This window comes from Vicia villosa, unplaced genomic scaffold, assembly GCF_029867415.1.
Source record: "Vicia villosa cultivar HV-30 ecotype Madison, WI unplaced genomic scaffold, Vvil1.0 ctg.000192F_1_1_3_1, whole genome shotgun sequence".
NCBI lineage: Eukaryota > Viridiplantae > Streptophyta > Magnoliopsida > Fabales > Fabaceae > Vicia > Vicia villosa.
The window spans coordinates 143,132-215,220 of NW_026705062.1; the positions used below are offsets into that span (position 1 = coordinate 143,132).

Here is a 72,089-nt window from a genome sequence, read left to right on the forward strand (position 1 = left end):
AGTATGGGTTAAGTCCATTAAGAGAAAAGATATAGTAAAAGTAGAAAATTATGGTTTTAGAGTTGGAGTCTCATAACTTATTTTTGGGAGAAAGGAAAAATAGAAAAGAGAAGAGAAAGAAGGGAGGAGCACTTGAGAGAAGAATAAAATTACGGAGGAAGCCTTAATTTTCGCAGCAAGTTTCAGCACAGAGTCACATTGGCAAATCGGGCATATCTCTCAATCCAACCATTGGATCGTTATGGTACTTGGACACAATGTTTCTGACTCATAGAGGTAAGTTCTGACCGGAGCGATTTTGATTTTGAGGGTTTTAAGTTCGTCTGATAAGCTGATTACCGAACTGTTGTTTAGGTGTGTCTCTAGTTGATGTTAGAAAGGATTTCTTTTTGAAAAAAGCTATGGTGAAAGAGTCCATATTTACCAAGGTAAGGGTGGGGTTCGAATTATATAACCAGGAATGTGATGATTGTATGTGGGATTAAGGTGTATGAATTTTTCCATGGATTATTTGTTATGATTTTATCGTATTGATTCGATGAAATTAGCTGTTGTTGTGGTGATAACTGTTGTTGTTTTATGCGAAGTTGAAGGATGTTTCAGTGACGATGTATACCTCAATTTATTGGTATAAAGACGATATAGGCTTAGGCCTTTGTGATGATTTTGTTTTTTTGTGTTTGTTTGTTGCATTCACATACATATGCATTTTTGGCGACGGTCTGGATTGACAAATTAGTGACGAAGGCATATGCCTTGATGCCTCTGTTAGCTGGAAATTGGCGATGGGGGCTGAAGCCCTTGGTACCACATGCATGTGCAATTGTAGAGTCTCATTATATGTGGCATGAGTGTGAATTAATTGTGACGTGATGTGACTTGAGTTGTTGTTGAATATGACGATGTGAAGTGAATTGTGATAATGTGAAATTGTAATTATAAGTTGTTAGGCTAATGGCTTGTTGTGACAGGTACCGTCTGGAAGATGAAAAATAGTTGTTATAACTACTATTATTATGTTGTTGATTTTGTTATTATAAATGTACAGTTTTAAATTGTTGTTATAGCTGTCGTTTGAAAGTTGTAAAGTGATAATTTTGTATGATTTAATCCTAACATATTAATTATCACACTTTTGTTTATATTTTTTGATATCTCACCCCTTCTGAATGATGTTTCCCTTACCGTGGGAAACAGACAGGTACTCAAGATAGCGATGGAAGTTTTGAAGTGATTTTATGAAGTCTTTAGTTGCTGTTAGTCGAGTTGGTGTCTTGCTCTGATACGTAGCACTCAAGGGGATAAAACGATTGTTTTAATTATTAATTCTTTTGCTGAATTTTTATACGGTCTTAGTTTAAATTGTAACTTAAAGTTACCGTGCAATGATGCTACGACTTGATTTGAATAGTTATGAAGTTTGTTGATTCCGCTGCGAGTTAATTATTGAATTTAAACAAAGTGATTTTTAGTAATGATTTGATTATGGTTTTAAATTTCTATGCTATGTATCTATGTGAAGGCAAATAAGCCGTAACTGTTTTTGTAATGACGAATATGTGATACCTCAAATGAACTTGTTTGGAATTTATACTCTGATTTTCCGTATAATTTATCGGGTAGATTTGGGGTGTTACCTCTATATGGAGGAAGCCTTAATTTTCACAGCACGTTTCAGCATAGAGTCACATTGGCAAATCAGGCATATCTCTCAATCCAAGCGTTGGATCGTTATGGTACTTGGACACAACGTTCCTGACTCATAGATGTAAGTTCTGACCGGAGCGATTTTGATTTTGAGGGTTTTAAGTTCGTCTGATAAGCTGATTCTCGAACTGGTTTTTAGGTGTGTCTCCAATTGATGTTAGAAAGGATTTCTTTTTGAGAAAAGCTAAGAGCTATGGTGAAAGAGTCCATATTTACCAAGGTAAGGGTGAGGTTCAAATTATATAACCGAGAATATGATGATTGTATGAGGGATTAGGATGTATTTAGTTATCCGGAATTAATTGAAAATTATAGAGGTAGTTCGTATATGCTAGTAAGTGGTTGTGATCGACTTGTTTTATGAATTATGATGAGTACGTTGTGTTGTTATTTCTTTGTGATTTTTGAGCGATGTGTATATTGTTGTTGTTTTATGCGAAATTGCAGGATGTTTCATTGACGATGTATACCTCTATTTATTGGTATAGCGACGATATAGGCTTATGCCTTTGTGACGATGATGTTGTTTGTTGTGTGTGTTTGTTGCATTCATATACAAATGCATTTTTGGCGATGGCCTGGATTGGAAAATTAGCGACGAAGGCTTATGCCTTGATGCCTCTGTTAACTGGGTCCCACATGCATGGTCATAGTTGTGTCTCATTTTGAGTCGTTGTGAAGTTAATGTTCATATGAGTTGATGTTGATATAAGTTGTGTTGGTTTGAGTTGCGAAATAATTATTGTAATTATTGTGATAATAATTGTTGTTGATGGTTGTTATAATTGTTGTTATAAATTGTTGCTATATGTTATTATAACTGTTGTTTGAAGGTGGTGATAATCGTATGATCTGACATAATATATTAATTATCATACTTTTGTTTATATCTTTCGATATCTCACCCCTTCTGAATGATGTTTCCCTTACCGTGGGAAACAGACAGGTACTCAAGATAGCGGTGGAAGTTTTGAAGTGATTTTATAAAATCTTTAGTTGTTGTTAGTCGAGTTGGTGTCTTGCTCTGATACATAGCACTCGTGGGAATAAAACGATTATTTTAATTATTAATTCTTTTGCTGAATTTTTATATGGTTTTGGTTTAAATTGTAACTTAAAGTTACCGTGCAATGATGCTACGACTTGATTTGAATAGTTATGAAGTTTGTTGATTCCGCTGCGAGTTAATGATTGAATTTAAACAAAGTGATTTTTAGCAATGATTTGATTATCGTTTTAAATTCTTGTGCTATGTATCTATTTGAAGGCAAGTAAGCCGTAAATGTTTTTGAAATGACGAATATGTGATACCTCAAATGAACTTGTTTGGAATTTATACTCTTATTTTCCGTATAATTTATCGGGTAGATTTGGGGTGTTACATTAGTGGTATCAGAGCAGGTCGGTCCGTCCGGCCAGAGTTGTCTAATTGTTGTTTATCCCTCAGTACGCGACAAGTATGTACAACACTGTCGATACTTGTTATTTTTTATTGCTTGTTGCAGGAGTTGGTTTGGAACTAAATGAGGGAGAAGCTGTACTCCTCGGTTATGATTCGGTTGTAAGTTGTTGGTGCTTCGGTAGCGAAGGACACCTGAATATGGAAATAAGAATTGCGTATGCGTTTGGTGTGGAATAGGTTGCTGAGGATGATGAAGTGAGATTGTATAACCAGATGTAAGCAAGTGGTAGCTATTGCTGCGTTGTAAGATGTTGTTTCAAGATATTGCAAAAATGGTTGGCAAGTTAGTAAGGATTATGTTGCAATCGAATTAGAAGATTGATGGTATAAGTACTAGATTTAAACCGTGCCCGGGTTGTCGTTTGATCGAAGGATTCGATGTGAAGGATGTGTTAAGTATGGTGTTGTCGTATAGATTTTCGAGGACAAAAATATTCTAGGTGGGGGAGAGTTGTAACATCCCGATTTTATTAATATTTTTATTAATTATATTAGTAATTATATATTTGGTATTTTTAATAATTATTTATTTAGTTAGTTATTATGTGATATAATAATTATTTGAAATATTTAATTGTATGTATTTTTGTGTTATTTTGGGTTAATTAAGTTGTATGAGAGATATAGTTAATTGGGCCTTAGTAGTAGAAACGTAATAGATGGATTATGGGTTAAGCCCATTAAGAGAAAAGAGATAGTAAGAGGAGAAAATTAGGGTTTTATAGTTGGAGTCTCATAACTTATTTTTAGGAAAAAAAGAAAAATAGAAGAGAGAAGAGAAAGAAGGGAGGAGCACTTGAGAGAAGAAGAAAATTATGGAGGAAGTCTTAATTTTCGCAGCAAGTTTCAGCATAGAGTCACCTTGGCAAATCGGGCATATCTCTCAATCCAACCGTTGGATCGTTATGGTACTTGGACATAACGTTCCTGACTCATAGATGTAAGTTCTGACCGGAGCGATTTTGATGTTGAGGCTCTTAAGTCCGTCTGATAAGCTGATTCTCGAACTGGTTTTTAGGTGAGTCTCCAATTGATGTTAGAAATGATTTCTTTTTGAGAAAAGCTTAGAGCTATGGTGAAAGAGTCCATATTTACCAAGGTAAGGGTGAGGTTCAAATTATATAACCGAGAATATGATGATTGTATGTGGGATTAGGATGTATTTAGTTATCCGGAATTAATTGAAAATTATAGAGTTAGTTCGTATATGGTAGTAAGTGGCTGTGATCGACTTGTTTTGTGAATTATGATGAGTACTTTATGTTGTTATTTCTTTGTGATTTCTGATCGATGTGTATATTGTTGTTGTTTTATGTGAAATAGCAGGATGTTTCATTGACGATGTATATCTCTATTTATTGGTATAGCGACTGTAATACGGTGAACTGACTTTTATATCGAAATGTTGCGGTAAGCAAGAGTCGCCACCGACTTTTATTTTATCCAAACAAGTTCGGAAAGGCTAAAAGAAATAGAAAAAAACCTTTAAAGAAATCTAAGTTCGGGGGGTAATTTATGCAAAGGGAAGGTGTAAGGCACCCTTTGCATCCATGGTTTTCCATGGGCTCTTAATTGCTTTGCTTGCTCGTTTGTTTTTTAGAAAATGTAGATGAAAGAGATAGGGACTTTAGCTTGTAAATAAGCGTTGCCCTTTTGAAAAATTATGAGAAAGAATAAAAAGATTTGGAGCATAGCAAGGCAATTAGGGGCAATTACCTTAAATTTAGATGATAGGTCTCTTTTAGCCTTTCAGAATGAAAGGGTCTATCCTTGCCATAAGAGGGCAGGAAGCCTTTCGTTTGGAGGTTGAAGGGTCATCGAATTATCGTTCGCCCAAAGACTGACCCATGCCATAGAGGGGCAGGTAGTCTAAGAGGAAGGACCAGAATAGCCTTTCGTAGGCAACCAGAAGATACCTCAGCCTTTTTCGTAGGCAACTTTCAAGGGTCGAGGTCATGTTAGTGTATCGAAGGCAGCATCATTAGGGACCATGACCTTTAATCGAGGCAACATGGCTGAGGTATCCTCATATTCGAGGGACTGGCTATTCTGCACAAGATATAAGGCAACAAGGCAACAGAGAGGTTACCCAAAAGCGTGCGTGTGTGCACCAATCATGTGATTATATTCAAATATATTATCTTGTAAATTTAGTGATTCTATGTTCAATTCAAAGGTTGCATTCCCTAGGATTACTAACCACGCATTTAAATAATATAATCAAAACAGATATGGGGGAGGGAAATTGTAACCAGCGGATCCCTTAATAGGGTTTGACATAAGTAATAATAAACAAAGAAAAATATCAAGGCTAGGGTTTAGGGTTACCGATACTTGACGCTTTGGCATTTGGCAAACCCTGCAAGGCGGGAAAAAAGGCAAACAAAAAGTAGGGTGAGTGCATTATCAGTTCGAAGGCAAAATAACTAACCCTAAAATAAAAGGATAAATATTGTAAGGCTAAATAAATAAATAAAGAAAAATAGATACTTAGCTTTGCATTTGATATGATATGGTTGGCGGGAAGCCTCGGGGTTAACCCTGAAAAGGCAAAGGCAGATAATAGGTGAAGGCAGGACAAACCCTAACTTTAAAAGGAAACAAAATAAACTTTTAAAATAAGTAGGGTACTTAGCTTTGGGTTTGGATCAGGCACGTAGTCGGAAGGTACTTGAAAAGTCGACCCTGGAAAAGGCATGGAAAAGAAATGTATTTTCAATGTAGGGCAAATTCTCGTAAACCCTGATCAGAGTATAAGCTAACCCTGGTTAATAGAATAAATAAGATTAATTTAATTAATTATTGGTATTCTACCTAATTAATTAAATCGGTAAAAATAGGGTTTCGATTAAATATCTAACCCTAGTGTGTGTTTTAAATTGATTAATAAAAGTTAACTAAACGATTAAACAAACCAAACCGATTTAAGATATTTGAAAACAAACTATTAAAATAAATAAAATAGAATTTATTTTTATTATACTTTTTTGGAGAAAAAGAAAAAAAATATTAAGAGAATTTTATTATTATAGAAACATAAAATATTTGATATATTAAAAATAGATTAAGTAATAGAAAGAAATAAAAAGTAAATTAAATAAATAAGGATGAAGATACTCAGCTTCGAATTCTATGTGGTGCATCCTTGAGGGTCTATGGTAGACTTGCATCTCTAAGTCCTTGTGATCGGATGAAAGCGCTGATCCAATGGCTAATACTGGCAGTGCACCGTAGGCGCATGTGAGACACGAGTATAGGATCATGAATGATATCAAATAACAAAATAAAGGTGTCGTGCGTGGGAATCGAACCCCAGACACCAAGCATAGCGCGCCTTAATCCTTACCACTTGCTCCATGCCTCATTCGTGTTTACCTAGCCATCAGTTAGAAACATATACAAAATAATTGACTCATAATTTTTAAAAGAGAAAGAACGCGCGCTCAAGGCTGGGTCTTCTTCCCCAATCGGATTTCTTACCAGGGGCTATACCAACGGTTCTCATGTGTCACTATAGAACCTGCAATCTTCAAAAATCAAATTTATGCAACATAAACGCACATAAAAACCATAGGCCGGTTAGAAACTTCATCCCGAGTACGATGGTACTCTTCTTTTGGCCCAATTTTGGCTCTAAAACGGTTTCCCTAATTCGTGAGGTTGAAACCCTAGCCATGGTGTCTTCTCAAATACGCATCAATAATCAAATTAAAACACCCAGAAGGTATCACAACATTGTTCTAACCATGAATATATGCTCAAATCATATTAAAAGCGCATGTATGTATCGATTTAATCTCGAAAATTTTTAGATACGAACCGTGGATAATATGGCCGGATTCTCGACGCTTCCGTGCTTGGAAAGAGTTGGGATCACTTCTGGGAATACCAAGGAACAGATTGCAACCTTTAAATCACTCTGAAAGTGCACCAAACTCAGAAACCGAACTTTGTTTCCTCTTGAAGAAATTGAGTTTCTATATGGTGTTCTTGTACCGCAAACCCTTGTGAAATCCCGAACCGCTAACTTTTGAATGTGTTTGTGCATTTATAGGGATGCATTAGGTCAAGAATTAAGGGAAAAATCCAATCAAATCCTTGATTTGTAAATCTTGAAAATATGGTTCATGGTGGTTTCCTATTTTGTCAAATTTCTCATCCAATCATCTCTTGATTTATTTCCACGAAATTTGATTAGTATTTTTGTATAAATAATGATAAGATTTGATTTCAATAAGATCTCTAAGTGAATTTTTGAATTTCATATGATTTATATAAACTAATCATCATTTTTAAATGATAAAAAATTCATAAAAAATCAAATAATATTCAAAAAAATCGTGGTAATTAAACTTGAGACCTTGGATGGCTTGTGGACCAGGATTGGGCCAAAAGAACTTGGACTCCTTTGCAAAATATTTCAATTCGAATCCTTTTTCTTCATATTTTTTCCCTCCAAAATAGCTCAACTTTGACAAGGCCTATTTCTCTCAATTTTTGAGGTATGGAAGTGTGCTAGGACATTTTAGAAACCTTAGAGAGTCCTCTAACCAGTGTCTTTAGTCCCATATCAAAATTGTTTTCCATTCTCATTTTATGACCTTTTGAAAAAAATGTCTTTTTGTTGACTTTTGAAGAGGACCTATAATGTTTTGGTCCATATCTCTCAAATGAAGCATTTTTAGACTTGGCATGTGAGACACAAATTTGTAGAGAATCAAATTTCCTTCAAAATGAGATTTGGATGGAAAATTTCTGATGTTCCATGTGAGAGTTATGGCTGGTCAAAGTTTAGTTGACTTTTCCTATACAAAACCCTAATTTAGAAACTTTTTGATTTGTTGATTTTTTATCTTTCCTTGATGAACCATGATCAATTCTTGATCAAATGGTGAATGATACTTCAATGTGAGGATCTTGACAAAAAATCAGGAGTTTTGACTTTATTTTGACCATAGTTAACTTTTAGGTCGTCCAGTCGACTGTGGACCTTCTGAACTTTTGAGTGACCAGAACTTTGAGATAGGCCTTGATACTTGTCATAGAGGTAATGTGGGATACATTGAGTCGTATGAAATGCCTTGGAACCATTGATTCACTGATTTTCCTTAGAGCAGACCAAACCCTAGTTTCAGAGCCTTATATAGGAGAGTGTGTCTAGGAGCTTTATGTATTGATTTGAATTTGTGCAAGAGAAGAAGTATGGGCAAATTTTGGGGTGTGACAGCGACGATATAGGCTTATGCCTTTGTGACGATGATGTTTTTTGTTGTGTGTGTTTGTTGCACTCATATACATATGCATTTTTGGCGATGGCCTGGATTGGAAAATTAGCGACAAAGGCTTATGCCTTGATGCCTCTGTTAACTGGCAATTAGCGATGGGGGCTGAAGCCCTGGGTACCACATGCATGGTCATAGTTGTGTCTCATTTTGAGTAGTTGTGAAGTTAATGTTGATATGAGTTGATGTTGATATTAGTTGTGTTGGTTTGAGTTGCGAAATAATTATTGTAATTATTGTGATAATAGTTGTTGTTGATGGTGGTTATAATTGTTGTTATAAATTGTTGCTAGATGATCTGATATAATATATTAATTATCATACTTTTGTTTATATCTTTCGATATCTCACCCCTTCTGAATGATGTTTCCCTTACCGTGGGAAACAGACATGTACTTAAGATAGCGGTGGAAGTTTTGAAGTGATTTTATGAAGTCTTTAGTTGCTGTTAGTCGAGTTGGTGTCTTGCTCTGATACGTAGCACTCAAGGGGATAAAACGATTGTTTTAATTATTAATTCTTTTGCTGAATTTTTATACGGTCTTAGTTTAAATTGTAACTTAAAGTTACCGTGCAATGATGCTACGACTTGATTTGAATAGTTATGAAATTTGTTGATTCCGCTGCGAGTTAATTATTGAATTTAAACAAAGTGATTTTTAGTAATGATTTGATTATCGTTTTAAATTTCTATGCTATGTATCTATGTGAAGGCAAATAAGCCGTAACTGTTTTTGTAATGACGAATATGTGATACCTCAAATGAACTTGTTTGGAATTTATACTCTGATTTTCCGTATAATTTATCGGGTAGATTTGGGGTGTTACATAAAGCAAGCCGAGATAAGAGTCACGATACAGTCACCGCCGTTAAAAATTACAGCCTAAATGACTTTATGACACTGAGCCCTTGGAATCATGCTTGCTATCTCAATTACGTCGGAGATGAATCGTGAGGACGATGCCTCCACCCAAAGATAAGTGTGTTTCCTTATAATATATATGTTTTCCATACAACAAAGTTATGCTTACAATATCTGTGACTTAGTGACAATATATTTGTTTGCGTGAAATCTCTATGCTTCGTATCCACTAAATTTTCATATTAATATAGCTGAATTTTATGTTTGATGGTCAATGTTGATGATATAGCAGAATTTTCACAATTCTAAAGTTGCTAACGAGCTCATCCGTGTTGATGGAGTATTTGATTCAATTTCACTATCAACCTTATTGCTGCATTTCAATACTCTGTATTACAAAAAGGAGATGTTCATAAAATAATCTTTATGATATGAGATAGAATCTGTGACATAGTTGATATGAGATAGGCCTTTAAATATACTTCCTTTTGTTGAAAAAATATACTTCCTATATACTTGGACAAGTAAGAATACTTTTTACATCAGTGGCTATTAATACTTGTCTTCTTTGCGACACAACCAATTTCATGTTTCACTTGTGGCACTCAAGCAGAAAAGATGAAGTTGTGAAACATGATTAAATATATATTAGTCGTGTAAAAACATTTGTTTGAATTTTCCATTAAATTCCAATGTCAACAAGTTAGGGAGTAGATCACTGCCATGCCATAAAATCATGTTATGTATTTGGTCTAAAGATTCTTAATGAATTGGCCTTACAGTTTTCATTGGTGTCTCTTTGATTTTTGTTTTTCTACATATATGTTTGACTCCATCATTGTATGTTATAATATGACTGAATTACTTTGGGTATTGTAGATCCATGGATATAAGATGTCACTTTGGGCAAAACATACTGGAACACTTGATGACTGCTTCTTACTAAAGAACTAACCGACCATATTTTATGCGGTCTTGGTTTCTTTAACGCGTTGTCCTATTATTAGTGAGGCTAATTTTTCTATAAAAATGATATTTTAGATGACTCTTATGCGGATAATTGAGGAAATATGTGAACAATTTTTTTTCAATGTCATTTTACATATACAACTTGGTTACATATTTTGAATGGTTGGAGTTTGTAGGTATGTTTTTGGATTAACCCATTTTCACTACTTTTGACCGGTCTTTTAAAGGATTAACCCATTTTCACTACTTTTGACAGGTCTTTTAAATTTAAAGCATAAGAGGTTTCACGAATCTACTTTTTAGTGCTTGTCTGTATTATGGGATATTTTTATTGCAAGGACAAATGAGAAACATTCTGAAACTGTTGCAGCATATTTAGAGGTACCTCTCTTCTCTTCATTTGGTTTTAATGATGCTAGATACAAAAAAAATTCATGAGCCTTCACTTAATAGTTATCCTTCCCTTAAATAATATTGTTTTTATCTCATTAAATAGAGTAGTCATTGATAATTATATACTCATTTCTGAATTGTAGACTCAGCAGATTAAAGCGAAAGAACAACAATTCCAAATGCATCAATTGCAAATGCAGTAGTTTCAATTAATGTGTCATGCTCAACTTGCTCTTACTTTATATCCAAGTTTGTTAAAGGTTGCTGCTATCATCTAAAATAATCTTTTCTTATAATAGAAAACTACTATCTGGTTGCGTGCAGTGAGTATTCAAGAAAGACATTGATATTAATAATCCCACTACAATGTTTTAAGTAGACTTAAAAGGAAAACACATTTAGTATTAATAATCTCACTAAAATGTTTTGAATGATTAGATCTTGAATTGTTAAGGGAATAATCTCATGTAATATCATACCTATTCTTGATTCAGAATTTTTATCTTTAGTAAATGGATCAGTTTCCAAAATTGTACTGCGCTAGAAACTTCCCATGGCTGGCACCCCACCTATTGTATCTATAACTTTTAGTTGTAATTCTGTTTTTCATTCATGGTCCTTTTAGGTTACTCAATATTAGAATTTTACTTTGCGGCAGGATTGGATGGAAACATGGGAAATTGTTTGAGGTATAATATAAAGCGTGGACTTGATACAAGAGATGTATTATAAAGTTCTTTTATCAAAGTCAATCCATCTACTATTTTGTTTTGCATGTCATAGTAGGAATTCTTTCAATTGCCTAGATTCTACCAAATATTTGATGAGTAGATGTCAACTTGACAGGTATTACATCTAGGAAATTTTGTATTTTACCTTTCTAGGCTCATTATAATTTTTCTGAGCATGTATTATAGTTCTCACATAGCATAAGACATATTGGATTTTAATTAGTTTTATATTATATTATATTATATGTAACCATATGAACAATCTTTTATAATTACTATTTTAATGAACAATCCTTTATAATCACTTTTTTAAAATATATTAATTCAATATTTTTAATGATGTTTTTTTGTTTATTATCATTAATTTTTAGTCATATTTTTTGTTTATTATTAAAAATATATTTTATCAAATTAAATAATACTAAGTCATTCAAACAACTAATTTTTTATCTTATAGGTCACTATCAAATTATTACATTTATTTTTACTTAGAACCTATTTTTCATATTATTAATATCTTATTAGTAATATTTTTTAAATGATAAATTTCCATTTTATATATGCAATTTGGTCAAATTTCTTTATTTCACATTTTTCGTATCGTTTAAAACATACTACACCACAAATAATGCACCCGTGTGACAGCACGGATCTCTAACTAGTTCTGAAATATGTAATTAAGTTATCTTCATAAAAAAAAGTAACTGAAAAGGGCAGTTAATTAGTTTCACATTAATAGTCACAGTCTCCTATTCTGAAACATGGAATTAAGTTATCTTCTCCTATTCTAAAACATGGAATTAAGTTATCTTCGTAAAACAAAAGTAAATACACTTTTACCAATACCATATATTGCTTGTTCTTAAGGATTTTGACCCCAATAATAGAGATCGATTGTTTTTTAAGGATTTTGACCACTTCCAATGTAATACAAACTTTTTTTATTGAATAAACTCTTCCAAGATAACGTGAAACATTTATTAATCTTTAAAATTCATAAAATAAGGATACTATTTTTGAGCATGAAAATATGAATAAGAGATAACACTTGTCCACTCATTGCTCTTTGTGAAATACTTAATATAAATCTAATGTTGTCATGATGACAACCCTATACAAAACTCTGCTGATGTGGCATTCTCATATAATTTGATACGGGTGCAGTTACCGTGCATAGATAAAAATCTATGCACCGTGCATAGATTATTATGGACCCTTGGATCATTGGATAAAATTCTAGATATCAATTGTTATTACTCAAGACTCAATACTCACCACTCAATACCTAATACTCAATACTCAATACTTGATTAAAAATATGATCCAATGACTTATATAGGCTTATGCATGGTGCATAAGGATTTTCCTTATGCATATTAGCCAAAGCCAATTTGATACTTATGTGGCATTCTTACAAAGCTTCTCAATTTAAGCCAAACTTTCCATTTTTTTAAATACTAGTAAAAAACTCGTGCGTACGCACGGGTTCTGGTCGGTACGCGCATTTTTTAACAAATATAAATTGTTGTTTATAGAAAAAATTATCAATAATAATTTTTTTCTCATTTATAAAATTTTTTGTATCAACGATACACTTGTTTTTAGTTATACAATTTTGGCTTAAATGCACCTTTGGTCCCTGTAAGTTAGCGAGTTTTTCATTTTCGTCCCTGTAAGTTTTTTTTTCTGGGTCTGAGTCCCTATATTTCACTTTCGCGTTTGTTTTAGTCCCTAAAATCAAAATCCGCAGAAAAATTCGCAGGAAAAACTGCAGGTTTTCCTGCGGATTTTGGCTTTAGGGACTAAACCGCAAGCAAAATGTAAGATATAGAGACTCATACCAACAAAAAAAACTTACAGAGACGAAAATAAAAAATTCGCTAACTTACAGGGACCAAATGTGCATTTAAGCCAACAATTTTTTATCAACATTAAACTTTTACTGTTAAAAACAAAATATTTGTTTCAACAATACTCTTTTTCAAATTTGACAAAATATTCGTATCAACAATATATTTTTTTCCGTTTATAAAAATATTTGTATCAACAATACAATTTTTTCCTTTTATAAATATATTTGTATCAACAATACAATTTTTTATGTTTATAAAAATATTTGTATCAATAATATATATTTTTCGTTTTATAAAAATATTTATAAGAACAATAATTTTTTTTCCGTTTATACAATATTTATATCAACAGTACATATTTTTTCGTGTTAATAAATATTTGTTTAATAACACACATTTTCCGTTTTTGAATATTTGACGAATAAAAAACATTTTTAATTTGTGTAAAATTTATTACAATAATTATTTGTTTAAGATTTATAATTGACCAGTAAAAACTATTTTTCAATACATGTTTGAAATTTTAGATAAATTAATTAAAGATTCATTATTTAAATTATTGAAATAAATAATATATCAATGTTTTATGAATAACACTATTTAAATAATCACTTAGAATATGCAACTTGAATTTTTGTAAAATGTAAATATTAAAATCACTAAAGGTAAAAACCCCTCACAAATGCACAATTTGCGAGGGGACAACTCCCCTAGCAAAATGCAGCATATATTTTTTTGCTTGGGGATTAGCCCCTCGCAAATTGTTTATATTTTGAAAAAAAATATAATTTTCAATATCGTACATAATAATTTATATATATAATTATAACATAATTTAAATTAAAATATATATTATAATAATTATAATGAAATTCTAACAGAAATCTAATCCTGAAGAACAGAATATCACAAACAACTTGCAACAGAAAAAATCAAAAACAGAAATTTAACATATTACTCAACTTCAATATCATTGCAAAGCAATTTTATCTCATAAAAGTACTTTCTTTCATCAATTACTCATTGCTCAGTACTTTCTTTCATCTTAAGCAAGGATTAAAAAAATGGGTATATCATAATTAACATCATAAAAAAATTAATTTATTTTCAACAATTAAACTAAATCATGATTTGAGCTACACTCAGATCTAAATTAAGACCCATCAACAAAACCCACACAACTAACTAACCAACTAACTAGCTACAAAATGCATAGTTAAATTTCAAGAAAAAACAAAAACAAATGTTTATGGGTTTGATCTTGATGAGAGAGAGAGAGAGAGAGAGAGAGAGAGAGAGAGAGAGAGAGAGAGAGAGAGAGAGAGAGAGAGAGAGAGAGAGAGAGAGAGGATTACCAATGAAGAAGGAAAGAGATAAAGAGAGAGTAAAAGTTTCAGCATTTGATTTGATGAATTGAAGATGAAATGTGATTTGTGTGTTGGTTTTTCAGGTTTAACCTTTTTGGGTATTTCGATTATGATGATGAAGTGTTGAGAAATGGACAAGTATGTAATTTGAGGTTTGTGGACTTGTTGTTTACTTGTGAAGAAAAACAACAACAGAGGAAAAGAAAATATACGAAGAGAGACAAACTGTAGCTTGGGGCAGCCCCTCGCTAAAAAGTTGCATGGGAGAGACAAACTGGCACGCGCAGTCTGCAAGAGCAGGAGTGGGTCAATTTGCGTGGGGTATCCCCTAGCTAATTTCCTACTGGTTTTTTGGGAGGAGTGACCCCTCGCTAATCTCTGCCTCAGATTTAACTTTTTAGCGCCAATTCCATTTGCCAGGGGTTGCCCCTCGGAAAATGCTTTTTTCAAATTTTAAATTTTCCCTCTTTCTAGTTTGCGAGGGGTTACCCCAAGTTAATATTTTTTTCTTTCTGCTTTTCTGAATTGCGCTTTGCGAGGGGCTTTACCCCAAGCAACCTTAAATATTTGTGAAGTGTTTTATCCCTGGCTAAATTCCCTGGCAAATTCAACTATTTCTTGTAGTGAATTGATAATAAAATATTTAGTGTATTAATATTTGAATGTTTACTTTTTTAATATTTGAATCAATAATTTTATTTTTGTTGTGTCATAAGTTGCATTTAGTATAAAATATTTATTAAATAAATACGATACATAAATTATTAAAACAAACTATATATTTATTGTATTTTAATCAATCATATATTTTCCGTACATGCGAAGTCAAAGAACTTTTTTTGGAGGAAACTTACAAAAGAACCAGAAGTGTGATGCTTACTCTTACAACTAAATCTCTCATGAAACACTTAAATCCATTATCTACTAAAAAATAGTTTAACAACGATATTACTAATTAAAGTGATACTAATGACAATTTTACTACCGAACTAACACCTAATAGATTCATAAGACGAATTTAGTTTATATTACATTGATGAGGCTCCAATAGGCGATATACACTTCTATAATTCTAGAGATTTGCAGTACAGTATACCATGCTACATACAATTGGTGCTGCATAACACAAATGAGAATGAGCAAAGACTACTTAGCAACATAAAATTTTACTATTATTATTATTATTATTATTATTATTATTATTATTATTATTATTATTATTATTATTATTATTATTATTATTATTATTATTATTTAGAATGAATGATAGTTCAAATTTTCTTCTAATATTTATATTGTAGTTTTTATTTTAACAGAAACTCTACTCTTCTTTTTTTTTGGGGTTCTAATATAGTATCAAAGATTTTGGTTAATTTAATAGGTCATTCATAATAGTAAAATTCTCTTTTAATTTTGTTGTTATGAAATATTTATTTTATTTAATTATTCGGTCACGTCAATTTGTGTGTTACAAATTGTTTACTTAAAAATTTGTTTCACTTAATCATTAAATTTCAGAGATGAGGAGGTTTTTGGTTCCTAGAACAAGTATTGAGAAAGTGAATATTAAGCAACCGGAAGTCGAAGTAGAAGAAACACCCCCTAATGTGGCCAACGAGTTTAATCCAAATGAGATTGTGCGTGATCCAGGATGTAGGAAACAAATTCATGAGTATGCTCCGGATATTCAAGACCAAGTGAGGAGGGCATATATAATGAAGGGTCCAACGCAACCAGATTTAGCAAGATTTTCTCGTACTCAATTTGGTATTTCCATTGGTTTACAAGTTCATTGAGTTGACTTTGATATTGTCGGTGTCGACAACGTCTGTTGAAAGAGCTTTTTAAGCAATGAAGATTATCAAGTCTAATTTGCGCAACAAGATCAACGATGTGTGGTTCAATGACTTTATGATATGTTACACCGAGCGGGAGATATTCAAGTCACTTAAAGATGTTGATATTATTCGAACATTCACCGCAAAAAAGTCTCGGAGAGGGCATTTACCTGTTAATTTTATTTAACACACTATTCACAGGTGAGATTTCATCTCTCTTATGTAGCACATTTTATGACTATTTATATATTGTCACATGTAACATTCCGTTAAATTTTTTGCCCAGGCTATATAAAATTTCTGGCTCCGTCACTGAAGACAGAAGACCCAATGGAGCATCTGCTGAGTTGGACCTACACTTGACCTCTTATCGGGCAGGAACTGGCCCAACTTTACTACCAGTAAGGTTCATTACAGTGGTTCAAGTAGAAATGTCGGGCAGGAACTTGCAAATAAAAATAAATTTGGCAAAAAAAAATTGTGCCAAATTTTTTTATATAGATTAAAATTCACAAATAAATTTTACAACAAAAATAATGTAAATGAAAACAAAAATACTTATATAATAAACTATTTACTACTTATTAGGATGAATACAAAATTATATCAAATTAACTTTCATATTATATTAAGAAAATGAAAATAAACTTTGATAAAATATAAGTTTTTAATTTATTTAATAAATAATTTTTTATAAATACAATATCAAAGTGAGCGATATTAAATTTTAATTTTAATTAGTTCATTTATTGTGTAATGTCAAAACATAAATTTATTTAAATATTTTTTCTATTATTGTAAAATTTTAGTATTCTTCACTAAAAATGTTTCAATTTTGATATAAAATAATTATTTTTTAAATATAATATTATCTTTGCTAACATATATATATATATATATATATATATATATATATATATATATATATATATATATATATATATATATTAAAAATAATAAGCTACCACTATCAAAAATAATATCATTTATATAAATAATTTATCTATCTGTCTACTTAATATAAATCCAAAATTGTCATGATGACAACTTTTGACATAACCTAAACCCTAAATCCAATGTGACGTCATATTAGAAACCTTAATATATAATATATATATATATAATAATTAAAACTTCATGTTCTTCATATCCCTGAAAAAATATTTAATGACTTTGTGTAGCAACCGGCCTAAAATTTTAAGAAAAGAGTCGCCACCATTTATTTTTATCCTAAAGGAAGGGACTTAAACGGATTACCCTAAGTTAGAGATTCTAAGTTCGCGAGTCGGTTAAACGGAGGGAAGGTGTTAGGGGTTCGTCTCCCTTGTATTCAAGGACCCCTTTTAGGTTTAGGTTTTTATAAATTTAAATTGAAGATATGGTAAACGTACGTTCACCTATATCTAAAAAATAGTTTTATTGATATGTTAGTATTTTTTTATAGTTATACTCGCTAGGGTTTCTAAACCCTATGCCTACGTATCCTCTAGTGCAATGAGGAAGTCAGAGTACCGTAGTTCATATTAAAGTTGTTGGTTATTTGTTTTTTAGGGATTTGAAAGAATTTTAGAAATCTCCTTTGAATTTGTCTGAATTGGAATTAGTGTAATCGTAGACGTAGTTCATGATTGATTTTTAAAATAGATCTACTATCCTATTTTTTGAGAAAATAATATTTAGATTTTGTAGTGTTATGTTAGGCAAATAATTTGAATTGATTCAATTAATTTACACAATTATAATTGTAAATGTACCTTTGTGTTGTTTGGTTTGAACACATAGTTTGATATAATTTCTCTATTATTCATGCGCTTTGAGGGCCGTGGGTTAACGTGTGGCTTATGGACTGATTATTTCACCCTAGTGCTATTAGGGTTACCGTGCTTTCGTTTAAGAATGGTGGTATCGCCTATTATTTGTCAAGGTGCTTCGTTTGAAATTAAAACACAAGCTTTGCAAGATATGATATCTAGTTTTCCTTTCAAACATTTGCGGTGATAAATTATTATGGATTATGGATATGTTAGTGAGATGTATTTGTTTTTATGCGGTCTTTGGAGATTTGCTTAATAATGTGAAGAGAAAGCATGCAAATAAAAGTTAGAATCACCTTTCTAGAACATTTTTTCACGCCTATGCATTTTATGTTCAACATCATTCATGTTGAGTTAATGACACTATATCATGGTTTGCGTATGGGTTGAGAACTTAACATTAAAGATCGGACGTGTTCTTCAGACACTAACTTGACTATCAAGGTTACCTCAGAATTTGTCAATGTTTGACATAACTATGTTGCGATTCTTCACAACACTAAAGAACTTTTCCCTAGAGAATTACAAGTACAAAAATATTTCATAGTCTTAGTGAAGAAAATGCTAGTGACTACTATCTAACAAAACACGGAGTTGATACTGATGCGAGCTATTAGTCTTTTGGGAAGCCACTTATAACTCGTTGAAATCAACACTGTTATGCTAGTAAATACTAATGAGATTTTATTTTCTAGATAAATATTTGTTGTTTAGTTTTCTTTTTGTTTTCCCATTTAAAAAAATATAAAGGTAGAGATGGATTTTTAATAAAGAAAGATATGAGTTTAAAATAATTTGTTTGAAATAAATAAGTGTTATTATAGAATTATATGATATATATGAGATTTGGATTTAAAAGAATATGGGTCGGGATAGTACAGGCTTTGTTATGTTATGGGGCGGGTGAGTGATTATAAATAAGGAGAATAGGGTTTTGTTGCAAGTTATTTTAGAGCCGTGATCTGTGATTCTTTGCAGCCGAACAAATATCGATGCATAGGGTTTTGTTGCCGATGGCGGAAAGCAGTGTTGAAAGAGGTAGGCGGCTGAAACGGAAACGGAAACGGAAACATGTCGTTGAAACAGTTACCCGGCTGTTGCAATCGGAACTCAAAGATCTTCTTATGGTTAGGGTTTTGTTGCCGGAAAGCAGTCTCGAAAGAGGTAAGATGCTGAAACGGGTACGGAAACATGCTGTTGAACATGTTGTTGAAAGAGTAATCCGGCTTCTGATATCGGAACTGAAAAATGTTGATGATCTTGTGGGTAATTTTGAAAGACGGCTGAAATCGGAATGGAAACATGTTGAAGATGATCTTGTTGAAAGAGGTACGCCGCCGAAATCGGATTCGACATACAACAAACAAAACAGAAACTCCAGGAAGAAACAATTCGTGGCTGATAGAAAAAAACAATTCAGGGCTAATATGGCGGCTCGGAGAAAACATCGAAAATCTCGAAACCTAAGTGTATGTACCTCTCTTTAACTTAGATGATTATTTTTGTGTTTTGATTAATAATTTTAATGATTAATTTTATTGCTTCTCATGATGAATAATTTTGTGTTTCTTTTGATGATTAATTTTCTCTTTCACATCTATGTAACGTTGATTCATTCTGGACAACTCAGGAATATGATGCTGTTTACCCTCCACTAATTTTACCACCACTTTTACGACCAATTGGTGGTATCGGTCCCTATTCCATAGACGGAGTAAATAGCGGTCGTATAGCTGGATATTGTAAAACTGCTTTGAAAGAGTTCAACGAATGCAATCATCAGGTTTTAAACCATTACAAAACTCATTCATCAATATTATTATTATTATTATATTATTGTTTTAATTTTCTTATTCATCCAGGATCCAAAATTTGATTTTGATGGCCTTGTCAAGGCAACCCATAGGCTTCCTACAACGTATTTTATTACCTTTAAGGCAAAAAAACAAGATGATGCTTCCCCAACAATTTTCCAGACCAATATTAAGGGGAAGTTTGATCGTTCCTTTGAGGTCATCTCTTGTGCCATCAAAAAAGACTAACCAGGTATTAATGTTTTAGACCACACTTTTTATAATATTGCAATTTGTTTTTTTTTTCTTCTTTAAACTCTATTCATGTCTTTTAATACTCTTTTATAAATGATTGAATGTTTTACATGGTTTGGTGGTCTCGTAGAGCTATATAAAATTTAATTTACACCATTTAGTTTTGTATTTAATCAAACTATCTCTCAATATATTTTATGTTTTTTTTTTTTGAAATTTTGCCTCATTTCATGCAACCTTAGTTTTTAAACTCTACAACTCAAGGATGAGGATGTAGCATGATTTTTGAGCTTGTGCCTGACTGGAAACAGATGATTTGTTCAGGTTTCTGAAGCTCAGAATGGTGGCCTGACTGGAAACAGATGATTTGTTCAGGTTTCTGAAGACAGTCGAAAAGAACGTTATGGGTCAAATTCCTCTATTTATTTCCAACCAAAACTATTGATATGTGCTCGTCAAACCAAAACTACTGATATGCGTTTTATTGTCTTGTCTTTTGTTCTTTTGGGGCTTAGGTGGCCACATTCTGTATCAATGCTTCTGGTCACCTATGGGTGACAACATGCTGAGCATTTGTTTTTGAAACTCTAGCACTGAGCAGAAACAATAGTTTTCAACATCTACTAAGATACTAAGATGCTGTGTGCTATGCTATTATGCTATTCTTGCGTAGTACAACTACAACATTTCAGTTTCTTTTATTTTTATATGAATATGCTTTTGTGGTATATGATTGCAAGGATTTTTGTAGATAAAAACCAATCTAATATAATAGGTGAATAGGTATAGGAAGTTTTAGTGAGGAACAATTTATCTGGATCTTCTGAATATAAGTTAAGTACATCTTGATCATGGGTAGATGCTGACAAATAATGGTTGCAAGGGAAAAAAAATCATTTTTGTAAGTCGGAAAAAGCTCAACTACAACGAAAAAGGCAGTTAGTTAGTTTCACATTAGTAGTTACCGTCTCCTATTCTGAAATATGTAATTAAGTTATCTTCATAAAAAAAGTAACTGAAAAAGGCAGTTAATTAGTTTCACATTAATAGTCACAAAGTTATCTTCTCCTATTCTAAAACATGGAAATAAGTTATCTTCGGAAAACAAAAGTAAATACACTTTTACCAATACCATAGATTGCTTGTTTTTAAGGATTTTGACCCCAATAATAGAGATTGATTGTTTTTTAAGGATTTTGACCACTTCCAATGTTATGTAAACTTTTTTTTATTGAATAAACTCTTCCAAGATAACGTGGAACAGTTATTAAATTGACCAATCTCTCTATTTTGCCCTTTCATCAAAATTAATTTACACTAACAAAAGGGCAAAATCATAACATTCTAATTAAACATTTTTCTTACTATTTATACACATTCTACCCGTTAAGCCCTTTCATCCCTATACATTACAAATTCATTTACTCATGCTACATCCAATCTTTTTGTAACTTAATAAATATTATGTACTATGATGTCCCATTCCATGCCAAATGCTTACTTCCCATTGGTCAAATTAAAATCACCTTTCCCTCCTCCCAAATCACTTTTCTCTCTCTATCGTCTTCTCCCCTCTTTCTTTTCACAGAAACCCTAAAACATCCGCCTCTCCATTCTCTCTAATCGATTTTCCTCAGATCTACATCCTGCAATCCCCTTTCTATTCTCCTTACAAACCCTAGCGGGTTCCTCATTCTCCTCGGTGCCTCATACCACTGAGACGATGGTATGTTTAAACCAATATCACATGATTTCCATTTTCGTGTTCTTGTGTTTTGTTCACTTCACCTTTATCTTTTTGCCTTATGGTTTTGTTCTTCATTTTTTACATTTCATATTTCATAGCTATGCAAATCACGCAATTGCAGAAGACAATGGCAGTTGAAGATGTTCACGGGAACTTAAACAGCGGATGGTAGCCAAATTCTTGCAAGATTTTGGATCTGTGAGTTTTGAGGATGGAGAAGCGATTGCTGATGCGATTCAACATATGTATTTGTCGGTCTGAGCTTTGGTTGTAGCATGACTTCATATTTGCACCTATATTGTTCTGGTTTCATGAACTATATCTTCATCAAGGTTACCTTTTTGTTTCATTATTTGATTTCATGAATCTACATTTACCTTTCAGATTTGCACATTTTTTAACCATTTGATTTCATTATTTCTTATAGTTTTGTTTTAGGTTTCTGCCCAAGACTATCCAGTTTCCTTTCAATTTTCTTTCTATTCTAAACTACAAGTGGCTATTTGGATGATCCCATTTGGACTTAGTGGAGCAATAAAGTTAGTATTTCTTAATTCTGATTTTGTTTTGTTTCTGTTGATGACAATTCTTATATGTTTTGTTCGGTCTATTAATAGAAAAAGAGGTATGAAAAGTGTAATGAAACAATTAATGATTCAATTAGTTAGTCTTACAAGTCTTTTCTCGATGAATCTTTTGACTATGATTCATCTTTTGCTACAGATTTGTGTATTTATTTATGCATTTTTCAAACTAATGAAAATGATTTATGGTGTATGAGGTTACTATTGCAACTTTTACTAATTAGTAGGCAACTTTTATCGCATGAAAATAGATTAAAATTAGCATGCTTTTAGCAAGCCATCATTTTTATCAAACCATCTTTTGTTGTAAAACTCGGGTTGACTGGTGTGGTTCCTGTTGCAAATTCATCGCTTAACATGTATACTAAGTCGGGTGATTCGGTAATGGCGAAGGTTGTTTTTGATCGTATGAGGCTAAGAGATAAATCAACTCGGAATATTATGATTTCAATGTATATGCAGTTTTTTGGTCGACTTGACACTGCTCTTGCGCTCTTTGATCAAATGACTGATCGAGATATTGTGTTGTGGAATTCCATCATTTCAGGTTACTGTCATTGAAATATCGCGATGTAAATCCGGCAAGAGAGATATTTGATTAATTGAAATGTCGCGATGTAATTGCATGGACTACCATGATTGTAAGTTATGTGCGTTATCATCTTTATATTAACTAATAGTAATTCAAAGTATATACGCGTTATCAATGACACTATCCATGAAATTTAGTTTGGTTGGCACTGCAAAATGTTAAAATTATAGAAGTGTTCCATTATTTCATAAAACGTATTACAGAACAATTTCAATCAACAGCTTGGATGGAATATGATTATGGGGCAGTGTTTCATAGTATGGTGATGCTTATGTTGATAGGTTAGTATAATCTAATATTGACGGTTTTGCTGTTTTTCCACACTAACTATATTGTTTGTTTTCATGTAAGTCGTTCTTACATTTTGATTTGTAGAGTTGGAAGATCAAGTCATGGATATGTCGGTATTCACATTATTTGTAGCTTCTAAAGCAATTTATATGTCAGGCCTTTATGGATTGTTTGGTAGCCATATAAAGCAAGCCGAGATAAGAGTCACGATACCGTCCCCGCCGTTAAAAATTACAGCCTAAATGACTTTATGACACTGAGGATGAGCCCTTGTAATCATGCTTGCTATCTCAATTACGTCGGAGATGAATCGTGAGGACGATGCCTCCACCCAAAGATAAGTGTGTTTCCTTATAATATATATGTTTTCCATACAGCAAAGTTATGCTTACAATATCTGTGACTTAGTGACAATATATTTGTTTGCGTGAAATCTCTATGCTTCGTATCCACTAAATTTTCATATTAATATAGCTGAATTTTATGTTTGATGGTCAATGTTGATGATATAGCAGAATTTTCACAATTCTAAAGTTGCTAACGAGCTCATCCGTGTTGATGGAGTATTTGATTCAATTTCACTATCAACCTTATTGCTGCATTTCAATACTCTGTATTACAAAAAGGAGATGTTCATAAAATAATCTTTATGATATGAGATAGAATCTGTGACATAGTTGATATGAGATAGGCCTTTAAATATACTTCCTTTTGTTGAAAAAATATACTTCCTATATACTTGGACAAGTAAGAATACTTTTTACATCAGTGGCTATTAATATTTGTCTTCTTTGCGACACAACCAATTTCATGTTTCACTTGTGGCACTCAAGCAGAAAAGATGAAGTTGTGAAACATGATTAAATATATATTAGTCGTGTAAAAACATTTGTTTGAATTTTCCATTAAATTCCAATGTCAACAAGTTAGGGAGTAGATCACTGCCATGCCATAAAATCATGTTATGTATTTGGTCTAAAGATTCTTAATGATTTGGCCTTACAGTTTTCATTGGTGTCTCTTTGATTTTTGTTTTTCTACATATATGTTTGACTCCATCATTGTATGTTATAATATGACTGAATTACTTTGGGTATTGTAGATCCATGGATATAAGATGTCACTTTGGGCAAAACATACTGGAACACTTGATGACTGCTTCTTACTAAAGAACTAACCGACCATATTTTATGCGGTCTTGGTTTCTTTAACGCGTTGTCCTATTATTAGTGAGGCTAATTTTTCTATAAAAATGATATTTTAGATGACTCTTATGCGGATAATTGAGGAAATATGTGAACAATTTTTTTTCAATGTCATTTTACATATACAACTTGGTTACATATTTTGAATGGTTGGAGTTTGTAGGTATGTTTTTGGATTAACCCATTTTCACTACTTTTGACCGGTCTTTTAAAGGATTAACCCATTTTCACTACTTTTGACAGGTCTTTTAAATTTAAAGCATAAGAGGTTTCACGAATCTACTTTTTAGTGGTCGTCTGTATTCTGGGATATTTTTATTGCAAGGACAAATGAGAAACATTCTGAAACTGTTGCAGCATATTTAGAGGTACCTCTCTTCTCTTCATTTGGTTTTAATGATGCTAGATACAAAAAAAATTCATGAGCCTTCACTTAATAGTTATCCTTCCCTTAAATAATATTGTTTTTATCTCATTAAATAGAGTAGTCATTGATAATTATATACTCATTTCTGAATTGTAGACTCAGCAGATTAAAGCGAAAGAACAACAATTCCAAATGCATCAATTGCAAATGCAGTAGTTTCAATTAATGTGTCATGCTCAACTTGCTCTTACTTTATATCCAAGTTTGTTAAAGGTTGCTGCTATCATCTAAAATAATCTTTTCTTATAATAGAAAACTACTATCTGGTTGCGTGCAGTGAGTATTCAAGAAAGACATTGATATTAATAATCCCACTACAATGTTTTAAGTAGACTTAAAAGGAAAACACATTTAGTATTAATAATCTCACTAAAATGTTTTGAATGATTAGATCTTGAATTGTTAAGGGAATAATCTCATGTAATATCATACCTATTCTTGATTCAGAATTTTTATCTTTAGTAAATGGACCAGTTTCCAAAATTGTACTGCGCTAGAAACTTCCCATGGCTGGCACCCCACCTATTGTATCTATAACTTTTAGTTGTAATTCTGTTTTTCATTCATGGTCCTTTTAGGTTACTCAATATTGAAATTTTACTTTGCTGCATGATTGGATGGAAACATGGGAAATTGTTTGAGGCATAAGATAAAGCGTGGACTTGATACGAGAGATGTATAATAAAGTTCTTTTATCAAAGTCAATCCATCTACTATTTTGTTTTGCATGTCATAGTAGAAGATCTTTCAATTGCCTAGATTCTACCAAATATTTGATGAGTAGATGTCAACTTGACAGGTATTACATCTAGGAAATTTTGTATTTTACCTTTCTAGGCTCATTATAATTTTTCTGAGCATGTATTATAGTTCTCACATAGCATAAGACATATTGGATTTTAATTAGTTTTATATTATATTATATTATATGTAACCATTTGAACAATCTTTTATAATTACTATTTTAATGAACAATCCTTTATAATCACTTTTTAAAAATATATTAATTCAATATTTTTAATGATGTTTTTTTTTTTATTATCATTAATTTTTAGTCATATTTTTTGTTTATTATTAAAAATATATTTTATCAAATTAAATAATACTAAGTCATTCAAACAACTAATTTTTTATCTTATAGGTCAGTATCAAATTATTACATTTATTTTTACTTAGAACCTATTTTTCATACTATTAATATCTTATTAGTAATATTTTTTTAAATGATAAATTTCCATTTTATATATGCAATTTGGTCAAATTTCTTTATTTCACATTTTTCGTATCGTTTAAAACATACTACACCACAAATAATGCACCCATGCGACAACACGGGTCTCTAACTAGTTCTGAAATATGTAATTAAGTTATCTTCATAAAAAAAGTAACTGAAAAAGGCAGTTAATTAGTTTCACATTAATAGTCACAGTCTCCTATTCTGAAACATGGAATTAAGTTATCTTCTCCCATTCTAAAACATGGAATTAAGTTATCTTCGTAAAACAAAAGTAAATACACTTTTACCAATACCATATATTGCTTGTTCTTAAGGATTTTGACCCCAATAATAGAGATCAATTGTTTTTTTAAGGATTTTGACCACTTCCAATGTAATACAAACTTTTTTTATTGAATAAACTCTTCCAAGATAACGTGAAACATTTATTAATCTTTAAAATTCATACAATAAAGATACTATTTTTGAACATGAAAATATGAATAAGAGATAACACTTGTCCACTCATTGCTCTTTGTGAAATACTTAATATAAATCAAATGTTGTCATGATGACAACCCTATACAAAACTCTGCTGATGTGGCATTCTCATATAATTTGATACTTATGTGGCATTCTTACAAAGCTTCTCAATTTAAGTCAAACTTTCCAATTTTTTAAATACTAGTAAAAAAACCCGTGCGTACGCACGGGTTCTGGTCGGGTACGCGCATTTTTTAACAAATATAAATTGTTGTTTATAAAAAAAAATATCAATAATATTTTTTTCTCATTTATAAAAATGTTTGTATCAACGATACACTTATTTTTAGTTATACAATTTTGGCTTAAATGCACCTTTGGTCCCTGTAAGTTAGCGAGTTTTTCATTTTCGTCCCTGTAAGTTTTTATTTCTGGGTCTGAGTCCCTATATTTCACTTTCGCGTTTGTTTTAGTCCCTAAAATTAAAATCCGCAAAAAAATTCGCAGGAAAAACTCCAGATTTTCCTGCGGATTTTGGCTTTAGGGAGGGACTAAACCACAAGCAAAATGTAAGATATAGAGACTCATACCAACAAAAAAAACTTACAGGGACGAAAATAAAAAATTCGCTAACTTACAGGGACCAAATGTGCATTTAAGCCAACAATTTTTTATCAACATTAAACTTGTACTGTTAAAAATAAAATATTTGTTTCAACAATACTCGTTTTCAAATTTGACAAAATATTCGTATCAACAATATATTTTTTTTCCGATTATAAAAATAGTTGTATCAACAATACAATTTTTTCCTTTTATAAATATATTTGTATCAACAATACAATTTTTTACGTTTATAAAAATATTTGTATCAATAATATATATTTTTCGTTTTATAAAAATATTTATATGAACAATAATTTTTTTTTTCGTTTATACAATATTTATATCAACAGTACATATTTTTTTCGTGTTAATAAATATTTGTTTAATAACACACATTTTCCGTTTTTGAATATTTGACGAATAAAAAACATTTTTAATTTGTGTAAAATTTATTACAATAATTATTTGTTTAAGATTTATAATTGACCAGTAAAAACTATTTTTCAATACATGTTTGAAATTTTAGATAAATTAATTAAAGATTCATTATTTAAATTATTGAAATAAATAATATATCAATGTTTTATGAATAACACTATTTAAATAATCACTTAGAATATGCAACTTGAATTTTTGTAAAATGTAAATATTAAAATTGATAATAAAATATTTAGTGTATTAATATATTAATGTTTACTTTTTTAATATTTGGATCAATAATTTTATTTTTGTTGTGTCATAAATTGCATTTAGGATAAAATATTTATCAAATAAATACGATACATAAATTATTAAAACAAATTATATATTTATTGTATTTTAATCAATCATATATTTTCCGTACATGTGAAGTCAAAGAACTTTTTTGGAGGAAACTTACAAAAGAACCAGGAGTGTGATGCTTACTCTTACAACTAAATCTCTCGTGAAACACTTAAATCTATTATCTACTAAAAAATAGTTTAACAACGATATTACTAATTAAAGTGATACTAATGACAATTTTACTACCGAACTAACACCTAATAGATTCATAAGACGAATTTAGTTTATATTACATTGATGAGGCTCCAATAGGCGATATACACTTCTATAATTCTAGAGATTTGCAGTACAGTATACCATGCTACATACAATTGGTGCTGCATAACACAAATGAGAATGAGCAAAGACTACTTAGCAACATAAAATTTTACTATTATTATTATTATTATTATTATTATAAAGAATTATTAAATCATAAGACAACTTGTAATTGATTCCCTTAATCAATAACCAAGAAGTCAAAAAAGTGAAAACAAAGAGAAGTTGAACTTTGTTTTATGTCACTACTAACAATTTCACAGACAGTTTATCTTGGATTCTCATGCCAAATTTGGAGGCTGATTTAATCAAAAGAAAAACTCAATTGATATCTACTCTACTATCTACTTCTACTATCTACCCAATACTTAAAGATTGACCAAAGTGACTAAATTAACCTTCTACTAAATTTTCTTTAGTCTATCAAAAGGACTACAAAGTAATTAACAAATTCAATAATACAAACTGCCAATTGGTGAATTCTCATTGGATAGAAACCTTACTTTTGTACTTATCCTACTGATTTTCATTGGCAAAGACATACACCCATTTCTCTCTTCTCTCCCTTTTCCCCATAAACCCTAGCACAGCCGCCGCTTTCACCACCTTCTTCATGTTCTTTCTTCAACAATATCAGACTCTTCTTTCAGACCCATCTCTCGCTTTCCCCTCTCCCCCCATTTTCTCTCTTTCGTTTCTTCAATTACAGATCCATCTCTCGCTTTCTCTCTCAGTTTTCTCTGTTCATTCTATATATTTTCCTTCCATTTTCGATTTCTTTTTGCAGTTGCCGCTTTGAAACTATACTTTCGATTTCATCTTCTTCATCAACATATGTTAATAATTCTATATGTTAAAGTTTCTGTATTTTTAAGTTTATGTTAAAGTTAAAGATCGAAAATATTAATTTGTGTGAATCTTACAGATTTAAATCTTGGAAAATGATACAACGAGAAAGCGGGTGAAGAAGAAAGAGAGTTAACAGGTTTGGCTACTGGCTTTCTTTTTTCTTTCGTTTTTTTGTTTTAGCCAAGCTTCTGATTTTATGCTTTTATGTTAACATCCATATAAGAAGAATTGGAAAATCATTTTACGATTTTATGCTTTTCTTTTTGGCTATTGTTTTTTTTTTTGAGAAATTAAGGATTCTGTGTATGTTTTTGTTTGCAGAAAGATTTTATAGAAGATGGAAGTCATATACTGGTTAAAGGAGGGAAAGATATTGGCCCAAATGTGATTAAGGATGGAAGTCCTATGTTTTTGTTGCCGCTGTCGTACGTTCAAAAGCATTTTAGCCTCTGTTTGGATAACCGGTATATTCATCTCCTAAATGTTAATGTGCAGTTCTGGAACCTTAACATTTGTTGAATGTTCATCACCAAGTTTGGATCATTTGTGTTAGAATGTTTCACATTTTTGAAAATCTTATTTAACATTTTATTGAGAGTCTAATGGTTGCATAGTATGGTTAAATATTGTTGTTCTAATGTTTCTGTTTCGACTTTACAGTTTAATGCTGACACATTTTTTCAATTCTGATTTAACATTTTATTGTTTTTGTTTATAATGTAATAATATTTTGTGTGATGAGTGTCTTCAATTCACAGTACATCAATATTCCACATGAAGTTGCATGTCGAGCTTCCAAGTACTCTTTTGTCGTTACGAATGTTGCTTAGCTTACAGAGACATTTCTAGCTTTCATCTCTAATTTACATTTCTAGCTTTCATTCATGTTCTTGATTGCATTTGAATATAGTTTCTCACAGTTCATTTTGACACTAAATACTTATGTAACTAAGGTTGGATTCTCTTTGTTAAATGTACGCCAGAAAATGCTTAGCTAATCCAGTTTTGATTATATTGATTGTATATAAAAAAAATGTCTTGCTAATGTAACTGTCTTATTTTTGTCATGTGATCCAACAAATGAGAGGATGTTTTTTAGGACTATGTTAGATTATCAAGTGGCAGGATAAGAAGAAATGAAGAAATAAGAAGAGAACAAAGAGAATCATTTATCATAAAATCATGGCCAATCATGAAATCACACTGCAGTGCTATAATTATAACCCTTCAATCATGAATCATGTGCCAATAGCCTCTGTTTGGATACCCGAATAATTGCCGCTATCGTACGTTCAAAAGCATTTTCACCGTGTTTTTTAGAAGCAACTATACTTAGCTTCTATCCAACGTGTGACATCAAATGTCGTATTGGCAATTTTTTTTATGCCTAATGCTTTTCTTATTCATATTTATTGCTTGCAGTTATCAACTGTATGCTTTAGAAGTAGGATTGTTGTTGTAAACCTGCATTATTCATTATCTTTATCTGTATTTCAACGGTGAACAGGTTTGTCCATCTGTGTTTGTATGATGCTCTGGTACATATCTCTGTTCCAATTCTCATTTTCTTCACTTCTGGTACATGTGGTATGTATTGATGTGTAACACGGGGATGTTATGTCCTCTTATATCAAGTGTTGAAATTATGTTTACTGATTAGGTGGATGTTGCTGATATAGTGTTAATATAATAAGTATTAGAGTTCCACTCTTAAGGATGTTCATCCCTAGCAGATGACTAATATGCTTTGTTTTTTTATTTTGGAAGGTTAGAATAGAGTTTATGGACTCTTTCCCAACTGGATCAAGCCAGCAGATTCAGAGCCACCACCTCTTTTGGTTTACAAATAGTGTCAAGGTATATAAAAATCCGAGGTATCTAGGACACTGGTGATGGTAAGTGTGTTGTGATGCTGCAGACCAAGTTTGAGAATTTTTTCAAGAAGATTGATTTAACAATGTTAAATAGGTATGCATATTTGTAAACCATATTTTTATTGAATTGGAGGATTACTCACATGTTAAGTGACGAGGAGAAGAAAATTTCGCTTTCAATCTTGCTTATAGAGTGTTCGATGAAATGCCCCTTATAAGTAGTTCTGCCCCTTATAAGGGGATTTTCACTAGAAGTACATATTGACCCTGTCATTTTAATCAATAGTACAGAGGAAGTTTCTTCTTAATTTTCTATTTGTTTTCTGATTCCAGGTGGGATTCAATATGAGGAACAAAAGGCAATGTTACAATCAAACTGAGTATTTATGTGGGAACGTTATCGCCGTGCAGTTTCTGCTATTGTGTATGGAACAAACTTCTTATTTCTTCTAGCTTTGAGTATTTATGTGTGTACGTGTGTGTTTCCCATGCATACACTGATACATTTAACTGAGCTTTTTATTTGTAATGTTGTGTATATGATAAACTTATGTGTGTGTAATATTGTCTAAGTGTTTGATATATTGCCAAACAATTGACCGAGGTGTGTGCCTAAAGCCTTAATTTTGCTGTTGATGATTGATGCCCCTAGCTGTGTGCTTTAGGTTTTGTAGTGGATCTGCTAGCTGGTGTTTGTTTTATGAGTGGTCTAAAGACTACTCAATTATCAGGTGGGTTTGATGGAAATTTTCACTTTTGTATAAGATGTAGATTCATTAATTTATGTGGAGTTACTATTTTTCTTCAGTGTATTTTTGATACACAATTTGATACATGTTTAATGGTCAAAGCTGCCACACTATTTGATCCATGTCTATCATTTCATTACTTAAGCAAAATCAATTTTATGTCAATGTTTCATTGAAAAAACTCATGAGTAAATCGAATCACTATTTTGCTTTATCTTCCTCCTAATGAACATAATTTAAGAGGCTTTTTTTTCTTCTTTTTCTAGGTGATTAATGTTCATCATGATATAAACTTTCACACGGGACACTATCACAACAATACCTAATTTATTGAGACAAACCATGTTTAATTTAATATTTTATTGTCTTTGAGATGAAATAATTAAGAGAAGTATGAGTTGAAAAAATTAAGAGAAACATGATATAAATTTTTATACGAGACACTATCACAACAATACCTATTTTATTGAAGTGACCGTGTTTAATTTAATATTATTGTCTTGAGATGAAATAATTAAGAGAAGCACAAGTTGAAAAAATTAAAAGAAACATGATATAAATTTTCATATGTGAAGATACAAGGGACATTACAATTAAGGTTTATGGTTACTGGTTACATCAAGGTATGATGGAAAATGGATTTGGGCAAAGATGGTTCTCCTAATTGATTGAAAAAATGGGATGATATATGATTCTGATGTTCAGAGTATAAAAATTGTTCAAGAGGGGTTTAACATGTGATGATCAAACATGGTCATGATTAAAACGTGTTGTCTCATTTGTAATTACTCAACTCTTTAGCACTGTGTACTCTTTTATTTTTCTTTTAATATAATATTATTTTTTTAAACTTATTGAGATATGAATTTTATCATTAATATATTGAAAGAAAATATGAAAAACAGAAACAAAATTAGTATTTACTTTTGAAAAAAAATTTATCGGTATAATATATTTTATCATTCATCTAGAATGTGAACATCTATAGAATGATGAAAAAAAATACAAGAAGTTTTAAAATTTTATAATAAAATAAGTTTTCAAACACCTCACCAAATAAGTTTTTATAATATTAACTTCACAATTCTAAGGAAAGAATGAGAATATTATTTATAAATTTTAACAACTCTTATGAATTTTATTATTGAAATAAAATACGGGTTATTATCACCACAAGCTTTTTTATTTTATTTTAATCAATAAATTATTGGTATATATTTATAGTTATCAGTATATTTGTAAATATTTTTAGTTATTAGTCATATTTATAAATATTTATAATTATTAGAGATATTAAATTTATCATGTTGTTGATTTGATAAATATTTCTTTTTAAATATTTTCAATTAGTATTTATAATAACAATTGTATATCATCAATAACTCAGTCTTATCGAATGACCTAAGATATGAATGATTATTTCATTTCCATGTTCTTTTTTTTTTACATTTCATCTATATTATGTTTTGTAAATATTAAATTAACATTTCTCATTCGAATTTTTAAACTTCATTTTTTATGTCTGTAATACATTTTCATCTTAAGATTTGATTTACCCGTGCGGAAGCACGGGTGTTCTACTTCCGCACGGGTGTTCTACTAGTTACAAAGCAGTCTATAATATAAACAAGTTGATAGTGAAATTTCATATATGATAATGTGCATATGTACAGTGTGTATTTTGGTTAACTTAGTTAACACAAACTGCTGTAGCTAATGATACAAGTTGCTTTTTATGGTAGATTTTATGAGCGTGTCAATTAATGCTACTTATTTTGAAAACAATAAATAGAAGATAAGGTATCACAGATAGATCGATTAATCATATGAAGATTAAAACTCAGTCTAGTAAATTAAACTATATATATTTATTGGAGGTTGATGAGACAAACTTTTGCAGTATTTAGAACAACACTCTTGCAATATCTGGTAAGAAGCTCATAGACCATTGAAGATACCTGTTGCATCAGTCGTGTCTATGTTAGCAACGAAGGCAAGACATACAGATCATGTCTTGTAAACTATAATGTGAGATTGAACAGTAAATCTTAAGAGATATAACAAAACCCTTGTATATCAATTAGTAACTTAAAAGTTAAACAACCCAAACTATGATCAAAGCTTCAAAGGGCCTCATATTAATTACCTCAAGATTTGAACCAAGAGATGAAATTGTTGGATCAGTATGAGTTTTTTTTTTGTTTTTTGAGTTCTTTCCATAATTCTAACAAAAATGAGATATCCAAGTAAGAGATATAGTTTACATGTTAGGAATTACCAACACTAACAATCTCCAGAGCAGGCTCACAAACCGATGTCAGTGCAAGATTTTCTAGTGAATACAAGCTTTAATTTATCAACCTTCAATTGCAAATATCGATCAAGCTCTGACAACATAATGAACAGAACCAACATGCATAGGGCATAGGCACCTGCAATATACAGCACATCATTGCTATATTAAAGAACACGTTTCCATGTTTTCACAAATTAAATGCATAGTTAAATGCACAGAAATAACAGGTGCTAGATTGAAGTAAGACAAAACAAAGTGCAATAGAGTAAGTATCAATGTTATCAAAAGTATCAGGACCAAGATGCTTATAAAAGAATCAAAAGGTTAAGGATTAATATGTTTATAGGAGAAAAAGAAATATTAGATCATAAAATGTGTGATATTTATTTCCACAACTTTACGGCATTGTGGTGACTCATATGAGCAGAAATTGTCATGCCCTTCTCTGCCATGTTCCACAATTCTATGGACTGCACTCTTTGGATGAAAACACTGGGATAAAACAGGTTTCCAGAAGAGCTGACCTTCTGAATGTAATTTCCATATGTCAAATTTCAGATCTGCACCAAATTTGGACTAATGGATGTCAATATATCTCCAGTAGCATCCCAACAAATATTGTTTATCGGTTCACGGCGACCCTACAATGAAAAATGATTTAATTACAAAATCAACAAAAAAAATTGAAGTGAAAAACATCACGATAGCTATATAGAGCAACTCAATCAATTACCTGGAGTGAGTAAATTTTATCAGAAGCAGCTGCAAATAATTGTCCTTGTCACGGCTGAAACCTCGCTTTTGCGCTACCTCCCGGAAACAACTGATGGTGATGAATATCAGGTCTAAAACTTTGAAGAAGAACAGGCATTCCAGAGACTCTGTTGATATGAGTCTTGAATCTAAGAGTTAAAAAAACGAAACAAAGTATAATTTAAACTAAACCAGTTTTATACATATTCAGAACATCAACCATGGTAAAATAGAGCAAAAATAAACTTCTATGCAAACCATCTTATATAAAAAGAATAAATGAATGAACAAACTTGACGAAAATAAATGTTTATGCGTTTATGTGTCATTTGACGAAAACAAGTTGATGCTTTTTTGACGACAAAAGAAAAATAAAGAAACAACAAATACCATCGAATTCTCTGAAACCCTAAATATACGAAATGTCATCCAAAATATCCAGAACCTTAAACAAACCCTTAAAAACTTTGATGATCTAAGCAAAAGAAGAATAAAGAGCACAAACATTGAAAAACTTTGATTTGTAGATTTTTGTAAATCCTCCTAGAATATGGTTTCTTTGTTGAAGAAAAATAGGAGGGAAGAAAGAAGAAGAAGAAGAAGAAGAAGAAGAAGAAGAGAGAAGCATTTGAAGAAGAAGAAAGAAGCAGGAAGAGAGAGAGAGAGAGAGAGAGAGAGAGAGAGAGAGAGAGAGAGAGAGAGAGAGAGAGAGAGAGAGAGAGAGAGAGAGAGAGAGAGAGAGAGAGAGAGAGAGAGAGAGAGAGAGAACAAAAGAGAGAAGAAAGCAAAAGAGGAAGAGAGAGGTAGGTGAAGAGAGAATGCAAATTTGCATCTTTTGGGGGAAAGTAGAAAAAAATTTGAATTGGATTTGACATTGGAAAAAGTTGTAAAAAATAAAAAATGAATAGTTTGTTTTGAACCGATCAATGTAAATTATTGGAAGTAGAAAAAAAGGTAAAGTGAAATAAATAAATAAAAAGATATTTTTTGTCCCTAAATTATTAATTTAGACTAAGATAATAAAAGGGTATTATAGTAAATTCCATAGGAACAAATTTTCTTATATTATAGATTTTATAAAATTTTACATTTCTTTCAAAGGTAAGTCTCAAATAACTTTTGTTTACAAAAAAATTGTTAAATACACATGTCATTAATATTTTATAATTAATATCACAATTAATTCTCTTTAAAATATTTTACTCCTTTTTATATTTTTTATGACCGTTAAATATTATAAACTTTTAAAAAAATTATTTTATAAATTTGCAGTCACTTAATAAATTAAAATTAATAAAAATTTAACCTTTGCATTTTTATAAATATAAGACAGAAGACCCAATGGAGCATCTGCTGAGTTGGACCTACACTTGACCTCTTATCGGGCAGGAACTGGCCCAACTTTACTACCAGTAAGGTTCATTACAGTGGTTCGAGTAGAAATGTCGGGCAGGAACTTGCAAATAAAAATAAATTTGGCAAAAAAAATTGTGCCAAATTTTTTTATATAGATTAAAATTCACAAATAAATTTTACAACAAAAATAATGTAAATGAAAACAAAAATACTTATATAATAAATTATTTACTACTTATTAGGATGAATACAAAATTATATCAAATTAACTTTCATATTATATTAAGAAAATGAAAATAAACTTTGATAAAATTATAAGTTTTTAATTTATTTAATAAATAATTTTTTATAAATACAATATTAAAGTGAGCGATATTAAATTTTAATTTTAATTAGTTCATTTATTGTGTAATGTCAAAACATAAATTTATTTAAATATTTTTTTCTATTATTGTAAAATTTTAGTATTCTTCACTAAAAATGTTTCAATTTTGATATAAAATAATTATTTTTTAAATATAATATTATCTTTACTAACAATAAATATATATATATATATATATATATATATATATATATATATATATATATATTAAAAATAATAAGCTACCACTATCAAAAATAATATCATTTATATAAATAATTTATCTATCTGTCTATTTAATATAAATCCAAAATTGTCATGATGACAACTTTTGACACAACCCAAACCCTAAATCCAATGTGACGTCATATTAGGAACCTTAATATATAATATATATAATAATTAAAACTTCATGTTCTTCATATCCGTGAAAAAATATTTGATGACTTTGTGTAGCAATCGGCCTAAAATTTTAAGAAAAAAGTCGCCACCATTTATTTTTATCCTAAAGGAAGGGACTTAAACGGATTATCCTAAGTTAGAGATTCTAAGTTCGCGAGTCGGTTAAACGGAGGGAAGGTGATAGGCACCCTTCGTCTCCCTTGTATTCAAGGGGACCTCTTCTAGGTTTTTATAAATTTAAATTGAAGATATGGTAAACGTACGTTCACCTATATCTAAAAAATAGTTTTATTGATATGTTAGTATTTTTTATAGTTATACTCGCTAGGGTTTCGAAACCCTATGCCTATGTATCCTCTAGTGCAATGAGGAAGTCAGAGTACCGTAGTTCATATTAAAGTTGTTGGTTATTTGTTTTTTAGGGATTGCGAAGTATTTTAGAAATCTCCTTTAAATTTGTCTGAGTTGGAATTAGTGTAATCGTAGATGTAGTTGATGATTGATTTTTAAAATAGATCCACTATCCTATTTTTTGAGAAAATAATATTTAGATTTTGTAGTGTTATGTTAGGCAAAGAATTTGAATTGATTCAATTAATTTATACAATTATATATGTATAAAATTATAAGAATATTAATAAGTTTATTTAAACTAAAGGTTAGAAATAAAAAAAGGAAAAACACTTAGTACATCATTTATTTTGATTATAAATAAAACTTACTTAATTATCATATAAAATACTATCCAACTATATAATTATATGTTCCGATTTTGTATTAAATGAAACCACATAACTAATAGGGATTAAGAAAATATTAGTTATGTAATTAAACAAAATTTATTAAACAAAGCCAACTATTGTTTTTATTGTTAATTCAAAATTATAAAGGATATAAATTAATTATCTAAACAAGCCAAGTTTATTAAATAAAAATTTGTTATTTTTATAATTCATTCAAGATTAAACCGGGGGTGGATTTTAATTAAAGATTAGTAAATAGGAGTGTATATTTAGTAACAGATTTTTGGCCCAAAAGAATATTTGGGGTCCAAAACATGCAGGAGGTGTATTTTAAGAAGGGAAACTGAAAGAAAATAGGCCAGAGGTGCGATTATAAGTAGGCTTAGGCCCAGGTGCAATAATAAGCATCCGTTGGGATCTGGTGCATGCACGTGTTCGTAGTTACGGTAGACTAGTGGAGATCTACATATCAGATTAATTTAGATTAAAAAGATTAATTAGGGCATATGATAAAATACACCTGATTATTACTATTTGTTTTAATTTGTAAAAGAATAATAATAATTAAAAAAAACGTGAAACCCCACTTTTCTTTTTTTCAATTTTCTCATATCCTTCTTTCTCTCATTACGTTCTCTTCCTACTTCTTCTCCAAAACCCAGTAACTTCACCATTAACATCAAAACCAAACTCAAATCCAGAAAACTTCACATACTCAAATAACCATAACTATCAGAGACAGACCTCTCCCAGTACGATGTGGTTCGAGGACGAACCATGCGGAAGCTGGTGGGAATGCAATACCCGAGGCCGAAGAAGGCGAGGGGTGGTTGCACCGCATGGAACACCTGAGGCCGAAGTGGGCAATGGTGATCGCCACATCGGAATGAGAGGGATCCTGATGCTGTGCATGTATGGGATTGCATGGTTGAAGGAAAACTTATAAGGATTGATGGGTACTACCTATACCAACAAGATGCATCTTCTTTTCGGGAGCCTGTTCCATAAGAACTCCGTAGTTAAGCGTGCTTGACTTGGAGTAGTATTGGGATGGGTGACCTTCTGGGAAGTTTCCCGGAAAACATGCGAGAGTGTTGGTTTGTGGGGTCAGTCATCATACCGAGCATGCACACATTAAGTGGGGTTTAATATGATTAAATCAAACATTCTGGTTTGGGGACCAATTTTATTAGAAAGTACACGTCGCTAGCTTTCCAACGATATAAAGTTTGCGCGAAACGGACTTACGACGCAAAAGTTACGAACTTCCAAAGTTTCCTATTTTTTTCCATTTTGCTTAGGGTAACCGATTACCCAAACTCAGTAACCGATTACTGACACTAAAAACAGCCCAAAATTGCATTTTTTAACAACGTAATCGGTTACTAAGGAAGATTCCTCACGCCCAAACGCCACGTTACGTAGGAAGATTCCTCACGCCCAGACATAATTTGTATTTTATAAGAGGGGAATCTAACAAAAAAACTAATAGGGTGCAAAATCGAATCTCGACCTAATGGCAGGGGTAACAGTTATTTATCCCTTCAAAATATTGTATGATAAAATATAACCACGCGCATTAGACACCTGGCACACCTTCAACATAATCAAGTTTTACGAAAACAAGAAGATCATACCAAATATTCGCGAAACACTGTCTGAATCTTGATGGCAGCCAATTCTTTCATAGTATTTGCAGGGTAATGAGACATACTCGTGAGACGAACAACCTTGGCAGCAGCATGAACAACAGCAACAGCCGCCCCGCCGCGACAGCAGTGGCAAAAGCAAGAGAAACTTGTATCCCAGGAACAGAAACTTGTACTATTTTTTCTGATTTCACTTCTATGTCCTTCTGAATACTTTTTTTCTTTAATTTCTCACTTTTCTGGTTTTTTTTCAAATAAACAAACAAATACTGTATTATTTTAAATACTAATATAGTAATAATCAATTACAAATCATTGTTATAGTAATAATTATGAAATTATTCTCGCCTTTTCTAAAATCATGACTGAAAACTTTCTTCACGACAGAAAACCAACTCCCTTTTCTCCCATTTGTAATTCCTATTACTTTAAAAGTGAAAAAAAAAACAAATACATTAAGAACAAATTTAGGTTAAATGTTATTAAAATTAACATAAACAAAATTAAAAAACATATGTTTTGAAGTATCCATCCGTAATGCACTTTCGTGTCTGTCTGATACTCAATAAGAACAATAAAGAAGGAGAGGAAAGGAAGAAGAAGAGGGAGCAGGAAGAATAAGAAGAGGGGGAAGGAAAAAGGAGAGGGAGAACCACAGTTCGATCCCCCGCAACTGCGATCGGGAGGGGGCTTGACCCACTTGATGTTAGAGTTGTTCCCCTGAACCGGACTAAACCGGTGCTATAAAGCGAAAAAAAAAGGAGAGGGAGAAATCGGAAGCCCCATAAAGTTTAAGGATTGAGGTCGATGAAGATGAAAGAATAACGGATTTGAAAACCGTTTTTGAATGTGGAATATGGCCATAGCGTAAAAAATATGAAGTTGCCGCAAGAGAGTTCCAAAAAAATAGAGAAGAAAAAGTATTTATGGTGAGTAATTGATTGTTCTTTACTCCCTCCGTTTTTTATTATAAGTCGTTTAATAAATAAATAAAAACAGCTTAGGTACGTTGTTGTGGTTAAAATTCTTGTACTGTATTTGAATACAATAGAAAAGTATTAATATTTTCACTATAATATTTTAAATATTTTTTTTACTTTTCTAATCAATTTTTATTTATTTTTTGCTTTCCAGTTCTTACGTCTTCTAGGTTCTAGCGTTAATTTGTCCATCTTGAATGTTTTTGTTGTTTCCAATTTTCACGCATCTTGTTCGATGTTTGACATTTGTGTATGAAACAGGGTTGTTACTGACAATGTTGTGTGCTCCACAATTACTCTAGTCAAGGAAACTTCCATAAGGAATCAATTAGCTTTTCATTTTAATTTTAGAAAGTTCAAATTAATAGTTTACTTGATGCAATACAAATTCTCATTGATCTGAACCTTTTAAATAAGAAAGCATATATATATCCTCTGATGGAAAATGGTTCATGGATGGTAGTAACCTAGTATCCATTTACCTTTTCAAATTTTCATTTTGATTTTGTAATTCTTTTGCTAAATTGGATAATGTATTTAGTTCAACATTAATCTCTGGTTATTCAACGCACTGTTTTCCGTGTCGTTGATCGAAATTGAAACAAGCTAATCGACGAGTGTTTTAAAATATATAGAATAGGTGTGATGCTTGTTAATGATGTTGATGTCAGTATTAGTTTTTGATTGTGTGTTGCAACTGTCGCTTGCGAGTGTTTACAATGTGAGGACTAGTTGCTCGAATGATCTCACTGCGCTTGAATTATCGGGAATCAATAAAGTTGGTCTTGTATGGGTGGTTTTTGTATACTTGCTGATATCAATGCGATGCGGTTGAAGCTAAAGTTTGGACTCATAATGACTGTATTACTTCTTTTGTTTATGTTAAAGATTGCGATTCTGGAACCACTATCGATGATTCCTAAAAGATTAAAAAGATTGAAGTTCGTTTAAGAAATGTTTTGAAGGGAGACAATGGCATTAAAATTGCAAAAACTTTTGTCTCTATGTCTGTCATGCATAGTGAAAGAAGGCTGCATCAAATGATGTTCGCTGATCGAGATTATTAAAGGACTCTCATTCTCAAGCTCATTTACGATGACACTGTAGTGACGGTCTAGAATTAGGCAGAAAGGGGGTTATTTAATTGTGAATGTTCAATGCAAGGATTGAATCAAACTATTATTTGATGTCATGTGCAATTTGACAGACATGGAGGGAGTAATTTACTTATAAAAAAGAGAATGAAGGGAGTAATTTACTAATATAAATTTGAAAACTAGCATATAATAACAAAATCGAAGACTCACTTTCTTTTTTTTATAAAGATTTTTTTAAAGAGTATATATCAAGTGAGAGCGTTTTATAATGAAAGATGAGAGGAACAAATATTAACCTTTGAATTTATCAAGAGAGAGAAATTAATAACCACACTAATGTATTAACATTCTCTCTTGATGAATTTAATGATTGATATTTATTCCTCTCATCTCTCATTATAAAATGCTCTCACTTGATTTATCTGCTCAAACATCATAGTGAGTTTTCAATAATTTGATTTCATTAATTGCACCCATGTCATTAAATCCGCTTTTGTTCCACACTCGTGAAACAGCTTTCCAATGACAAGATATGACTTCCTCACAATGTTAAAGTATCCATGTTCATTCAACACCTCTTTTTTTTCTTTTTCAAAAGTTCATTCCACAATCGTGAAACAACTTTATGAAGACCCTACTTGAAATGAGTGCATCATAATAAGCCTATAATTCCATTATATACTTTCACTAAAATTAACACTACGTTCATTGTGTTCAAAATTTCAAAACTCTTGGGAGGATGCAGCTTTTTCCACTGTCATATCTTCTTTTGTGCCTTTGTATGTTTGTAAATACCACATCACCTGTTCCACACCATATTCAACGCAACGAGGCAGATGCTCTATTGAAGTGGAAACAAAGCTTTGACAGCAATAGCCAGCCTTTGCTTTCATCATGGATTGGTGACAATCCTTGTGGTTGGGAGGGAATCACATGTGATCATCAGTCTAAGTCCATCTATAAGGTAAATCTCACCGATATTGGACTAAAAGGTACGCTTCAGAGTCTCAATTTCTCATCACTTCCAAAACTCCGTACTTTACTTCTAAAAAACAACTTATTCTATGGTGTTATTCCACATCATATTGAAGCATTGTCCAATCTAGACACTCTTGATTTTTCACAAAACAATTTCTATGGTACTATTCCCATTAGCATTTGTAATCTGTCCCAACTCTCATATCTTGATCTTAGTGAGAATCATCATCTCACTGGGATTATTCCATCTGAGATAGGTAGACTGAGAAATCTAAAAAACCTTGATTTTCATAGTTGCAATCTCACAGGGACTATACCAATATCAATAGGAATGTTGACCAATATATCAACTCTCTTGTTATATGATAACACACTTTCAGGCCACATTCCTCGTGAAATTGGAAAGTTATTCAATGTCAAGAAGCTATATTTTGGATGGAATAGTCTTTATGGCTTCATTCCTCAAGAAATTGGTTTTCTAAAAAAAGTCAGTGAACTAGATTTGTCTATGAACAATCTCTTTGGCGCAATCCCTTCTACTATTGGAAACCTGAGCAATTTACATCATCTTTACCTTCATCACAACCATCTCACCGGTAGCATTCCCACTGAAATCGGAAATCTATAACTTCACAACATTTGTGTTGGTGGAAAGTTAAAAAGGTTCACTGCTTCGGCAAATCATTTTACGGGACTGGTTCCAAAGAGTTTGAAAAATTGTTCCAGCCTTTTGAGAGTTAGGCTCCAAAAAAATCAACTAACTGGAAATATAACAGATAGTTTTTGTGTGTATCCACATTTAGATTACTTGGAATTAAGTGATAATCATTTTTATGGCCATCTATCACCAAATTGGGGAAACTGCAAGAATCTCACATCCCTTAAAATTGACAATAATAATTTAACAGGAACAATTCCGTCAGAATTGGGTAGAGCAACAAATTTACATGAACTTAACTTGTCTTCCAATCATCTTACAGGAAGAATTCCAAAGGAGTTAGGTAACTTAGTTTCATTGATCGAACTCTCAATAAGTAACAATCATCTTTTGGGAGAAGTACCTGTACAAATGGCATCATTGCAGCAGCTGAATAACTTGGATCTTTCATCAAACAATTTAAGTGGTTCCATCCCAAAACAACTTGGAAGTTTGTCAATGTTATTGCATTTGAAATTGGGCAAAAATAAGTTTGAGGGAAACATTCCCAGTGAGATTGGAAAACTAAAAGATACTGAAGATCTCGATCTTAGTAGAAATGTTTTGAATGAAACCATACCGGAAATGCTTGGACAGTTATATCGTTTAGAAACATTGAATCTCTCACATAATAAACTTTCTGGTCTCATTCCCTTTAGTTATGGTGATATGTTAGCCTTGACAAATGTTGATATATCATACAATCAATTGGAGGGTCCGATTCCAAGCATTCAGGCCTTCCAAAATGCTTCAATTGAAGCTTTAAGAAATAACAAAGGCTTGTGCGGAAATGTCTCTGGCCTAATGTCTTGCTCAACATCAACTGAAAAATTTCATAGTCGTAAGACCAAGAAAATTTTGATGTTAATTTTATCCCTCACTCTCTGCACTCTGTTGTCAGCATTATTTGTTTATGGGATCAAAATATACTATCATTATCGAGCTTCAAGCACAAGAGAATGCAACCCTAGAGGAGAGTCTCATGATCAAAATATATTTGCAATATGGAGTTTTGATGGAAAATGGTGTATGAGAATATTATCGAAGCCACGGAAGAGTTTGACAACAAGTATCTCATTGGAGATGGAGGACAGGGAAGTGTTTACAGAGCAGAATTGCCTACCGGGCAAGTTGTAGCTGTAAAGAAAATTCATTCATTACAAAATGGAGAAATGTCAAATCTTAAAGCTTTTTCAAGTGAGATAAAAGCTTTAACAGAAAGTCGACATCGAAACATTGTGAAGTTATATGGGTATTGTTCACATCCATTGCATTCTTTTTTGGTTTATGAGTTCTTGGAGAATGGTAGTGTGGATAAGATACTGAAAGACGATGAGCAAGCAACTACGTTTGATTGGAATAAGAGGGTTGATGTCATTAAAGATGTTGCAAATGCTTTATGCTATATGCATCATGATTGTTCCCCTCCAATTGTTCATCGTGATATCTCCAGCAAGAATATTATTTTGGATTCGGAATATGCAGCTCATGTATCAGACTTCGGAACAGCTAAGTTTCTAAATCCTGATTCATCCAACTGGACTTCTTTTGCTGGAACATTTGGATATGCTGCTCCAGGTAAAATTGTTTTGTACTTAACAACTTTATATTTGTATATGTCACTATTGTTTTCGAAACCTTTTTAACACAAGATTAGTCTCATTGTTTGTTATAGAACTTGCATACACAATGGAAGTAAATGAGAAGTGTGATGTGTACAGTTTTGGAGTATTAACCTTGGAAATACTTTTTGGAAAGTACCCTGGAGACTTTGTAGCCACGTTGTTGCAATCAAGTGGTGTAGGTCTGACAATTGATGATTTGTGGTTGATTGATAAGTTGGATCAACGCATCCCTCATCCTATTAAGGATGTTGAGAAAGAAGTGGTGTCGATTATGAAGATTGCGTGTCATTGCATAACCGAGAGTCCACGCAGTCGCCCAACAATGGAACATGTTTGCAAGGAGATTGTAATGTCAAAACCATCTTCAACGGTTGATTTTGTTCGAAAAGGCTCTAATGAAGAAAATAAGTGATTTGGACGATCTTCCATTGATAGAAGGGTAATAATAGGAGTATATTATTAGTATGGTTATTGGGCTTTTAGTAGTATTTGGGCTTTTATGTTATTATTATTATCCATTAAGAATGTTATATAATGTAGTCTCATGGAGACATTTAGAATCAATCAATGAAAATCAAAGTTATCTTTTATCTTTTATTTTAAGTCCTTTTTATTGTTCTTCCTCTTTCCTAGTTTAAACCCTAGTTTAGAACCTTGGTAGGAATTGCTTCCTATCAATTGGTGCTTTCATCCATGTACTCAAATCCTCCTATGGATTATTCTTATCATACACCTTCATTTCCATACCACTCCACCATAGACACCACTCCTACCACACCATCCTTTCCATCTTTTCCATGGGAACTTTTTACACCTTGTTACACTCATGTTGGTTCATCATCACCAAGTTTGTATCCAAATCATGGATACTCACCCCATATACCTAACCCATATCCCCCTTATTCAATAACACATCCTTCATATTCACATGTTTATCCAAATCGGGGTCATGAACCACACAACAACCCACAAACACAACTTTTATCTTCACACCAACCATTCATTCAACAACAAACACTCACCAAGCCCACCTATATGAATAGTTATTACCCAGAAGCCACACAACAATTTCACTTGCCTGAAACTAACTGTCAGTTTCACTACCAAGCCATTTCATCAATCAACCCTGCTCATCAACAATTTAGGCATCCAAATCATCAATCAACCCTGCTCATCAACAATTTAGGCATCCAAATCCTTATAGGGTTAGAAGGGATTTTGAAAAACAATTTCCTGTTTCTCACCCCTGTTTCAAAAAAAAATCATCAAAAACATTCCCAAAACCGCCATTGACTGACAACAAATCACGTTCCAATAACAAACCACATTCGGGATTGTTCAATGGAAGCAAGAAAATGGGCAGTGGAAGGAGAAGAGGGAGCGACAGAAGAAGATACAACAACAACGGAAGCAGTGGAAACCCTAATGTCCGCAAAGGAGGTTCAGTCGCTAGAGAAGCACTTTTCGTGGAAGGCAAATTCTTATCCAATTGGAGCCCTTCCTCCTCCAACCGCAATTCAGAGAAAGAACTTCGGTCAACGGGTGACGATGATTCCTTGGATTTGTCGAAGACTCGAAAGGCATCAGATGTTGATAAGAGATTTTACGAGCTTCAAGATGATCCGCCTATGATTTTGACTTATATTTTGGAATGTGAATCTTCTGCTACAGTTGATAGTTCTTTTATCCTTGATACTGCAGGTTTACACGTATCTTATGATGCTGGTTGGAATATTCCGAATGCAAATCAAACCCTCGTTTACTCCATCGACAACCAACTTGGAGATCTAATACCTGAATGTGTCGAAGAATTGTGGAAACAACAAGTTGCAGATTTACGGTATGCAGTTTCGGATACTAATGAGGATTTGTCTAGTAAGCTGGAAAATTTTATAATAGGGTTTGGAAGAATGAGAAATAATAAAGGCAATGTGGGTCATGAATTGAGGCTATCTAATCAGATTGATCACCCTGGTCCACCCTCTGGGAGTAATCTTCATTCTGATTATGACGATATTCATGTGGTTGGAGAATCTGATAGCGAATTTGCCGATGTTGCCAAAGGTTGGGCTTCAGTTCAGAGCATTCCAAGAATGGTGAAGCTTGATAAGAAGACTGGTAGAAACTTACTTCAATGGTCTGTTACGGGAAAGGAGAGTTTGAGATTAAGAAGTGGTGAATTTAAAAATTTGAAGGTTAAGCTAGGGGCAGTGTTGTCAAAAGATATTGAAACTGCTGCGCAGTTGGATGTTGTAGCTGAATTTGAGATTGAAGCTTTGGAGAAAATAGCTCAATCCAATGTGGAGTATGAGACGACTGGTGGCATTGATTGTAAGCAAGCCCAGCTTATAATGAAGTACGAGAGAGAAAATAGTTCAACTTTATGTACAGGCTCGACGAATAAGGCATCTGCTACGATTAATGCTTCTTATTCGCTGTCTTATGCTGCTGCTAAAGCTCCACATCGGCTGAGTGCTGCTATTAGCAACTTCAAACATGACTTGGTGGAAAGTAGTTCTTCTGGCGGAAAGATTCCCAAAACTTCCATTCATAAAAAATCATGGAAGAGTTGCGTAGCTCAAGTTCACATCAGGCAACTCATGCGAAGTTTAGAACTACCAAAACAGCGGGTTGTCGACGAACCCGTTCTTTATGAGTGGCGTCTCATAGGATTTGATCTCAAGAAGCTTATTTCGATTTTCGCAAATTTGCTACTTCATGTATTTCGGGTTTTTGACCCTGGACCATGCCATCCGCGACATTACCGTGTTGGATATGGTTTGACATTGACGGAAGACACAGTGAACACTACCAATTCAATCTATGGGAACATTGAGGTTGCAGTATATATGGAAGCTTCTGAAATGTCTCCAAAGGCTTTTTCGGCTTTCTGCAGAGTGGGTTTCCATCTGGTTCATCAAAAGAAATGGTCTGAGGCTTTCCTTGGATGTATCGTCGTCGGCGTCCCCTTTTCCGTTCAGAGGCTCGACACTGAAGCTGTTGTTACTATCATTGTTGGAAAAGCTTTTCAGATTTTTAACTGTGCAAAGCTTCCTTTGGTTGTCGTTGGTCCTCAACTTCCTAAGAAGATTGGTACTCTTGCTTCGTATCGCGATTATACTCTTACTGCATATGGAAACAACATTGGTGTTTTCAAGAGAGCACACCAGGTTGCAACTTGGACCAGCCATAATGCGAAGGTTAAATCGCTACTGTTGTTTGAAGAATATATAGTTAGTCTTGATGCTGAGGGAGGAATATTACTAGAACCTTCAACAATTGGGAGAAACAAGAGATTTCTAGAGATATTTTTTCCTGAAAGAAGCTTAACAGTTCTTGAAACAGTAGCCAACATTGGTCTTGAACTCGACATGCGGTCTATACGCAGAACATGTACAAAAGCCTTATGCATAACCCTTGTTGGGATCAGTGTCTCATTTGTACTTGGTATAGGCACTTCAGTTTTTCTTCGCATGATGATATCCAACGATGTTAATCTAGCTGCCTTCCTCGTCTTCATGGGCGTTTCTCTTTCGATTACCGCCTTTCCTGTACTCACTCGCATCCTAGTTGAGCTCAAACTCCTGACAACCGATGTCGGTCGTATGGCAAGATCAGCCGGTGTTGTCAATGATGTTGCAGCATGGATACTGCTTATTCTTGCCATTTGCTCTTTCGGGATCAAACACTTCCCCTCTTGTTTCCCTGTGGGTCCTGCTCTGTGGTGCGGGTTTTACCGTCTCTCCAATACCGAAGAATGTTGTTTTGGTGCCTATGTATTTGCTGCTATTGATCAAGCAATTAGTGACAGTATGGATTTGAATTTTGTTTCTGTTATTGGAAGTACTAGTACAAATTCTGAAGCAAATTTTTCATATGAGGTTTCAATAGGTGCATTTCATGCACTTACTAGAGAAGCTAACAGTATGCTAAAGAGATTTCGTTGAATGAGATTGAACCTGGTCCGCCGACTATTCTTGTTTTAGAACCTTGAGGACAAGGTTCATGTGAACCCCGCGGCAATGATAGAAGGGTAATAATAGGAGTATATTATTAGTATGGTTATTGGGCTTTTAGTAGTATTTGGGCTTTTATGTTATTATTATTATCCATTAAGAATGTTATATAATGTAGTCTCATGGAGACATTTAGAATCAATCAATGAAAATCAAAGTTATCTTTTATCTTTTATTTTAAGTCCTTTTTATTGTTCTTCCTCTTTCCTAGTTTAAACCCTAGTTTAGAACCTTGGTAGGAATTGCTTCCTATCATCCATCCTTTTTACTACAGGATAAATATTTGTATTGAGAATGTATAGCTAAAATTTAATGTTCTGTTGAGAAAAAGAAGGAAAAAAATTGGAGATGGAGAATGTATTGCTCTGTTGGTGTAGCTTTGTTGTATGAGTTAGTGTGCTTGTTTTACCTTTTTTTTAATTATTATCACTTTCTCTATATTTGTAAATCTCTTTTCAGCTTATTTTCTATGGTAGGTCACACATTTTTATTTCTTAAAACGTCATACCTCTGTTATTTTTTGTTTCTGATTTGTATTGGTAAATTTCTTTAAACCTTCTTCTATATTCTCTAATTAATTTTACTTTGATTTCAATTTTGTTTACATGTTCTTAATATGTATACTTAAAAAAAAAAATACTTAAAGCAGACATGAGTCGGTATGAATATAAGCGACTATGACAGTAAGGTCTATAGGGCGGCATACTATCAAGTAGGTCGGATATATCTTCTCTAGTCGGATCATGTCCTCTACTCGGCAAGACCCTCAAGTTGGAGGGATTCTCCATCATTCACCTCGGTAGCCGGGAGTCCTAGTCGGCTATGACGGTTGCGGATTTCTGATACACTGAGGCCGTTTCGAGCGTTACGTTTCTTAAATGGAGGGCGGCAGAGGTTATAATAGTTGCCATTAGTGAGGAACTTCAAGGGTCACTTCATTAATGTTGTGGTTCATCATTCTGGAGGTATAAATAGGACTCCCGATCGAGAGGTAAGCAAGACATGCTTTAATCTTGAGCTCACGCATACAATTATCGTGTGGCTCAAATCCCTAAAGATACTTAGTCTAATCTATTCAGTTACGACCACAGAGAATTTGCTTCCAGGAGGTATCCAAACGTGTTTTACAGGAAGCAATATATATAGAGAGAGAGAGAAGAGATTATACTCCATATTGAGAAAAAAGATTTTATTAACGTGAAGTTGCTCATATTTATAGGCAACCAAAATCCAAAACATACAATTACACTTTGACACAACAATTATACGATGTATTTGACTTTGTCGAATACAGCTGACTCTACAGTTCAGTTCAACTAGATCGAACATACTATAGTCAAATATAGACTTAAAACACTAAATTATTAGCTTCTAACAGTGGTTTGGGATACAAAGAAAATTCAAACAAACATTTTTTATGGACTACAATGAAGAAATAGTGATACCAGATTTTGGATTATTCTTAGTAAGCTGGTTAATGTTTCTCTTAAGTAAATTATCCGTCTCTTTTATCAACCTCTCCATGGCATGAGATGGGAGAAAAAATGGTATAATCAAACCATCCTCCCCTTTAGCATTTTTGAAAGGTATATGAAAGCCAGCAATACCACCATCTCCTGTTCTAGCCGGTCCTCCATAAACAGCTTTCCCCCAACCAAAATCTACCTCTCTAAATCCAGCACGTGTCACATCAGTAACTAGATACAATCCCTCCACTGTATAACCAGGTCGACCCTTGATGACCATTAAGTCCGCAATTGAACGCATATACTCTTGTGTGACATTTGCTTTTGCCATCTTAACTAAATCCAAAGCATACGCCAAGGGATTTTCAGTTAGTTTTCCTGCAGTTGTAACTGCAGCAGGTTTCGCTAGAGCGTTACCATAGTAACCATTTGGTAGCAGTAGGTTTACATGTTTGCTCCGCGCATTGACAATGCAGATTATACGAACTTCTTCATTAGGATTTAGTTGTAATGCTATAGTACGACAACGCCAAAAGTAAGCGGCGATGATTTCAAAATTCGAGTATTGTTGTCGTTGGCAAGGTGGAAGAAGAGAGCGAATTGCAGCTACCTCAGTAGGACCAAAGAAGAAAGTGTGGTGAACCATGTCATCGAAGGGAATGAGGTTTTCTTTTTTGTCGGGCGCTCTTTCATATTCACGGTGAGTGCACGTCACTCTTGGTGGATCCCTTGCATTTAGAAGCTCTCTGCACCACACTGGTGAGATTGAAGGTTTGTCCATTCCGCGAGTTGTTTCTCCTAAGGCGCTCATGAATTGAACTAAACCTGGCGCGTCACTCATTGTATGGTTTAAACGAAGCGCGAAAATGAAACCACCACACTTTAGACGTGTTACCTGCAGGTATTTACAATTCAAGTATGTGAATGAACTATCCATGAATAGATCTCACTGTAATGTTATATATGAGAAAATCAAATATACAATACCTGAACAAGCAGCAGTGGAGTATTAAGCAAATCTGAAGAACCAGGAACATCATAAAGAAGCTCATTCAATAAAGGAAATGGAGGATGAAGAGCATCACCAAATTGTTTAAGAGTAACATCAGCATCAGCTTCAATGAACAATACACCTTCTTCATTACAGTCAACCATAAGTTTCCTACCGGGACCTTCCCTCAATCTGCCTGCAAATGGATAGTAAAACACAAGTGTTTTTGCCAATGCTTTTCGAATAACTTCAACAGGGTCTTTCCCTATCATATTTGGATCATAGCTGTAAAATTGTATAACTGGAATTTGTAAACGTAAACCATCTTGGTCATCAATGTCTGAAAGTAATTTGGTTTCATGAGGTGTTGGTTTTGCAGGTGTTATAAGTTCAGGTGCACGCCTTCTCACCGTGAATACCAGAGATTGGGCCATGATTATGAACTAATGAGGAAAGTACTGAATATGAGTATATGTAATGGAATGAAAGGGATTTGTTCCAGATAAACCTATATATTATATATATACTTTGAATTTTAAAACATATTTTATTCCTGCACAGAGATTCTTCTTTTATTTCATTTATATAGTAATGTTTTAATTAATTTGTATAGTGAAAAATGATTTCTGTCTCTGCTGGATGAAGAGATTTACTAAATATTTGTAAGTGTAGAAAGGGAACAAGGCCATATGCATGTTGATGGAGTTTCGTTTATGGCAATTATATTAGTCTGTCATTTAGTTTTATATTATCAAATTAGCATTAATTACTGGTCGAGTGTATCGCTGGTGAGTGAACTCGCAATTGGAATATCAATTTTATTATATACATTGATCAATGACCTTATTAATATTATTAAGGGTCAATGATGCATATGCCTATCCCAAATACATACGTAAGTAAAAGTATGGAAGAATTCTCGATCGGGCAAGATGACAGCTTCAAGTCCTAGCTTTAGATGAAAATATCCAGTTTTAAGGGATTTGCTGTCACTATCTATCGTGTATCATCGTGTTTTTTTTGTTGTGTATTAATTGAAAAAACTCCAAGTTTCATATTGTTTAGAATATATTCTTTACCTAGTTTATTTTATTATATAAGGGCACATGTTTCATTCTAAAACACATCAAAAAACTTTTTTTTTTTCATTTTTTCTTTATCGCTCTCATAATCTCGCGTCTTTTAAATTGTTGAAGCGTTAATTTCTCCCCTTTTCATTCTACTCGTTAAATTTTTTGAATACTTTCTTGAATTATTAGTTTCTCTTCGTTTAAGTTGAGAAATGGTCAAATATAATTTTTGGATGGAAATTTCTTTACCCACCTCCCTCTTTTCTTGGCCACCTCTGGTGAAAAACCCAAAATACCCTCACTTCGGAAATGCATTTCCGAAACGCTTATTTTTTTTTCAAAATTTGTCTTATTTCAGAAATGCACTTCCGAAAATACGAAAAAAAGTGTTTTCGGAGATGCATTTCCGAAAACACCCCTTTTTGGATTTTCGGAAATGCATTTCCGAAAACACCTTTTTTTTAGGAGGGGTGTCTTCGGATATACACTTCCGAATTTTTTTTGGGAGGGGGGTGTCTTCCGATATACACTTCGGAAATATTCCAAGACCAAATTGGTCTGGGAATGTTTCGGATATACACTTCCGAAAGAATTGAATAATTATTAAAAAATTAAAATCAAGGTGAATAAATACAATTAATAGGTATAAAATCAAGGTGAATCAATACAATTAATAGGTATAAAATTTCCTAAATAATTTTAAAGTTAAAAATTATTTTACTAACTTATATAAATCAAAAACATCTTAATTTCATAAGTGAATTTTGAATTATTTAAAATTAAAAATAATATATAAATATAAATATAATATATATATATATATATATATTATAAATTAAAACACTCATTGTTTTAATTTTTATAATTATTATATAAATGTATAAATATATTTATAATTAATATATAATAATTATTATATAAATATATAATAATTTTTATAAATATATAATAATTATTATAATTATTATATAAATATATAAATTAAAACACTCATTTTTTTTAATTATTTTTGTAAATATATAAATATATAATTATTATTATTATAAATATCTAAATATATAAATAAAAAATTATAACTCATTTTGTAAGTGAAATTATTTTAATTATTTTAATTAAAATTATTTTAAATTTTAAAATATGAATCAAAATAGAAATATATAATAATTATTATTCATAACTCATAAATTATATCAAAATATATAATTATTATTATTCATTACTCATAAATTATATCAAATTTATGATAATTGAATTAATTAATATCCTAAAATTAATTTTTGGGATTTTTTTAGATTTTTTTTGTTGTTTCGGAGAATTAGTCAAAATCATAATTTTTGGGATTTTTTCGGAAATGCACTTCCGAAGTCTGGAAAAATTTAGAAAAAAAAATATTTCGAAAATGCATTTCCAAAGCGGGGTAAAATGGGGTTTTCGCTGGGGGTGACCCCCATAGGAGGGTGGATAAAGAAAAAATCTTTTTGGGTTCTCTTTAGAGTTATTTGAATTTCTGTACCATCAGAGGGTGTAGGAAAATACTTTACATAAACAGAGTCATAACACTTATACTTATACAGAACCAATCACATTTTTTTTTATTAATTAAAAATTAAAATTTAAATTGTCTCTCTCCTCTTTTATCTCAACCACCTGTATGCCAATTAAAAACGAAATTAAAATTTAAATAAATTTAAATTCTCTCTTTTCTTTAGTTGTTCTTAAATATATTAATTTAAGTTCGTGTTGGCACAAGTATTTCTCGTATTTCTCGTATTTCTATATAGAGCACAAAATCTATTTTGTTCTTAGTGTATGTTTGGTTTGGCTTTTGGAAGGGTCAAAAGCACTTCTATAGATGTAGAATTGATTTTGAGTGATTTAAAGATGTTTGTTTAGGCAAAAGTAGAATTGATTCTGTCTCCAGAATTGATTCTACTTGAAGTTAGAATTTGTAGCTTCTGCCTCCAGAATTGATTCTGGATGTTTTTTACACTGAAATTTATTATTCAACTCACTTTTACATAAATGTATTCAAACATAAATCAATTCTGCTAAACTCAATTCTGATAGAATCAATTCTACCAAACTCAATTCTACTAGAATCAATTCTGTCAGCCGCGAATCCAAACACACCCTTAGACATGACTAAGCACAACGTTTGTTGGTGTATATAGTGAAGAAGACTCAGTTATTGAATGCTTCGCGGTTCCACCAACATTTGAATTAGCATGCTCTTACGCTTCCTTCCATTCAACTCAAAACCACTACTTATCATCAATACCCACCATCTCCTCTCATATCATTCCACCACTACAACCCCAACAATTTCAACACAACTATGCAAAACCTCAATCCAATCAAAACTACTCCATCAACAATACATCGTACACGGTCATACCTTAAACTACACAAACATCACCAACCTCATCGCCAATTACATTTCCTCAAATTCCACCACAAACGCTATTTTACTTCTCGAAAGCCTCACACCATCTCACTCATCAGTTTTCTGGTGGAACCAACTTATACGAAACGCACTTCACCGCAACTCCCCTCACATTGCTTTGACTCTTTTTCGTCGTATGAAAACACTCAACTGGACACCTGATCATTACACATTCCCGTTTGTTTTCAAAGCTTGCGGCGAAATTTCGTGTTTAAATCTCGGTTGTTCGATTCATGGCTTCGTATTGAGATCGGGTTTTGATTCTAATGTGTTTGTTTGTAATGCGGTTGTTTCGATGTATGGTAAATGTAATGCGCTTGTTTATGCGCGTAAGGTGTTTGATGAATTGTGTAGTAGAGGGATTTGTGATTTGGTGTCGTGGAATTCGATTGTGTCGGCTTATTCGCATTGTTTTGTTCCGAAAGTTGCGGTTTTGCTTTTTCGTGAAATGACGGTGGGTTATGGGTTGTTGCCGGATGCTGTTGGTGTTGTTAATATACTTCCTGTTTGTGGTTTTCTTGGTTTAGGGTTGCTTGGGAAACAGGTTCATGGTTTTGGTGTTAGAACTGGGTTGGTTGATGATGTCTTTGTTGGGAATGCTTTGGTTGATATGTATGCGAAATGTGGGAAAATGGCGGATGCTAATAAGGTTTTTGAGAGGATGGGGTTTAAGGATGTTGTTACTTGGAATGCTATGGTTACTGGGTATTCTCAAACTGGTAGATTTGAGGATGCACTTTCTTTGTTTGAGAAAATGAGGGAGGAGGAAATTGAGTTGGATGTTGTTACTTGGAGTTCTGTTATTTCTGGGTATGCTCAGAAAGGGTTTGGTTGTGAAGCAATGAATGTGTTTAGGGAAATGTGTGGATGTGGTTGTCGTCCTAATGTGGTTACTCTCGTGTCGTTGCTTTCAGGCTGTGCGTCTGTTGGAGCATTGCTTCATGGAAAAGAAAGTCATTGTTATGCAATTAAATTTATTCTCAAGGGAGGAGATTATGATGATGATGATTTGATGGTGATTAATGCTTTAATTGATATGTATGCTAAGTGTCGGAGTTTAGAAGTGGCTCGTGCGATGTTTGATGAAATATGTCCTAAAGATAGGGATGTGGTGACTTGGACTGTGATGATCGGAGGATATGCTCAGCATGGTGATGCCAATCATGCCCTGCAGCTTTTCTCTGAAATGTTTAAAATTGATAAGTGTATAGTTCCTAATGATTTTACTATATCTTGTGTGCTCATGGCTTGTGCTCGTTTGGCGGCGTTGAGGTTTGGTAAGCAAATTCATGCTTATGTGTTGAGAAGAAGTCGTATTGATTCAGATGTTCTGTTTGTGGCTAATTGTCTCATAGACATGTATTCTAAATCTGGAGATGTAGATACTGCTCGAGTTGTTTTTGACAACATCCCAAAGAGAAACGCCGTCTCTTGGACCTCGTTACTCACGGGGTATGGCTTGCATGGACGCAGCGAAGATGCTCTCCGTGTTTTTGATGAGATGAGGGAAGTGTCTCTAGTGCCTGATGGCATAACCTTTCTCGTATTGCTTTATACTTGTAGTCATTCGGGAATGACGGATCGTGGAATTGATTTGTTTTATAGAATGAGAAAAGATTTTGGGGTTGATCCCGGAGCAGAGCATTATGCTTGTATGGTTGATCTTTTGGGTCGGGCTGGTCGTCTAGGTGAAGCTATGAGACTCATTAATGATATGCCGATGGAACCAACATCAGTGGTGTGGGTGTCATTGCTTAGTGCTTGTAGGATACACTCAAATGTAGAACTTGGCGAATTTGCGGCAAAAAAGTTGTTAGAATTGGAGGCCGATAATGACGGGTCATATACATTACTTTCAAACATATATGCTAATGCTAGACGCTGGAAAGATGTGGCTAGGGTTAGATATTTGATGAAACGTACTGGAATCAAGAAAAGACCTGGTTGCAGCTGGGTCCAAGGAAGGAAAGGCATGGAAACCTTCTATGTTGGAGACAGAACTCACTCACAATCTCAGGAGATATATGAAACACTTGCAGATTTGATTCAGCGCATTAAGGCCATTGGGTATGTTCCACAGACAAGCTTTGCTCTTCATGATGTGGATGATGAAGAAAAAGGTGACCTACTTTTTGAACACAGTGAGAAGTTGGCTCTTGCCTATGCCATCTTAACACTGCCCAGAGGAGCACCTATTCGAATCACTAAGAATTTACGCATTTGTGGTGATTGCCATAGTGCTATAACCTACATATCCCTGATCGTAGAACATGAGATCATACTAAGAGACTCTAGTCGCTTCCATCATTTCAAAAATGGATCCTGCTCGTGCAAAGGGTACTGGTGAAAATGAAATCAGACAATTTCATTCAGTATAGCTTTTTGGCATTTGCTATGAGAGATGTAATATAATCTTCTTTGACTATACATCACATATTTACAGATACGTCTTGATTGGATAGAGAAGAGTGCTTATAGCAAATGATTTATTTCATTGAACATAAGTAATTTTTTTTAGTACTACAATCTGTTGGTGACTTCTCCTGATATATGTTTCACATTTATGGTAAAGCCTACGGGCTACGGCACTTGTCTACTGGAATTCAGGAATTGTAATACTGCAATTCTACTTCTAGGATAACTTATCTACTTGAAGGACCGGAGATTCAGGTACCTCATAGGCTTATATGTTCAAAGAGATAAGATTTGCTGCACTTCTTACTACGATTGGGGTGTGAAGTAAATCTAGACAATATGAACAGTGGAATATTAAAAAAGAATTATGAACCAAAAGAGAAAATAGGTAATTTGTGTATCTTCACTTGATCAATTTTTTCTAGTTATTTCTTCATTTATTCTTTTTAAAGATACTTGCCCTTTTGTTAGGCCACGAGCATTACATGTAAAATAATAGGTGGCTTGTGAAAAGGAGGTGGTTTACTATTTTAGAGGTTTCTGAAGAGTGAAGACATGTGTCCGAATAATCAGCAATAAATTGTGACTAAATCTATTCTGCCCTTGACCTATATTCAAAATAGATTCTCACTCAATATTCAAATGTATTGATTTCAGTTTTGAATTGATTTGAGATATAATTAGTATGTATCATAAAATATACTAATAACCATGATACAAACATTTTCTTGCACAATAGCTCTAAGACATCATAGATCACTGAGAGTACTTAAGGAAAGAAATACATAGTACTTCATATTCCATTAACCTATAAATACAACTAAACAATTCGACCTAATACTTATTTTGACACATGAAACCACATGTAGACTCAACTCACATCTTATAGAAGAAATATGTAGAAAACCACAAAAAGCTACATTACTACTTTACAAGACCTAAATTGAGGATACCCCATGAAGTATTAGGCCAAGATTTCTCTTTTGCCTTCATCAACAAAACTCTAGTCCATGAAATCCAACCTTCCCAAGAAACCCTTTTATCCCAAGGACATCCCCACTCAAGCAAAAGAATCAATCCTCTCTCAGCTTCTCTCTCACCCTCTTCAAATCTCCCCTTTGTCAAATAAACTTGACTCAACACTACATGTGGCTCTCCCACAAAAGGGTTTTTCTCAACACTCTTCACCAACAACTCCTCAATCTTCCCCAACCCTTCTTCACAATTCAATGCTTCCCAATACAAATCCCTTGCAACTATTTGATCCCCAGCATCCAAAACCTTTGAACATTTATCGAAAACCGGCGGCAAAACCAACTCAATATCCTCATCTCTCTCACAATCAACATTAACTCTTCCTTCTCCTACTCCAACACTTTTCTTCTTCTCTTCCAAGAAAATCTCTTCCTCCCTCAAAATCAAATTATAAACCGCTCCCATTCTCGAAATCGAATTCAACCATAAACCCGGCTTACCATTTCCCGGCCAAACAGCACCAAAATTGTTCCCTTTAAACTCAAGCCTCCCATCAAAATTCTCAAACAACATATCCTGAAAACCAAAAAGCTGATCACTAAAATCAGCCATAGTCATCATAACAAAAACCGCCACAACCCTCCTCGAAACCCTCACATCTTCACCAGTTCTAATATGCTTCACTTTCACCCCATCAACAGGAACAAGACCCTGCAGTTTCTTCCTCCATCTTTCATCCCTATTAAAACTCCCCTTCTCCTTTGCATCCCTCAAAGACAACTCCGATTTTTCAAGATCATCACAAAGCTCCTTATCAGTGTAATGAAAAAGAAGATCATCATGAATCATAGTCTGTCTAGGAACAACACAGAACAAATGAATCAAACGTTCTGCTTCTACTCCAACGTGTTCCCGGACTATTTCGCGAGAGGTTGAAGGGTCGAAGATGGCGAGGTTAACGTAGGAATTGGAGTATGCTGAGTGGAAGAGGCCACAGAGAGAGACTGAGTATGGGGATTTCCAGAGATGGAGGATTCTGAAAATGTCGACAAGGTGTTGAAGGAAAGTACCGTGTTTGTGCCAACATTCTGATGCACCACGGGAGTGGAGGATGGTTATTAAGGAAGAGAGGTTGGTGTTGATGGAGGTGAGTTCGTTACGGATGAAGGGTTTAGCGGAGGTTAAGAGGGTTTCGAGGTATTCACTTGAATTTGACATGATCGTAGAAAGATGAATAATGTTGGAACTTGGAAGTGAAAAGATGAATTTAATGTGGTGGTTCCGTGTTGGTGTTGTGTTGTTGGATGACATAAAGATGATGAGAACGGATCCAAGTAGTAATGAGAAGGCAGTGAAAGATAAAGAGATGACACATCTAGAAGATACTAATAGACAAAGATAGTGAAATTGATGAGATGATGATAATAATCCCTCAAACGTGTGGAACAAACATAGCCATGCAAAATACTAATAGTAAATTAGTGAAGGTCTAGATGTCTAAGTGACTTCGATTTTGAATTCATTGGAAAAGTTAACGATTATTTTTTACTCCAGTGTAAAATATGATTATTTCATTAAAAAAAAGTCCTACTTCATTACCCAACTTAAAATGTGGGTAACTTTACCCACTTGACATGTCTTGTATAGATCAGTTATTACTTATATCATTTGTAATGTCATGAATACTTTTTAGTTTTTAATTTTTGTCCGTACCATTTTATAATTGCATATTTGTCCAACTCTCATTTTGTTTTAAATTATTATTTTTAATTAAAAAAAATAGCATTTTCTTTTCATTCATTTTCTAAGACCGCAACTAAATGGATGAAATTAGCATAAGCAACCAAAGCATCAGAACCAGCACAACAATGGCGGAAGTTGAAGTCGCAGCAGCTGCTAAAGGATGAAATTGGAGTAGAAAGTGATGTGACATGTTTTACGGGATAAATGTTGAGTTAATTTTGGGAGGTTTGAAAAGCGCTCATATTACTCCTAAAGGTACTTTGCTCTACCTTCTCAGACCCCTCTCTCTTGTGTTGCTCAGTCCTTTCCCTGCTAACCTTCGTTCACCGTCATGCGCTTGACGTCTGCAATCCTCTGTATGTTGCTTTATTTTAATTAAGGTTTGTTTCTATCTTTATTATATCCATTTTCTAATAGAAGTTTTAGGGTTCTCCCAATGATTTAACCCTTTCTTAAGAAACCATTAAATTCGCTCAGATCCGACTCCTCCCTCTCTCTCAATTGCAGCAATAAAAAACAATAAGAAGGATGTGTTTGATTCGGGGTTCAATAATTATTATCAATTAGTTTCATTTTTTAGTTGGATTTGATATACCTAGAGAGAGATTGAAGGGAATAAACTGGTTCTTTGCCCGAGTAATTAACTAGATTAGTTGGATTTTGAGTTGAATTTTGTTGATTGTTCTGTATGTTTCTATTTTCTTACGTTTTTATGGAACAATATTGATTTATCAGTGTCATAAGAGGGGTGGTGAGTTGTTAATGTTTTCTAGTTTTTAATGTTTTCTAGTAATATATCAATTCAGTTGGATAAAGGTCTGTGAAAAGTGACTTGTTAGAATTTAATATATACTAAGGTCTGTGGCAAGTGACCTGTTAGAAGGGGGTTTACATTGTCATGTGTGATGAGAAGTTAACTGTTGGTGGAAATTGAGTAAATACTGGAATACTTTGAATGGGAATACCGTCAGAACCAAGAGTATAATTAGGAGCATATCCTAAACTATGGTTTCATGTTACATTTTGACCTTCCATTTTAATAGAGGGTATACCATATATAAGACCGCAACCGTGAACATTCTGTAACAAATAAAACCAAGATTAAAATATCAAAACATTGATTTTTCTTCTAACTAACTAAATGAAAAACTACTTACATTTTCAAAAGCTATAGGTGTGTTTGGCATGTTCTCGTTTGATCGGCCAATCTCTTCATTTTTAATCTATTACAAAATTATAAAAATTGTCAATCTCTTGTTAAATTTTATCAAAAAGAAATATAAAGTGTTTTAACTTACATGTTTTGATGTTCTTTTATTGATAAATTCTTTCATTAAACAAACAAATTAACATCTTTTTTCTTCTGATGGCTGCCATAATTCTTATCAACACCCTGCATAAAAAATTATCATAATATTGAATTAAGAACCTAAATATTTATAAATAAAAATATATACAACATAGTGGTTGGAAACATACCTCACACCCTACATTTGATATTGCAACAGAGTCTTTGTCAACTTCATGTAGAACATCATTTTTACTTATATCTTGACACTTATGCTTTGTGTGACTGGTATTACAAGGGACACCTTTTGTCTTACGAGAAGCACCTTTGGTCTTGCGAGGAATGCCTTTGTTCTTACGAGGAGCACCTTTGGTCTTCCTCTGAATGGGATCATTAATAACATTTGTATTAGTCTTATGATTTCCATTGGCATCACGACGCCTCTTTATTTTCTCACACAAACTATAAATACCTTTCAAAGCCTCTTTAAAATCATTTGGATGCTTACAAGAAATATCACACATACTATTAAACGCAGAAGACATAGTCCCTCGATGGAACATGACCATTTTCTCATCATCACATTCTTTAGAAGACATTGACGATATATAATCATCCTTTACTGATCTGGTCCATCTTTTACAAATCAAACTATTTGGAAATATGTTCATGTGCTCATGCCTCATGGCACAAATGATGTGAGAACATGGAATTCCTACCCGTTCAAACAAATTACAATCACATAAAAATTTACTTTGCACCTTATCAAGATGAACTAGATATGTAGAATTTTTGTTGCAAAATCTATTCATCTTAAAAGTCACAACATTTTCGAGCTCAGAGTGTTCGATAACATTTACCGTGATCGCATCTTCTATTTCATCTTGAACTTCCTTAAATTTTTCCCCAATAGAGATCTTTGCAGTTTCGAGCTCCAACCCCTCCAATTTAGTTGTTAGCACGGGATCATAATAGAACGTTTTAAAATTAGACATTAACTCATTATGTCTGTATTCTTTTACAGCTCTTTCGAAACCGTGCAAGAAATCAACAAGATTGCTTTTATTCTGAACATACATCTTTATAAAAAAGTTGACGGCTTCAGAGATTGATATAGTTCTTATACCACAAAAAAACTTGTCTCGCATGTATGAACTAGCCCATATTCTCTTCATGTCATATGTTTTCTTAACCCATTTGTTATTTGATAAACCACAATCATCAACTACCCTCTTCCACTCATTTTTAAACTCGTCTACAGTATAAGTATCATAAATTAATGACTTAAAATCTTCCAAGAATTTTAGATTCTTCACATTCTCACAAGCATATCGATGTAGATGCCATGAACAAAGACGATGCAACGAGTTTGGAAATACATTTCGAATAGCTTCTCTCATTGCAAGATCTCCATCTGTAACTACCCCTTTAGGATGTTTATGATACATTGCTTCCAAAAAAGTATTTAAAATCCACTTGTATGTCTCATTTTTTCATCAGAAACCAAAGCACAACCGAAAATCATAGTTTCTCCATGATGGTTGAATCCAGAAAAAGCAACAACAGGCTTGTCATACCTATTCTTCTTATAAGTTGCGTCAAAAGCAATCACATCACCAAAACATTCATAATCAACCCGACTAGCTGAATCCGACCAAAATAAGTTTTCTAAACGTCCTTCGTTTGTTGTGGTAAACTTCGGAAAAAAAACATTGGATCATTATCAGCTTTAGCCTGTAAATAACTCAAAGTAGCAAAAGCATCCCTCCTTCTATTCTTGCCATTGCTTCATTATTTAACTAGTTATATAAGTCCTTTTTACAAAATCTCAGACCTTTATGACCACCTTTTTGAGCCATCACAAAACCTAAAATATGGCAAGTTCTAACACCATGTGTGTGCAGACCATCAATAAGAGCTTTATTCGATTCAGTCAATCGACGATACTTAGGAATCAAATGAACATAGTGTGCTGGAGTTAACTCATGGTTATGAGAGGGCTCAAATACGGAAACTCTCCATTTTTCAGTCACAAGATTTAGAGCTACTTTAAACCTAGCACAACATTTCATTAGTGTGGTTGGTCTTGGATCTCTATATCGTCCCCTCTTCTTATCACTTTTACCTTCTCTACATCATCTTTTCTTATTGCAAACCCGTGACTTTTGGCATATATTTTATAGAAATTTATTGCTTTTTCCTGAGAAGAAAATTTCAAACCTTTTATATCATCATCTGTCAGATCATTAATCTTTTTGTAAATATTCATGTCCTCTTTTCCTTCTTCATCACCGACATTATTACAATTAGCTAATTCTTCACAATCAATATCTTTGTACTCTACATCCATTTGAACCTAATAAAAATACACAAACAAATATAAATATTTTAGATTCTCCATCTACATAACAATAAACTTTATGAGAACTAAAACCGCAACAAGCATATACTTTTTCTCACAACTTTACTTTTACACTAAATCAAGATGTAATTGTTGTGAAAAACGATACCAATAACAAATTATAATAGGGAATTAGGGAAGAGAATAAGAACACAAGAATTGGTTATAACTGCTATTCTTTCACTTTCTCTTAAAACAAGATTACAAGTTTACAAGAATAACAAATAACCTCTCTCACCCTAAATTAGGATTTGCAGCTTAGCAATGATGAGAGACTAGTATGCTATTTATAATAAAACCTAACATACTAACTAATGGGCTTTTTCCACAAGGCCCATTACACAAGTCAACTTAATAAACAAGCTAACTTAACAAATTATGGTTTAAACACTAAAACCTAATTTAACATGCTAACAACCCTAGCATCTTCGACACAAGCATGTGAACAACCTTCGACTTCATGCTTAACCCTGTCGAACCAAGAAGCTACCCTTCGGCCATACTAGAGTTCGATCCAAAATCTCACAAATCTCCACCTTGGATCTAACTCTACAACATCAAGGGAACAAACTAGCTTTCTTCATGCAGCTTTATCAACTGCATACAGTGGAAAAACTTGCAACTCGACAATGTCTTGGTGATCATATCAGCAGCATTGTCTTCAGTCGAAACCTTCAGCACTTGGACTTCTCCACGCTCGATTACTCCTCTGACGAAATGCAGCCTCACATCAATGTGCTTAGTTCGCTCATGATAGGCTGAATTCTTCGACAGGTGTATTGCACTTTGACTATCACATTTAACAGTGATACCTCGACCTTGAAGTTTCAGCTCCTTCGCAAAACCTTCAAGCCACAATGCTTCTTTCACAGCTTCAGTTAATGCAATGTACTCCGCTTCAGTGGTTGATAGAGCAACAACCTTCTGAAGTGTTGCTTTCCAACTAATTGTTGTGCCAAACATAGTGAAAACATATCCAGAAATAGATTTCCTGGAATCCATACAACCTGCATAATCAGAGTCGACATATCCTTCGATTACTGCTTTACCATCTTCACCCAAGGCTCCACCATAAATTAGGACTCTATTCAGAGACCCATTTATGTACCTTAAAATCCACTTCAATGCTTGCCAGTGAGCCTTTCCAGGATTCGCCATGTACCTGCTTACAAGACTTACTGCGTATGCTATGTCGGGTCTAGTACAAACCATAGCATACATCAAAGAACCAACTATATTAGCATATGGGATGCTATTCATATAGGCTCTTTCCACATCAGTACTGGGACACTGATCAATACTCAGCTTGAATTGAGGGTTTGTTGGAGTCACAACTGGCTTCGAATTCGACATACCAAACTTTTCAAGAATCTTCCGTAGATATGCCTCTTGAGATAGGCATAACTTCGACTTCTTTCTATCTCTTCGAATGTCAATTCCAAAAATCCTGGAAGCAGCTCCCAGATCCTTCATATCGAACTCCTTATTGAGTTCAGCCTTCACCCTCATCACATCTTCGACACTGTTGCTTGCTATGAGAATATCATCCACATAAAGCAACAAAATAACAAATGAATTACCAGGTCGAAATCTGAAGTAAACACAGTGGTCGAACTGACTTCTAATGAAACTTATGTGTGTCATGAACTTGTCGAATCTCCTATTCCACTGTCGAGGAGATTGTTTCAGCCCATATAAAGATCTTTTTAGCTTGCACACATAATTTTCCTTTCCCTTTTCGACATACCCTTCAGGTTGCCTCATCAGGATCGTTTCATCTAGATCACCATACAAGAACGCAGTCTTCACATCCATCTGTTCCAGTTCAAGATCGAACTGTGCCACCATGGCAAGCAACATTCGAATGGACCTATGCTTCACAACAGGAGAAAACACATCATTGAAGTCGACACCTTCTTTCTGAGTGAAACCCCTTGCAACTAACCTTGCCTTGTATCTTTTCGACGTCACTCCTTCAATTCCTTCCTTAACTTTGAAAATCCATTTACAGCTGACTAACCTTGCCCCAGCAGGTTTCTTGATCAGTTCCCAGGTATGATTATCATGAAGAGATTTTATCTCATCATCCATGGCCTTCAGCCATTCAGTCTTATTTCGACTCCTCATAACTTCCTTATAGTCTCTAGGTTCTTCGTCTAGAACCTCACTTGCAGAGATTAAGGCATAAGCTATAAGATCTGCATATCCAAGTCTCTGAGGTGGCTTGATGACTCTTCTCGACCTATCTCTCGACAATAGGTAGTCATCGTCAGTTTCCTCAACTTCAGCATCTTCTGCTTCTTCTTCGACTTCATCTGGGATATGCAATTCAGCATCAACATGCTCCACCTCAACAGGAATCTCTACCTGTTCCAGCTCTTCGTCAGATGTTTCTGTACTTCGACCAACATCATTAGTTTTCTTAAAAGCCATTTCAGCTTCATTGAAAACTACATCTCGACTGGTGATACACCTCCTGTGACCTGGCTCTAGGCACCATAGCCTATAAGCTTTGACTCCTTCAGGGTATCCCATGAACATGCATTTCAGAGCTCTAGGTTCGACCTTGTCTTGCCTAATGTGAGCATAGGCTACGCAGCCAAATACTCTCAGTTTGTCGAGATCTGGTGGATGTCCCGACCAAACTTCTTCAGGTGTCTTCATATCTAACGCTGTCGAAGGACATCTGTTTATCAGATATGTTGCTGTCGCAACAGCCTCAGCCCAGAACACCTTCTTTAACCCCGCACTAGTCAACATACATCTCACTCCAAAATAGTTCGATTAAACCTTTCAGCCAAACCATTTTGTTGTGGAGTACCTGCAGTAGTTCTATGCCTTGTGTCATACCCCAAAATTTGCCCATACATTTTCTCCCATTCCAATTCAAATAAATAAATAAAGCTCCTAGACACACTCTCCTATACAAACTAGGGTTTGGCTTAATCAAAGAAAAATCAATGAACCAATGGGCTTAAGATATGAAGTTACAACGCGTCCATGGGCCATATGAAGACTCTTAGACCATTTATTTTATTTTATGATATTTATTTTTATTTACTTGAAGATTTATTCAATTAAATATTAATAAATTAATTAAAATACAAAATAAATTGTTCTAAATCAAATATTTGATCTTATAATCAATTTCAACTATCCAATATGTCAATTATATGAGCCAAAATCATGGAAGGAGAGATTGGAGAGATATGATCAAAGTTGAGTTAATTTTAGAAAGATTCAAATCAAATTTCAATCAAATAATTTGTAGAGATTTGGTGCATTGTTACTGACCTAATCCAAACCTTATAAGTACTTAGATCTATTCTGAAAAAGGGGGACGAAAATTCATAATGGATGGCAGACCCAAGGAACCCTAGCCGAGCACAAAAAATCCAAGAACAAAACACAAATCGGTTTTCCAATTTGCAGCGCAATTCAAGAGGTTTTGAACATCAAATAACATCCCTGAGGTCTCTCTGAAGCAAGCACAATCGGAATCAAAGCCCAGAACGTCCAGAATCATCACCCATATGATTACGGTTTGGCCTTTTTAAACTTTAATCGTTTTGCTCATTTGGTGTATGATAAACGAATTGCGATTTCATATTCACGTTCATGAGGTTGAATCGAAGCTTTCCATATGATTTAATTGTTGTTTACATGCATAAACCGATATCTGCCATGATTAGGTTTTTTAAGCTTCAAATTGGGGGTTCTCAATTGGAGATGAAATCGGTCCAAATTAATGATGTTACAATGTTCAGGAGGTAAGGTTTGATGGATCTGGGCACTGATTTGAAGTTTCTTTTGCGTGTATATTAGTTTTTGTAATCGCGGGTTTTGGCTACGGCAAGAATCGTAGCTAGCTGGCAGGAAAATCGTAGCTAAATGTATGAGCCCACGAGGAAGACGAAGGCTGTTTTAGCGCGTGTTTTTTTAAATAACTTGTTTCTCTTCATATTCTATTATTTCCAGATAATAATCAGCGTGCAAATGTGGCTCAGTTGGTAGCGCGTTTGGTCCAAAGTTCCTCATACGCAGGGGCAGGGGTTCGATCCCTGCCTCTTGCAAAATTTTGTTCCAATTTTATTCCTCCTATTATCTCACAGATCCAGTCCAACCAAGGCGCGCCTGCTATCATACACCCTTTGGCCTAGACCGTTGGATGTTCACCAATGAAGATCTAAAGGCCCCGGGGAGTGCAGCTCATCATAGACTCTCATCCATGAGCAACACAGGATCAGCTAAGCTACTAATCTCCTTTTTAATTTTCACATAGTTTTTATTCATTTGTTTATTTTTATTATATTTTGTATATTATTTCTTAAAATTTCTTTTAAAATAGTTTTAATAAAACTTCTCTTGAAATTTCTTTTTAGATGAAACTATATGTGGTTAATAATAATTTTTTTTGTTAATATAATTTTTAATAAATACTTTTTATTTTGATTTAAATAATTAGAATGTGTAGAATTATTTGTTTAAATTAATTATCAAGTTTTTGTTTTATTGACGTACATACATATTAAGGTTAAGTAATTTAATCAAAAACATATTTTTTCCGAATCAATTAATTGGGTTGAAAATCGACCATTAATTAATTTTTGTTCTATTAACTATGACTAACTTATACCCTAATCAGGGTTTACGAAGATCATGCCATACACTAAAAATCTTCTTCTTCTGTGCCTTTTCAGGGTTAGCAATATGATTAATCCCGACTGCGCGCCTATTCCGAAACATGAAGTTAAGTACTCTATTTAATTCAATTTAAATTTTTATTTGGTTTATTTTAATATTAGGGTTTGTTTCGCCTTCATCTTCTTCTGCCTTGTCTCTTTTCAGGGTTAACCTTAAAGCGTCCTATCAACCATATCAGATCAAATCGAATCAAAGCTAAGTACCCTCGCCTATTTGATCATTGTTTTTTATCTTTATTTACCTACTTTTTACTTTTTAGGGTTACCCCCGCCCGCCTTTGAATTAGTCATACACTCACCCAATTTTGTTATTTATTTGCCTTTTCAGGTTTATCAGTTGCCAAAGCTACGTCATTGGTAACCCTAAACCTCATTTTATTTTATGCCTTTTATTATTATTACTTGTGTCAAACCCCATTGGGGATCCGCTGGTTTCATTGTCCCCTTCCCCTTTATTGCTTTATATTATTGCGTGGTTAGTAATCTTAGGGAGTGCAAGCCTTAAACTGAATTAGAATAACTAATTAAAAGATAAATATCTGAACATAATCACGTGATTGTTGCACACACGCACGCTTTTGGGGTAACCTCTCTGTTGCCTGGTTGCCTGGTTGCCTTGTTGCATGTTGCCTGTTGCCTTTGTGTTTTTTTTGCAGAATAAGCCATGTCCCTCGAATTTGAGGATACCTCAGCCATGCTGCCTCGAATACTAAAGGTCATACGACCCTAAATGATGCTGCCTTCGATACACAATATGACCTCGACCCTCGGAAGTGGCCTACGGAAAAAAGGCTGAGGTATCTTCTGGCTGCCTACGAAAAGGCTTATTCTGATCCTTGCCTTAGACTACCTGCCCCTCTATGGCATGGGACAGTCTTATGGCAAAGGATGCTTCGACGACCCTTCAACCTCCAAACGAAAGGCTTCCTGCCCTCTTATGGCAAGGATAGATCCTTTCATTCTGAAAGGCTAAAAAGAGACCTATTATCTGAGTTTAAGGTAATTGCCCCTAATTGCCTTGCAATGCTCAAACCTTTTTATTATATTCTTTCTCATAATTTTTCAAAAGGGCAACGCTTATTCACAAGCTAAAGTCCCTATCTCTTTCATCTATATTTTCTAAACAAACGAGCAAGCAAAGCAATTAAGAGCCCATGGAAAACCATGGATGCAAAGGGTGCCTTACACCTTCCCTTTGCATAAATTACCCCCCGAACTCAGATTTTCTTTAAAAGGTTTTTTTCTGTTTCTTTTTGCCTTTCCGAATATTGTTTGGATAAAATAAAAGTCGGTGGCGACTCTTGCTTACCGCGACATTTCGATCGATAAAAAGTCAGTTCACCGTGTTACAGAACTGGCGACTCTGCTGGGGATTTACCGATAAAAGAGGGGTTACCTTAAAAGCTTAGGATTCACTTAAATGTTTTCTATTGTTTGTTTTGTTTGTTTTATTTTTCAGGGGCGTTTTGGGAAAATTGAAGGACGAATCCTATTCCCGGATTCAAGAACACTTAAGATTAGGAGTGGCATAGTCATGGAGACCCCCCTTGTGCATGCTTGGGGTTGGTCAAAATGAGGTTCACGCTTGAGTTAGGCCTCCATTGGTTATTGTGTACCTCTTTTGCATGAGAGAGGTTTATGCATGTATCTTTGGGTGCGTCGGAGCTCAAGGACCTTTAGTTACCCTTAACCCATCCTGGCTTTTAGGAACGTAGTGGGAGGGCTATTCTTGGTGCATGCCAAGTTATGGTCGCTACCCGATACTACAGCTCAGATAGGTTTCTTCCTAAAGTATCATTGCGTGGTATGCATTTACCATGTTCGAGGGTGCTTTAGAGGGGGCTGACAATTCTGAGTCACTTGGTAGAACCCGTTGCTGAAAACTCCTTATCCATAGAAATACCCTTGGGAAGGACACCTGATCAGACTCCATGCAAGCCTTAAGCCAAAAATTGCGTGACTTGTGTGACTTATTTGTGTGTGCTACTAACCCTTCTATTTCCTTGCAGGATTTGCTTGTGGGACATCTCGTCCTTATCACCTTATGCCTTACTTAATGCATCACATGTGCATGACATCATGACATCATAAGCATAACATGATTTAACTAACCCTTTCAAGGATCTTAGGAATTTAGGGCGCATAATTTCAGGTGCCCTTATCAAAGACTAAATTCTTATCAAGGGGCAAGAGGATTTATTTTCCTCTAGCCACATACCTTCCAATTCAAAGACTCAGTACCTATCAAGGGGCAAGAGGATTTACTTTCCTCTGGCCATGTATCTTCAAATTCAGAAGTATCCCGAATCAGAGGCGATGACCCACTCGATATGGTGAGCTCGATTCTCAAAGAAGGATGTTCAAAAACGGAATTCAGAATTCTTCAGACGAAAAATGCAACCAATCTAAATTTCCTATAGATCCTTGAAAACATTACATTTGCATTCATAACATCGCATAACAGGTCACTCGTCCTTCCTCGCTGTTTATGTCAGCACAAATGGATCTCGAGCAATCAGTCATAAATCTTCAGGCTCAGAATAACCAGTTCCGAGGGATGATCCTTAACCCGGCCAAGGGGAAAGAAGAATTAAAGGCACTCCTATTCTTGGGGTACAATTACAATGCGAGATGTGCTTATGATTCGAACAATCCTGGTTATGGTGTAAAGGATGATAGACCGTTGAAGCGTGCCATTAAAGAGTTAATCATGCCACTCAAAAGACCACGACAATGGATTCACGACAACTGAGTCACGACAACTGAGTCACGACAACTGAGTCACGACAACTGAGTCACGATAAACGAACCACGACAACTGAGTCACGACAATTGAGTCACGATAATGGAATCATGACAATTGAGTCACGATAAAGGAATCATGACAATTGAGTCACAACAAACAATTCACTCATATGATCCATACGCTCAGGGCAATCGAGCCAACAAAATCCACTCATACTATAAATCTCAATACAAGGTGCGCGTACCATTCCAACATGCCTGGACATTACAAAAAAAAACACTTGCTGGACATTGAAGAATAAGATTCAAGCTCTGATGAATGACGGAGAAATCAAATTCAACCCTCCTGAAACACCTGTGGTGATCACCGCTCTTATGCCTAGCCATGACAAGACGGATTGAGGTCTAGACGGACGAACTTCTGGAACATTAGATCTACTTTCATTTGCATATTTCTCTTCTGTTTGTTTAAACATTTGAATCATGATAGACATTATATGTTTTAATAATCATCATCAGTGCATCGCATATGTTTGTCTTGAATAAATTATTTCGCTATCACTCATTTTAAATTATGTCTTTATTCTGCATATGTTTTTGTGATACTCAACTCCTGCTAAAGTTGTATACCTTTTGAGGGAGGATGACGAAAATGATACCGCAACCTTATACAATATGCTTTTGAACGGACTATGCTGACGATGTACAGGCATTGTTTCAATTCCTAAACAGTGGAGATATAAGGATGTTAATCCCTCGTCAACCCCTTTGAGCCTAAGAAGTAGGAGTTTCTTTCTTGTACTAATTAAAACCCTTGATCATAACCTGGGGCAGGGTAGTTCTCAGTTAATTTGGTTGTG

At 33.5% G+C, this 72,089-nt stretch overlaps 5 protein-coding genes and 2 pseudogenes across 6 annotated transcripts; 4 read left to right on the forward strand and 3 right to left on the reverse strand.

The window, feature by feature from the left end:
- Window positions 1–19,200: 19,200 nt before the first annotated feature.
- On the forward strand, window positions 19,201–21,055 carry LOC131625196 (uncharacterized). Of its 2 annotated transcripts, none has more exons than XM_058896089.1 (4): window positions 19,201–19,748; window positions 19,910–20,062; window positions 20,142–20,325; window positions 20,639–21,055. In XM_058896089.1, exons 1-3 carry the CDS (start codon window positions 19,272–19,274, stop codon window positions 20,319–20,321), a joined length of 810 nt encoding a protein of 269 aa, XP_058752072.1. In that variant the 5' UTR covers window positions 19,201–19,271; the 3' UTR covers window positions 20,322–20,325; window positions 20,639–21,055. The 2 variants fall into 2 exon arrangements, with proteins under 2 accessions (XP_058752072.1, XP_058752071.1); XM_058896088.1 differs by having other exon boundaries at window positions 19,204–19,748; window positions 20,652–21,055.
- Window positions 21,056–23,042: 1,987 nt separating this feature from the next.
- On the forward strand, window positions 23,043–41,809 carry LOC131625188 (ACT domain-containing protein ACR8-like; annotated as a pseudogene).
- Window positions 41,810–42,360: 551 nt separating this feature from the next.
- Window positions 42,361–46,046, forward strand: LOC131625195 (MDIS1-interacting receptor like kinase 2-like; annotated as a pseudogene).
- Window positions 46,047–50,246: 4,200 nt separating this feature from the next.
- LOC131625187 (benzyl alcohol O-benzoyltransferase-like) lies at window positions 50,247–51,880 on the reverse strand. The gene is made up of 2 exons (XM_058896082.1): window positions 51,443–51,880; window positions 50,247–51,350 (listed from the first exon to the last, which is right to left on the reverse strand). Exons 1-2 carry the CDS (start codon window positions 51,878–51,880, stop codon window positions 50,412–50,414), a joined length of 1,377 nt encoding a protein of 458 aa, XP_058752065.1. The 3' UTR covers window positions 50,247–50,411.
- Window positions 51,881–54,709: 2,829 nt separating this feature from the next.
- LOC131625197 (pentatricopeptide repeat-containing protein At5g16860-like) lies at window positions 54,710–57,985 on the forward strand. Its single transcript, XM_058896090.1, has one exon. It carries the CDS (start codon window positions 54,742–54,744, stop codon window positions 57,304–57,306), a length of 2,565 nt encoding a protein of 854 aa, XP_058752073.1. The 5' UTR covers window positions 54,710–54,741; the 3' UTR covers window positions 57,307–57,985.
- A 57-nt stretch (window positions 57,986–58,042) lies between these two features.
- On the reverse strand, window positions 58,043–59,705 carry LOC131625198 (uncharacterized). Its single transcript, XM_058896091.1, has one exon. It carries the CDS (start codon window positions 59,658–59,660, stop codon window positions 58,299–58,301), a length of 1,362 nt encoding a protein of 453 aa, XP_058752074.1. The 5' UTR covers window positions 59,661–59,705; the 3' UTR covers window positions 58,043–58,298.
- Window positions 59,706–61,103: 1,398 nt separating this feature from the next.
- On the reverse strand, window positions 61,104–62,828 carry LOC131625189 (protein FAR1-RELATED SEQUENCE 5-like). Its single transcript, XM_058896083.1, has 4 exons — window positions 61,572–62,828; window positions 61,432–61,485; window positions 61,250–61,315; window positions 61,104–61,172 (listed from the first exon to the last, which is right to left on the reverse strand). The coding sequence occupies exons 1-4, from the start codon at window positions 62,826–62,828 to the stop codon at window positions 61,104–61,106; spliced, it is 1,446 nt and encodes a 481-aa protein (XP_058752066.1).
- Between the last annotated feature and the right edge of the window lie 9,261 nt (window positions 62,829–72,089).

Coding starts and splice junctions, on each gene's coding strand:
- LOC131625196 (XM_058896089.1), top strand. CDS start 19,272: ATGCATAGGGTTTTGTTGCCGATGGCGGAAAGCAGTGTTGAAAGAGGT. Junction 19,749..19,909: donor GAAAATCTCGAAACCTAAGT/GTATGTACCTCT, acceptor TGGACAACTCAG/GAATATGATGCTGTTTACCC. Junction 20,063..20,141: donor TCAACGAATGCAATCATCAG/GTTTTAAACCAT, acceptor TTATTCATCCAG/GATCCAAAATTTGATTTTGA.
- LOC131625187 (XM_058896082.1), bottom strand. CDS start 51,880: ATGGCCCAATCTCTGGTATTCACGGTGAGAAGGCGTGCACCTGAACTT. Junction 51,351..51,442: donor CTCCACTGCTGCTTGTTCAG/GTATTGTATATT, acceptor AAATACCTGCAG/GTAACACGTCTAAAGTGTGG.
- LOC131625197 (XM_058896090.1), top strand. CDS start 54,742: ATGCTCTTACGCTTCCTTCCATTCAACTCAAAACCACTACTTATCATC.
- LOC131625198 (XM_058896091.1), bottom strand. CDS start 59,660: ATGTCATCCAACAACACAACACCAACACGGAACCACCACATTAAATTC.
- LOC131625189 (XM_058896083.1), bottom strand. CDS start 62,828: ATGTATCATAAACATCCTAAAGGGGTAGTTACAGATGGAGATCTTGCA. Junction 61,316..61,431: donor AAAAAGATGTTAATTTGTTT/GTTTAATGAAAG, acceptor ATTTTGTAATAG/ATTAAAAATGAAGAGATTGG. Junction 61,173..61,249: donor CACCTATAGCTTTTGAAAAT/GTAAGTAGTTTT, acceptor TATTTGTTACAG/AATGTTCACGGTTGCGGTCT.